Genomic DNA, 72089 nt, shown 5'->3' on the forward strand with positions numbered 1-72089 from the left:
AGATGTCTGTTGTTCTTGTGTATAAACAAATCAGCAAACACAGATGGCCATCCCAATTACCAGATGAATGCAGGTTCAACTATGTGTGACAAATGGTGCTGTCAAGTCCTCTTATTTGAGGACTAGTTATTGTTTATCTTGAAAACGTGTGTAATGGGCTGTATATGCTTGACAATATAAACGATAACATTTCTCTTCGTGCGTTCTCTTAGAGGATTGCCTGTGATGTGTATCACAAACATTCTGGTTTAATAGATATTCAACAATAAAACTATTTTTCCTACTACCTAGATAGGGAGGTTTACTGGGCTGAGAGAAGATTTAATTTCTAATTATATTCCCTTGTCAGCATCAATATTGATATCATGGAAAATCATAACACTGAGCCATGGTCCAAGTCTTCCAGGAATGAAGAGTGACCTAGGAGTCTGTAGGTGAGTTCAACCAAAAAGTAGGAAAGAATGCAAATGTGAGCTGAATTTCAAAGGCATATTGCACAAATGTATAGCAAAGCCTACATGTGACAGCAAGACAGGTATTTCCATGGTCATTATATCAGAACATTTAGAATTCACTGGCTATAGCTTTGACTGCACGGCTTAATTCGGTTAGTAATGCAGAGCTGCATGTTAAGAAATAATGAGTCAAAAATATTTTGTTACATTACAAATTAAATATCAATAAAACAACAATTCAAGCAATGTTACAAGCCAGCACATGAGTGATTGACAAATGAGTTGCACAGATAATTTGTGCAGTAAGTTCAGAAAAACAAGAGGCCACAAATGAAATCAGTTGGAAAGAATTTTTCAAATTAATATGTATGGAGTATTCTCTGTATCAAATCAAAAGGATCATGTCTAAACTAGTCTTCAAGTAGCACCTATGATGGGACATACACCCCATGGGGGCTCAATAAGTGCTAATTATCATAATATCAAAGGGTGAGAGGCACCTCATCTAATCCAGCCCTCAGGCATCAAGCTTAAACCATCCTAGATAGAAGAAAGCCTGTCTGAGTTTGAAACCCTTCTTTGAGAAACCAATTTATAATTATTTTTGTTATAAAACTTTCCTTATTTTAAAATCTAACTCAATTTTATATGCATTTACTTTTGTAATATCTGTAGACCATCAAATAATAAAGGTTAGATAAAATAACATTTTCTAATTATTTCTGTTTGATGAATTTCTTCTTTTTCTTATGCAATCAATGTCAGAATTAAATCTAGACACCGTGCTCAAATAAAGCCCAATTATTTATTCAGCTGTTCATTTATTCACTTTTTCCATATGTATTTTTTTGTTGAGTACCATATTATTTATTGCTACGTGACAAATTACCTCAAACTCAGTGCTGAAAACAGCACATTTATCATTGCACAGTCTCAGTGGGTCAGGAACCCGGAGATACCTTAGCTAGATAGTTCGATACAGGCTTTCTTAAAGGTCCTTAATCAAGGTATTGACTAGGACTGCAGTCATTCCCATAGTTAGTCAGGAGAGGTTCTGCTTCCATGCTCACTCACTTGTATGTTAGTAGGTTTCAAAAATGCCCCTTCTAAGTTCACTCATAGGGCCGCCTTATGGTATAGGATTGATTTATTCCAGAAGCATATAATTCAACAGAAAGTGAGAGAGAATAATCAAACCAAAAACCAAAGTCTCTTGTATAACTTAATATTAGAAATGTCAGTCTATCACTTCTGCCATATTTCATTTTTAAGAAAAGAATTGTTAAGTCTGGCCCACACTCAAGAAGGTAGAAATCAATGGTGATGTTCTGTGATATATCAATGAAATATACACAGGGATTCTAGTAACTTCACTGTGACATTTTTATGAATTAAAATTACATACATTAAGAGCTCCGTGTGTGTGTGAGGGGGGTTAGGGGTGGGGTTGTGAAGTAAACTGCTTGATGTAGTAGGTTTCCATAAATGTAAAAGTACGAAGAGAAAAATCTAGGGTATTCCAAATTAATAGAAGGTTTCTTGGTTCATTAGCCAATAAAGATTGATATTGAGGACATGAGAAATGACCAATCTTTAGAAGACAGATTTGAAAGCAATAGTAGTGGAAAATCACATTGACAGGCTTATCAGATGGTAAGATTCAGGCAATTGAAAAGTATATCCTTTGTTCTGATCTTCACCGGTTGGACATTTTCAAGGATGAGATCCAAGGAAAGCATTCATTGCTGGCTACTTAGAATATTGGTTACTTTCAAGACTTTAAATGACATCAATAAAAAGATGCATAGAAGTTTTCTTTAACCTTCATGCCAAAGTTTGAGACTTTGCATTCAGCTAAGCCTCCTCAGAGTTACAGAACTCACTCAGGTGCCTGAAACTCGTTCTGTATAACTAGAGGTTGAGTGGAGAAGAGAAAAAGCTGTTAAAAAGTTTCTAATGTAGAGTTTACAACTAGTCAGTTAAAATGCAATACAATCTTATGCAGACATTAAAATAGTCTTATATAGGCATTAAACATAGAAATATTTAGTTATTTTATAAATTGTATCCAGTTTTGGGAAATGCCATGATGAGGGAAAGATAACTTGTTTTAATCCAAATATGTTTACATCGTTTTTGTAAGTATTTTGTCGTTTTTGTCTCACATGAACAGGTCAGCTAGAGTAAAAACCAAAATAACTATAGTGTTTTGCATTTTTCATATTTTAAAAGCCATATAAATTGAATGAATTGTGTTTAAATAAATTGCATTTAAATAATTGTGTGTTAAATAAATTGTGTTAAGATAAATTGTGTTTAGTATATTGAAAAAAATATGGTTGAAAGCGGTGACTCATGCCTGTGATCCCAACACTTTGGGAGGCCAAGGAGGGTGAATCGCTGGAGCCCAGGAGTTCAAGACCAGCCTGGGCAACATGGCAGAACTGCATATCTACAAAAAGTACAAAAATTAGCCATACACGGTGGTGCACACCTGTAGTCCCAGCTACTCAGTAGGTTGAGGTGGGAGGATTGCTTGAGCCTGGGAGGGAGGAGACTGTAGCAAGCTGAGCTCATGCCACTGCACCCCAGCCTGGGTGACAAAGTGGGACCATCTCTCTCTCTCTATCTCTATATCTATCTATCTAATCCTTCTTTCTATAGACATCTGTATACCTATATCTATCTATAGATAGTTAAATAGATTAGATAGATAGATAGATAACTAGATAGACATATTTATCTATCTATAAATAGATATGGGTATATATTTAGACATTTACCTATATTTAGACAGATATATAGCTATATACTTTATTTAGACATCTATATACCTATATAGATATCTATATAACTATGTAGTCAATAAAGATAGATATTGAGGACATGAGAAATGACCGATCTTTAGAAGACAGATTTGAAAGCAATAGTAGTGAAAAATCACATTTACATTTATTTTATATACATAATAAATTAATCATGTCACAAATTTTTGTAACTTTTAATGGTAAACAATTTCTCTCATGAAAAATAATAATTTTGAAAAATGTCTTAAAAGTTTTTAAAACAGTTTAGCCTTAATAACAAAATAGCAATGGAGTTGAATGTTTGTAACTCGTGTGGTTGTTTTTATCATTTGTCTACTCAAGTAAGTTTTGAATCATCATATCTATTTCTTCATAGAGAAATTAACCCAAACCCAGTCATAGTTTTCTCTATAGTCAAATTATTATTCCTAAAATCAAATTATTTTGAATGATTACACCAGTGAAATCAAATAGATTAGCAGAATAAACTCTCTGAAACTCTGGCTTGTTATTAAACAGAATGGATTTTCAATAGGAATGCAAATAAAATAAGAAAGCAATAAAAAAGAGGAGCTATAGTTTTTCATAGACTATTTATATACAAATCAGGTCAAAACTAGTTTTGATGCTTAGTATTATAATCAGAATACTTATTTAATTCTCATAAACTTTAGCTATTGATATTTGGAGTAAATAGTAATACATAATCTGTGTGATTGCTATAAATATTGAAAGTAATACTGCATGGGTTATCTCGTATCAGTGGCTGGTCACATAGTAAATGGAGTAGATGGTCAAAATATAATCTATATTGTTGTCGTTGTTAATATTTTAAAGACAATTTGAATTTTAAGCAATCAGTATATTTCTACCAAAATAGTAGTAAAAACTTGCATTGCTTTGCAAAGTTTATGGAAATTGGCCACCATCAAATGATTTAGACCTTGTCCTAAGTTCATTAAATAACAAAATATAATGAAAAATAGGGCCATGCTTGTAACGCCCGCACTTTGGGAGGCTGAGGTAGAAGGATTGCTTGAGACCAGGAGTTTGAGACCAGTTAGGGCAAACATGTACCTGGGCAAACACATCAAGACCCTATGTCTACAAAAATAAAATAAAGATTAGCTGGGCATGGTGGGGTGCACCTGTGGTACCAGCTATTCAGGAGACTGAGGTAGAAGGATTGCTTGAGTATAGGAGGTTGAGGTTGCAGTTCATATTACTGCACTCAAGCTGGGGCAACAGAGTGGCACCTTGTGTCAAAAACAGATGGAAGGAAGGAAAGAAGAAAGGAAGGACAAAAAGAAGGAAGGAAGGAAAGAGGAAGGAAAGAAACAAGGAAGGAAGGAAGGTAGGAAGGAAGGAAAGAAAAAAGGAAGGAAGAAAGGAAGGAAGGAAAGAAGGAAGGAAGGAATGAAGGAAGAAAGAAAGGATGGAAGGTAAGGAGGGAGGGAGGAAAGAAGGACAAAAGGAAAGAAGGAAGAAAGGAAAAACGGAAGGTGAATTGGCATAATTTCTCCCTTAAATGCTTGAAAGACCTCATTAGACCCTAGAGTTTCCTGTTTTGGAAGGTCATTAATTAATGACATTTTTTTTTTCTTTTAGCACATATAGGCCTATTCCTATAATTTATTTTTTCTTGTGTGAGTTTTGGCAGATTATGTCCTTCACCTAGCTTACCGAATGTGTGGGCATAGAGTTACTCATAGTATTCCTTTTTTATTATTTTAATGTCATGGGTACACAGTCCCGCATTTGATTTTTGATATTTGTGTTTATTCTTTCTCTCTCTTCATAGTTAGGCTAGAAGCTTATGTAATTTATTGATCTTTTTTATGGAAGTAGCTTTTGTTTTAATTTTTTTTTTTCCATTAGAGACACGGTTTCACCAGGTTTACCAGGCTGGTCTCAAACTCCTGGACTCAAGTGATCTGCCCACCTCAGCCTCCCAAAGTGCTGGGATTACAGGCATGAACCACTGTGCCTGGCCTGGTTTCATTGGTGCTCTCTATTGATTTTTATTTTCAGTTCATTGGTTTCTGCTCTCTTATTTTTTTTTTCTTTGGCTTACTTTAAGTTTAATTTTCTTTTTTTTTTCCTAGTTTCCTCAGATGCAAGCTGATGGATTTTTTTTTTATTTAATAAATGCATCCAGTGTTATGCATATCCCTGCTAGAACTACTTTCATTGCATGCCACTTCTTTTTTTTTTTTTTTTTTTTTTTTGAGACAGTCTCCCTCTGTCGCCCAGGCTGGAGTACAGTGGTGCAATCTCGGCTCACTGCAAGCTCTGCCTCGCAGGTTTACAACATTCTCCTGCTTCAGACTCCTGAGTAGCTGGGATTACAGGTGCCCACCACCACGCCTGGCTAATTTGTGTGTGTGTGTGTGTGTGTGTGTTTGTGTGTTTATTTTTTCGTAGAGACGGGGTTTCACTGTGTAAGCCAGGATGGTCTCGATCTCCTGACCTAGTGATGTGCCCACCTCGGCGTCCCAAAGTGCTAGGATTACAGGTGTGGCATACCACATTTTTGATAAATTGTATTTTCACTTTTCTTAGTTCAAAATATATTTTTAAATTTGTCTTGAGATTTATTTTTTGACCCATATATTTATTAGATTTGTGTTTCTCCAAGTCTTTGAGAATTTTTTTAGCTATCGTTGTTACTGATTATAGTGCAATTTCATTGTGGTCTGGAAGCAAATGTTGTATAATTTTTAGTTTTTAAATATGTTTAGATGTGTTTAATGACTCAGAATATGGTCTAACTTGGTGAATCTTTCATATAAGCTTGAGAAGGATGTGTTTTCCTCTGCTGTTGAATAAAATAGGGTATAGATATGAATTATTCCAGTTTATTTAAGGTGGTGTTGAGTTTAGCTATGCCCTTACTGATTTTCTGCCTACCAATTCTTCCCATTTCTGATAGAGGGGTCTTGACATCCCCAGATATCATAATGGATTCATCTACCTCACCTAGTGGTTCTCAGTTTTTGCCTCACATGCCTTAATGCTCTGTTGTTAGGTGCATACCTGTTAAGGATTGTTGTCAGGTTCATACACGTTAAAGATTGCTGTATCTTCTTGAATGATTGACTCTTATCATTATAATGCATCTTGTATGCCTGATATTGTTTCTTGTTCTGATGTTTGTTCCATCTAAAATTAAGATAGCTACACCCACCTCCTTTTAATTAGTGTTAGCATGATCAGTAAATTGATTTCTTCATCCAGTTACTTTTAATCTATATGTGTCCTTATATTTTAAGTGAGTTTCTTATAGATAACGTTCAGTTGGGTCATGTTTTTTATGTACTCTGATAGTCTCTGTCTTTTAATTGACATATTTAGAGCATTGTTCTTCAAGTGCTACTGACATGGTTGGATTAATACCTACCATATTTGTTATGATTTTCTATCTTTTTCTCCTGTTCTTTGTTCCTGATTTTGTCTTTCATGCTTTTCCTGACTTTTGTAGTTTTAATTGGACATTTTATATGATCCCTTTACTCTCCTTTCTTATCATTGGTTATACTTCTTTAAAATTTTTTTTGTGGTACGCTAGAGTTTGCAATATACATTTACAACTAACCCAGGCAGCTTTCAAATAACACTATACAACTCCTTGCACAGTAAGAATATCTTATAAAAACAAAGTAGCCCTAATTTCCCCTTCCATCCCTGTGGCATTGCTGCCATTCATTTCATTTACACATAAGCATATATATATATATATACACACACACACACACACACACACACAAGCACACCTAATTCAATACATTGATTTTAGTGAATGGCACATTTAGTGAATAGCACTAATACCACAATCCACCAAGGAATGAAATTTGAAAAATCGAAATGAAAAGTTTTTCTCTGCAAAAGACCCTAATAAGAGGATAAAAAGACAACCTAGAGACTGGAAGAAATATTTTCTAACCCCATATATGTCAATGGATTCATAATCTAGAATATATAAAGAACACTTAAAACTTATGAGCAAAAAATATAAAAATAATCAATTAGAAAATGGAAGTGGAAAAGGACATGAAGAGACATTTTGCCAGAGGTATGAATGGGAAATAAGCAAATGAAAAGGGGATTAACATCATTAGTCAATAGGGAAATATAAAACCAGAAAGAGATATTGTATGCCTATCAGAATGTCTACAAAAGAATCATTATTATAATATCAAATGTTGGCAAGGATGCAGAAAACTGAATCTCATATATTGCCTGTGGAATTGTAAAGTGATACAAACACTCTGGAATATAGCTTGTCAGTTTCCTTGAAAAACTGATTATGTACTGGGTTTAACAGTTGGGAATATATTTTAGAGAATTGAAAATTATGTCCATACAAAAACTTGTACATGATTGTTTATGGTAGCAAAAATTGTAATAGCCAGAAGCTGGAAACAATAAAAATATCTCTCAAGAGATGAATAATTAGACAAATGGTGGTATAGCTATACCATGGAATACTATTCAGCAATAAAAATAAATGATATATTGGTATATGCAACAATTAGCATAAATGCCAAGGCCCTATGTGTATTGAAAAAAGCTAATCTCAAAATATCACTAAGTATGATTATTTTGATATGACATCCTCAAAGTGACAACATTATAGGGATGTGAAAAGGAATGGTGGTTCTCAGGGATTAATGATGCGTGTGAGGTTGCGACTAACAAAGGGATAGCACAGGGAAATCCTCGTGGTGATGCAATAGTTTTATATCTTAATTGAGGTGGTGGTTACATGAATTTATATATGTGATAAAATGACATATAGAGCTGTACATGTTGTACCAATGTCAATTTTATAGTTTCAATATATTATATTCATATGAAATGTAAACATTGAAGGAACTTGGGTAAAACATAGAGAGGACCTTTTTGTACTGTCTTCCCGACTTCCCGTGAATCTATAAATATTTTGAAGTATTTTTAAATGAGTGAAAAATGTAAGCATATCCAATTCATCAATGCTCAAAAATCTTGTCAAAATCTTCCTAAGGAAACCCTTCTAAAGAAAATATAAATAATGAAAGTGATTCTTCAGCTTTTGAAGTTAGAAATGTATTGATCTACACACAAAAATTAGGAAGTGTAAAAATTTCAGAGGATATTCAAAATGTGCAAAGTCATAGAATATTTGAGGCAAACTACTAGTCACTTTTATCAGAATAATTTTATTACCTCCATTTTACATGTAACTGAAAAATACAAGATGTGAAATAAATTTTTCTATATCAGAGAGCAAATATGTATGTCATGATTGGGAGGTTTAATGAGGTTTGCTTTACTTCAACACCTCTATTATTTCAAACACTGTAAATCATAGATAGACTATTTTGTATTTTATACTCTGTGGGTAAGTCATTTAGAGTTGCCTAAATATAATACATTCAGCATCATTCGTAGAAAAAAAGAATTGGCCATCAATCTTTAAATCCAGAACCTTAACCACTTCTCGTTTCTTTGCTTGCATTCAAAAAAGCAGTTTGTCTGACTTCTAGTAATTTTTCCACAAACTTAGGCAATGTAAGAAGAGGTCTCTAGGTCTGATTTCTCCTGGTTACCAGAAGCTACCGGGCTTCACAACACTATGAATAGACCTCATTACCAGTGGAATCCAACCGTGTTCTAGCCAACCCCTTACAGAGAGATTTAGATCTATTACAGCCCTGGAACAGATGTTGTTTCTCATTCCGGCAAATGTCCAAACAGCTAACTTTGCCCCAGAATCCCAGAATCTTCTTTGTAAGAACTGTAACAATTTCTTAACTTTTTTTTTGCTGTAGTCAGTAAAGTTTTCAGAATGTGTACCATGCTAGATCTCTAAAAACCTCAGTTCTCTAAAAATCTTTTTAAGGTCACTGTCCTTAAAAATTTACTAACATTCAGTTAGAAATGTAGACCAATACATTTCACCACATATGAGATGTTTGCCTCTGTTGCTCACTGCCAGAAGCAGACCTGTCTCGAGTACTCGATCGCTGAAGTAGTCTAAATTTCTTTTGTTTGTTTTCTTTCTCTTTGGAGACCCATCCAAACTCCTCTTTTTTCTATCTCTTTTTCTACTATTCTCTGCAGAATTTCCATTTCATGAGGAACAGTTCCCCACATATTTCTTAGCATCCTGTACGTTCTATAGGAATCTCTCATCATTAACTAGAATCAGATTTCCTCTGAGATTATTTTGTCCATATATTCTCTTGAGTGCTCACTCTATCATTCTCTATTTAGTCCAGGAAAAATTAGTGGGAATTGAATTGAATTTTTAATAAATCTCCACCAGGGTTTTCACTTCATATGAATATGAACCTTTGCTATTTGAAAGCTCACAGCATTTGAACAGTCTGTCCTGTCAGTCTTCACGCTATTTACCTACCAATCTTTCAATGTATCCCCTTTAAACCTTGACGATTAGAGTTAGAATTATCTCTGGCCTCCTTCTCACATGATTTCATCATATGTATTTATGGTCCATGTATAAGCTTTGCATAATTATATATTCTTTTCATATTATAGTTTTTACTCTCTAGTCTTCGTTTACCACCAGTTTTTATCACTACACACTTAGTGTGGTAATTATACAATCTCTGACCACATATTCTACCTTTCAAGTTAATTTTAATGCCTTTTCAGAAAAATATTTTTTCTCCTACCTTATCAGCATCATCAGTCTCTTGTACACCCCTTTTTTAAAATCAAACAATCAAATGTTTCTTGGATTTAGTAATGTCACTCACCAGCTTAATTCTCATGATCTGTTTTTTAATCCATTCACCAACTAATTTCCTTAATAACTTTAGCTCTTGTTTTTTTGTTGCACTAATCCAATAAATATAGTATGGGTGATCAATGCCGATATTTACACATTCAGGTCTGCATATGGATCACTCAATGTTAGGGTAGAAATCATTCAAATCAGCTCCATTTACAGATGTGGCCTCCAGGCTGAACAAGATCTCATTACTAGTTGGAGGTCTTTGTATATGTCACCAGTTAGCTGCCTTTCACATTCCTATGTCAGTTCCATCAGAGCTTCACTGATATTTTTAGCTCCCTGCTCTACCATTCTCCTCATTAGTCTGGATTGCGATCAGATTTGTTCTAACCTCACTCCTTCATATTTCAGTGGGATATTTGATTCCTCCCTACTACATTAGAAGTAAATTTATCTACACATATTCTGGTTTACATTTGCTTTCATCTCTTCTGAGAGTTTGATCTATCTTCTTGTTTTTTTGCTCTTTCTGTATCTTCAACTTTTCCCTCTTTCTCTTCAGAATATATTTGTGAATTAATTCTCCCTGTCTTTAATATGTTAGGTTCCAAGCTACATATTTATTTCACATATTTTTTTAACTAATTTTCTATTGTACTCTTTTCCCCAGCAAACTCCACTTTCACCAAGTTTCAGAAAGAAGACTCTGCTTTAATTTTCTATCAGTTGTCCCTCTCTATTTTCAATTTTAAGCCTGAATCTTTTTTCTTTGTTCAATCCTCCACCTCTTCATTGAAACTATCATTGCAAAAGTCATTAATGGCTTTACAGTGGCTATAGGTGATGAAAACCTTGCTTTATCTTATTCAACTCTAGAATTAACATAGTTAACTTCTAGTTACTCTTCTTCTGGTTTCTATACTGTCTTCTTATTCGATTGCTCTTTCTTCATCTTCTTTACAGATTCCTCATCTTCTCATCTTTTAAACACTGGCATACAAGTGTATTCTTTTCTGTTCTTTTTACTTTTTAGTGTATAGTCCTCCTGGATAGCCTCATTCCTCTTCTATAGTTTGAATTATTGCCTATATGCTGCTGACTCACGTATCCATTTTTTCTACTTAAACTTTTCCTTGAAATAATTTAATGTAGTTTTCAATAATTATACACCAGATAGTATATTTCAATACATAAGAGAATGGTTCAGGAGACAAACTGACTGGGTTCAGTTTCAGCCTTTGCCATTCACAGTTGTGTGTGGTTGGACAAGTTGCTTATTTGTTTCTAAGATATACTTACACAGTTACTTACAGATAAATTACTTATCTGTATCTGTATCTAAATTTCCTCATTGGCAAAGTGTGAATTTAAAAAAAAAACCTCATTAATTCTGTTGTTAAGAGCGGATAGATAGATACACACATATACATATACCTCATTAATTCTGTTGTTAAGAGGACATACATATATATACACATATATACACACATCTATGCATAGATATATAGCTATATATATATAATGTTTATATATATAAACACTTAGAATAGTGCCTTTGTGGTAAGCCGGCAATAAATATTAGTTCTTACTAATGGATTTAGGGTAAAAAAAGAGCATTTGAGTTTATATATCTACTTACTGTAGGCATTTTATGCAGGCAGTGAATTATTAAAAGGGACTCAGTGTGTACAAATCTTAAAAGGACTAATGTAACATTCTATCAAAGTCCTCCAAATGACTTCTAGAGCAATAATGTACTGATGCACCAAGGAGTGACTTATCTGAGGCTACCACTGAAGCTATGTAGGAATCAAGGGTATCTAGGAGCCACCACTGCAGTCACCTCTTAATACTCAAGAAGTTTGAGAAAGGGCACTTATAACTACCATCCCCAAATCAGAAAGAAAGACAGAGGAGATGCTGCTGCTGCAGCCCCAGCTGCTTCTGGGCATAGCAAAATGGAAAATAGGCTCTGCAAAAAATTGTAAGAGAAACCTCATATTTCCATTACTGATTATCTGTAGAAATAGACAAGTGAGTCAGAAAAGTGACTTTGATCTCGTTCTTGCCTTTCTGATTTCACACAAGTGCAGCTAATTGGTGAAATCAAATTTCCAGCCCAAACCCTAACCTCAAGGGAATATCAGCAATCTTCCATTTAGCTTTCCAATCTTTCCAGTAGAAGGACCATGAAATGAAATTGAATGAGTAAATCTACAGTAATCTTTGCTGGGTGTCTTAGTCTGCACGTTTTGCCATAAGAAAATATAATATATTGGGTCACTTAAACAACAGAAATTTATTTCTCATGTTCTGGAGGATAGGAATTTCAAATCAGCTATTAAGGCAACAGCTGACTTGGTTCTATGGTGAGGGCTCTCTTCTTGTCTTGCAGAGGGCTGCCTTCTCACTTTGTACTCATATGGGTTTCCTGAGTGTGTGCTGGTGGACAGACAATGAGGAAGCAATGTCTCTGATGTCTCATCTTCTAAGGACACTAACCCCATTATGAGGGTCCATTAACTAAACCTCAACTAAATTACCTTCCAGAAGCCTCATCCCCAAGTACCATCATATTGGGGGTTAGGGCTTCAACATATGAAATCTGACAGGTCCAATTCATCCTGTATCATAGGGCCATCTCCATTTAAGTGTTCCACATGTATTTTGGAGTCAATTTTTTCATAAGCATCTTCTTCCATTCCACAAATACTTTTAGAGAAGACAAATTTGAAAGCATAGTAAACCAAATGTGAAAGTTTTATCAGCTGAAAATAAATGTCGAAATCTGGAGGAAAAGTGGAACATAGAAAATCTAGAGGCAATTAATAGTGTGAAAATAAATACATGCTTGGATAGTCTACACTAATTGGTAGCCTTTGGTATGCAAAAGTATTTTGTTTGATTAAATTTAGCTAAACTAATGGCTAAAAATCTAGGTAATGTTGATTTCCATTTGGATGGGAAGGATGTAAAAGACCTTCATACTCATTGTGATAACAATAAAAAGCTGAAGAGATAAAAAAACTTACATTAATATGGGAAGAGGAGAATAGCCAGGAATTTTAAGGATTTCAGACACAAGACCGATACTGATACATTGACACTTGAAGCATTGTATTCCTCCAGGTTACAGTGGGGACATATGGAGATAAGAGTTTAAATGAACTGGTATCTAAATTTCTTCTTATAGTGAGTCCAGCATCTCCACAGAACTATCTTATCATCATTTTCCTGGTGTCTGATTATACAATTAGGAGTGACATGATTGGTTGTTGGAGTAACCCCTACATAGGATCCTTGGTCTATAGGGTCAACCACCTCTTCAAGCATAAACATGTGAAACTACAACCCTTCACTCCTGGTCGGGATGACAAATCCAAAACAATTTCTTATTCCAGGAAATATCTTGAGATTAGTACTACCCTTAAAGATCTAAAGAATAGATATCTTTATTATTCTCCATATATCCATGTAATTAACCAACCTTGCCCTGAAACTGAAATTAGATAGATCTTGAAGAATGGCTGTAGATCACCACAAGCTCAACTAAATAATAGCTATAATTGCCACCATATCAGATGGTTTATCCTTGTTGAAGTGAATTAACACATCCCCAGGAAACCAGCCACCTCTTAATTGTCCTGTGTCTCTCACCCCTTACCTAAGTAATGTTCAAAAAGATCTGAACCATCTAGTCATACTACAGAACCACACACCGGCCCATTATATTAGTGGCATCATGATGACCTAGGAGGGCAAGTAAGAGGTACCCAGTCTGCTGGACATCACAGTAAGCAACATGTACATCAAAAGGTAGGAGATGCACACCACGAGATTCAGAGTTATCCCAGGTCAGTAATGTTTTCCAAGGTTCAGATTCAGAAGAATGCCAATAAATCTTATCCAAAGTAAAAGGAAAATTATTGCTTTTTGCACCCTTTTCTACAAAGCAGGAAATGTAATGCATAGTAGACCTATTTAGGTCCTGTACATAACACAGTTAACATCTGGGAATACTATTTCTGCCAATACACTGGGTAACACAGAAGGATGCCGTATTTGGTAATGACTTGAACAAGAAAGGACTGTGAAACAGGTCCAGGCTGAAGTGCAAGCAGCTCTACCACTTCTTTCAAATTATCAAGCAAACTCTATGATGCGGGAGTAATCAATGATGGGAAAAAGTTCATGGCGGAAAAATCACAATGCAGGTCTCTGGATGATGGAGTGAGGCCACACCATCTTCAGTGTAGATACCTTTTCCCCCCCGAAGAAACGCCTTCTGAAATGTTATTGGGCAGTGCTTCATGTGAACTAGGAAATTTGGGGACCTGACAAGTCATAAAGTGGAATGGGCCAAACAGCAGTTTAATTTGATTTAGAAGGAGTCCTTCCTGGATTTAGCCTGAGCAGAGCCAAAGGGCATGAACAAGACACATGAGCAGGTAATCCAGACCCATATATCACTCCACACAGCAGCGTGTACACATCCCTAAGATTGCCTTTACGGTTTTGTGTGTGTTTAGGGGGACAGGGGGAGGTTTTTCCTTTATGTTAATTTGAAAGAGGAGGAAAGAGACCAAGATTGATTTATGGATAGGTAAACAAAGCATATGGGTGTGAATCTTTAATATACAGTGTCTGTATTATAACCACACTCAGGGATGGCCTTAAAAGCCTATGGTTAAGGAAAATCTTTCAAATGAGTGGACTATGAGTGGTATGGCTGCTCATCAAGTTCTTTTGGAAGGATAAATGAATCAAGGTTTGAAATTATAGCTTCCTGGGCAGGAGCCGACTAACTAGATATCTAATTGGAGACATGGAAGGAAATGTATTATAATATTAGGAACAAAGAAGTGTGAGATAAAGTTTCTGAAACACAAAACAAAACAAAACAAACAAACAAACAAAACATGGGAATGGCCAACAAAGTGTGAAGATCATGTATGAATGGCCAACATAAATCTTCCATCATGACGTTTTACAACCAAGTAGTTACAATCACTGAGCCAGCTGAGTCAGTATTTGTCCTCGAGTATTCCATAACAAATATACTGGGCACATAAATGGAGTATTCATTTTGGAAGATTTGGAGGCTGTATATGAGCTTTTGAAGGCTGGTATATCTAGCACTGGTTCTGAATGCTGAGCCCTCATATGGCATTGATTTTTCAAGATCAGCCGGCCACTTGCTTACAAATGGACAACATTTGATCTTTCCTATTCTGAAAGGTTCCTTCTCATGGTGATACATACATATTCCAAGGGCATACTCACCTTTCCTGCCTACAAAGCCTCAGAGAGAATCACTAGCCACAAGCTTAGAGAATGTGTGATCTACAAGCATGGAATTACACACCATGTAGTATCTGAGCAAAAGACCAATTACATAGCCCTGTTATGTCATATGTACACCATTAAGAACGGCCTGATAGAACATTGCAGCAGACTACTGAAGATGCAGCTGAAGCATCAATAGAGAAGTAATTCTCCATAAGTACTAAATTAGAGACGTACATAGGGCACTGTGTTCTTAGCAGGAAGAACAGATAGTTCCATGAACTAAGAAGTAGAATCAGTAGTGTCATATATCATCATTCTGATATCCAGAGCAATTTCTTTATATTCTAGGGGACTCTGTGTTTCCAGTCACCCCAGCTATGGACTCTGCAGTTGGAAGGTTGTGGTCCCCAAATACAGGGCACTCATGCCAGCGATCAAGCTACAAATGGGGCTTTTTTTTTTTTTTTTTTTTTTTTTGGCCCTTGTGTATAGGGATAAGAAGGTGAGAAGAGGGGTGGCTATTCTGGTGGGGACAATACACTCTGATCAGTCAGACAACTTAAGGCTGCTTTAAAAAAAATGGAGGCAGGGAAGAATTTACATGGAATTCAAATTATCTACTTGAGCATCTCTTCGTATTTTGCTGTTCAGCTGTAACTATAAATGGACATATGTAACGGTAGCTCCATCCTAAGAAGATATGGTAACCACAGCTCAGATACTTTAGGAGTGAGAATTGGAATCATATTCCCAGAAAAGAGCTATACTATGGAAATTATAGCCGAGGATGAGGATACATTATAATAGATATTGAAAGAGGGAGCAAATATGTGTGAAATGGATTTGTACAATGGAAAAGATGGACTGTGATATCCATGGTATGCACCTCTCAGATCTTCCTGATGTGAGAAGTGTAGTAAGCTGACAATTTCCAGCTGTCTCATTTTAGTATTTATTACACTATTCATGCCAAGGATACACTCTCTCTAGGCTGCTCCCATCGATGCCTGAACACAGTGGGAACACTTCTGCCTGACCTGCAGCTTGTCTATTGCCAATCTTTGCTTGAGGCTCCCACCTGACCCACCAGTTTGGTGGAAACTTATACATCTCAGATATTTTCCACATTTTGATTAACAGTTATTTCTTAGCTTTCTATCATGGAATATATGGAAAAATCAAAATGGAAATAGCAAAATTAGCTAGAAGCACTGCAGTCAGTTGGGGAGAGATGAAGTTACATCTATCTATCTATCTATCTATCTATCTATCTATCTATCTACCTACCTACCTATCATCTCTAAACGTTCGTATTTATATTTATATATCCCTATATATCTCTATTCATAGACAGATAGATATAGACATGTATATCATCTGTAAAGATATCTAGATATCTATCTGTATCTGTAGGTATCTATATCTATCTCTATAAAGATATATAGATATTTATACACACCCACCTATATATACATGCACACATATATATACATGCATAAATATATATAAATATCTTGATTGGGACAAAACAGTAGAGAATTAAGGGCTTCAAATAAATTACATTAACTATTCAAATTTAAATATGCATTGGGTTAATCTTTATAAAAATATTCAACTGTTTTAAAAGAATAAGATCAAAGGCACTAAATGATTTGCATATTTTGGTTGCATTGGAGACTGAAATACTATTGCTCATTATTGTCAATATTCTGTGAATGAGAAAACCTCAGTCGGAATTTATAAAAGAAAATTAACCTGAACCTGTAGTTCTTATGAAAAGCTTTTTATTGTCCAGTAAATATCAGAAAAAGTGATGCAAATAGATCACGAATAAAAAATGTGACAAATCAAAGACAACCCAATATTTAACATTCCTTTTCATCTCTAAGTGATTAATCTAAATAGAATATTCTAAATGCTTAAGATTAAGAGATGAATCAATCAATTTGTGCCTCCTCAGGAGTTCAATTAGGTTTCCATTTTGAAATCAGACTGAAGAACTTAAAGGAAAGCATCCTTCAGCACTCACACTTCATCAAAAAAAAAAAAAAAAAAACAATTAGAAGTGTGGTTGGAATATACCTAGTAAAGTTCATTTTTAGAGTGTGTAGAGTATCAGATAAAAAGATAATGTAACTCCAATGTACTACAGCTATTCTCTAATTCACAGTGGTAACTGTCTTATTTCACTTCCAGCACTATGTGTTTCTATTCCACTCCTAATTCTAACAAGATTTGTTGTTGTTGTTGTTGAGACAGAGTCTCACTCTAGCACTTAAGCTGGAATGCAGTGGCGTGACCTCGACTCACTGAAATCTCTGCCTTCCAGGTTCAAGAGATTCTCCTGCCTCAGCCTCTCAAATAGTCGGGACTACAGATATGCACCACCATGCCCAGATAATTTTTGTATTTTTAGTAGAGATGGAGTTTTGCCATGTTGGCCAGGCTGGTCTCAAACTCCTGGCCTCAAGTGATCCACCTACTTCGGCCTCCTAAATTGCTGGAATTACAGGTGTGAGCCACCACACCTGGTTAACTTTTTTGTATTTCTAGTAGAGACAGGGTTTCACCATGTTGGCCAGGCTAGTCTTGAACTCTTGGCCTTAAGTTATCTGCCCGCCTTTGCCTCCCAAAGTGCTGGAATTACAGGTGTGAGCCACCATGCTGGCCTAACAAGATTTCTTTAAGTCAAAAACAGAACCTGAAGCAAAACTTACATGTTAACAGTTTATGGGAAGTGCCTTACTGAAATGACATGGGATTGCCATAAACAGAGCTAATTCTTTAGTCCTATAGGACATAATCGTAAAGGCGAATATGAACTGTTATAAAACAGTATATATCTAGGGAAAGAAAGGAGACATAGATATTCTCTGGCTTCAACCTAAACCTACTGTTTCATTGGTCCACGTGGTCCTCACAGGAATGTATGTCTCTTGCTCTTCAAGATTGTGATACCAATTTTCTGCAGGCAGCCACTGGGAAAGTCAGAGTCTTACATCATTCACTCAGGTTCCATGGCCTTTCCGTCAGTTGGTACTGTATGAGAGGCTGCTTGACCTGAACAACAAGCAGGCAAAGGCACTGACCTAGTTTCCCAACCAAGGTAGCAGTGGCAGGTTTTCTTGGGTCTTGCTTATGGTCAATAAAATGAAGTGCATAGAACTGGGGTAGAAAATAAAGAAGTCTGTTATAAGTGGCTCCACTGACTTTAAGGGGATTCTAAGACCTTTGTCTGGTTTTTCCATTGGACACTCTGTCCTTGTGTATATTCATAATGATAAAAAGCAGTAAATAAGGAATATACCTCATTTAAGAGTTTTTACTTACTGTTCACTGAAAAGTGAATTCACATGTGTGAAACTCTTTTCTGGTCTCTCTCGCTCTCTTTTTTTTTTTTTTTTTTTTTTTTTTTTTTTTTTTTGGAGAAAAAGTATTTCCCACTGTTCTTTGTTCTCTTACAACTGAGTGGCTCAAGTTAGATATCTAAATATCTTCTAAGTCTTTATTTAGGTAAATTTCCCTTGGTGCTGTCAAATGCATATTAGCAATCCTTTTCTTCAAACCACCAAACTACAATGCAAGATCTTGACTGGCATTTTGAGTTTTTGCCTAGCATAGTAATGTAGCCACTCCAGACCAATCTGGCTCAACTTGTAAGTAACAAAGTTGTGTGTTGTTTTCAGTTGCCAAGGACCACCATGTTGAAGGTCACGTAACTTTAGCATGCCCAGATGAACAAAGTATGCAACCACAGGAGGGACCTAAGTGCTTAGACTGAGGGGCAGGGATGGAATTAAGAAGTGGACACCACATGGCGGCATCCAAAATCCAATCAGATGGAGCCCAGGTGTAACCCCAAGGCAGGATTTAATCAGATTATGCCTCCTGGCATCACCTCATTGCAATATCCAATTAGATCTCACCTCATTATCTTATGCTTATAAAACTAGGCCCAAACGCCGGCTCAGGAAAACTGATTTGAGTGTTTTCTGGTAACTTCTTGTGGGTTGGCATGCAATAAAACTTTGTTTTTTCCAAAAGTCCATGCCATGGTATTGGCCTTGATGCACATTGGGCAGTGAGATCATTGATGGCTCAGTAACAGTAATATGACTTTCATTGGTTTTAAGATCCTTAGACCTGTTTGTTAAGAAAAACAAGGTATTATGCATCTTATGATGGATATATTAATCATGCTTTTTATTTTCTATATTCTGTAATGTTTTCACATCTTGGGACCTTGCTGACCCTGGAGAGACTGTCCCTCTCATAGCTAGCTAATTTCTAGAGATAGCAAACAACTCCTATGAAAGTGTGCTTTTCTGTGTAAACCAATATAGCAAAGCCTATATCCCCCAGTTACCACCTTTGTCAGGCTCTCACACTCATTACCAATATTCTCTAGCTCTAATCACTCCAGGGCCAGCTACCAGGCACTCAGGATAGCCCCTACAACCTGGAGCTCGCTGAAAGTATTTAAACTAGCTCATCCTAAACCTGCACATCCTGCTGGTCTTGCCCTGACAATTCCATCCTGTAACAAACACAATAAAGGCTCTCAACCATTCTTTCCCCTCACTCTCTCTGCCTCCTGACTGACCTTGATCCTTTCTGTGTTGCTCTATGTGGTTGGCTACAATTCTTGAATCTAGGAAACTGTAAGTAAATACTTTTTACTTTATGACGGTGATTTCTGTGTTTTTATGACTTAAGATATCCAATTTAAATTAGTTAAAACAAATCACAGGTACATTTTAAAACAATAGTTGATATTTCAACATCCAAAATTAATGTGTTACCTAGCTACCTGTTTTTCAGCTTCCTTTTTTCAATAATGTTTTTATTTTCACTTTTAATGCTTTACTTAGATAAACATGTTTATATTGCTGTATAATTATATATAGTAATATAAACAGAAGAGTGCTTTTTAATGAGATTTGACAAATGTATACATTCATGTTCCAGCAAAGTCAACTTATAGAATATTTCCTGCATCCTGGGAAGTTTGCTGGTGCTTTTTTTCAGACATCCCCCACCCAGCTATAAACAAGCACCACTCTGATTTCTATTAACACAGAGGAGTATATCCTTTTTGTGTTAGGCTTATTTTTCCTAACGTATGATTTGCTGAATCTTCTATATTTTTGCATACATTAGTAGCTTGTTCTTTGTATTGCTGAGATGTATCTCACTGTATGTATATACCACATTTTGCTTATAACTTCTCCTATTGATGGACATTGACTTGTATTTTATTTTTTGCTATTAAAAATAAAGTTAAAAAATAATGCCAATGAAAATGGTATGCAAAATTAATGCCTAAAAATAAATTTAATAAAAGATACACAAAAGTTCAAGAAAATGTATTTAAGCCAAATTTTTAAACATCTAAATAAATTTGCCTCTATACTATGGAAATGGTTTGGAGGACTCAATATTATGTTGACTCCCACTAAAAAAACCCTACAGACTTGACAAAATAAAAAATAAAAATCTTAAAAGCTGTTCTGTAGAAATTGATAAGCTTGTTCTAAAATTTATATGGAAATGCCAAGAATGTAGGATAACTGGAACAACTGAATTATTAGTAGACTTCTTATACATAGTTTAGTGAGGTTTTGTATAACTATAGACTAATAGATAAATGAAAAGGAGTCAATAAATAGACTGATACATAACAGTACATTTATTTTTAACAAAGGAGTCAGTGCAAGGCAAGTCAGTAGACAGAGCAAACATCATTTCTACAAATTTTACAGCATACAATGGCAAATTAGCATAGATACATACTTCAGAAAATATAAGACCTTTAATATAAGAAAGATTAGAGACTTAAAAAACAATAAGACTCCTAGAAACAAACATTATATATTGTATCTGCAACCTTGGAATAGACATATTTTTCTTAGCCTAAAGGAAAAAGTATCATTAAAAAATTATAAACAACTTAAAATTTAAACATCTGCTCTTCAAAGAACACTTTTTAAAAAAATCTGTTAGGCAAGTTGTATTAGGCTGTTCTTGCATTGCTCTGAAGAAATACATGAAACTGCGTAATGTATAAAAAACGAGGTTTAATTGGTTCATGGTTATGCAGGCTTTACAGGAAGCATGGTGCTGGCATCTGCTGGACTTCTAGGGAGGTCTCAGGAAGTTTAGAATCATGGCAGAAGGTGAAGGGGCAGCAAACATGTCACACGGCCAAAGCAGAATCAAGAAAAAGAGAGAGAATGGGGTCAGGGGAGGTGGTACAACTTTTAAAGGACCTCAGAACTTGGAAGACCTCACTATCACAAAGAAAGCACCAAGTCATGAGGGATCCGCCCCCATGCCTCAAACACCTCCCATGAGGCCCTACCTCCAGCATTGAGGATTACAATTCAACATGTCATTTGGGTGGAGACAAATATCCAAACTGTAGCACAACTAATATATGGGAAGAAAGTATTTGTAATAAATATATGACAAAGAACTTGTTATATAAATAATTCCTACAAAGTTTTCAAAAGACAAGGCAAAAACTAGATGATCAGTGAAATTGTGCACTTTTTTGACATTTATCAACTATTTTAAAACCCTCTTTTGTGAAGTAGATGTATAAATTATTTCATTATTTTTTTAACTGAGCTGTTTACTACATTAAACTGGAAACAAATTTCTTTTTAGAGACATGTATTACAAACATATTTCCTCTATTTCAACTGCCTTTCAAGGTTAATGATATATTTTAATAAACAGAATATTTTTCATTATTATTTTGGTATTGTATTTATTTTCATTAACCCATAGCATACTCAGTTCTTTCCATTATAAAAGATCTTACTTTTTTATCTGTCATAGAGCAGAAATGCAATTTTTCTAAAGAGACAATTAAAAATGAAAATAGGCATAAAACAGTTTGTGAACATGGAAAGTATAATTTATTCTTCAAAACGTTGTGGTATTTTCAAAGTTCTTGGGATGTTTCTAGCTGAAGAGATTGAAAGTTAGTAGAATTTTGCTATACTCATACAGCCCCAACAGAGGCAAAATCTTAGACTAGCAAACAGAGTAAAACAGACTACCTATTGTCTAAACAAATAACTATTCCAGTTAAATCAGAACAGAATACTGTAACAATGTATCAAAAGCAATTAATCTGTTATCTACTGTGAGGTTAGGCCTATTTAAAAGTATGACCTCTGTTACAGACTGAACCATGTCCTCCTACATTCATATGTTGAAGCCCTTATTTCCAATATGGCTGTTTTTGGAGACAGAGCCTGTCAGAAAGTAATTAAGGATACAATAGGTCATAAGGGTAGGACCCTTGTCTTTGTCTGTTTTGTGTTTCTACAGTAGAATACTTGATAATTTACATAAAAAATAAATTTATAAATTTATTTTTATAATTTATAAAGAAAAGAAGTTTATTTGGCTCACAGTTCTGCAGGCTGGACAAGAAGCATGGTGCCACCAGCATCTGTATTTGATGAGAGACTGTCGGGTCCTGGCAACTCTCTACTTTCTCTTCTGCTTCTTCACTTGCTGTGTGATCATGGCAGAAGGGAAAAGGGAGCCAGCATCTGCAGAGATCACATGGCGAGAGAGGAAGCAAGAGAGAAAGTAAGGAGATGCCAGGATCTTTTTAACAACGATCTCTTGCAAGAACTAACACAAGTGAAATTCACCCAAGGAAAGGCATTAATCTATTCATGAGAAATCTGCCTCGTGACCAAAATACTTCCCATGGGGTCCCACCTCCATCATTGGACATAAATTTCAACATTTGAACAATAAAACCATTTAGTAACAAAAATTTGATAGAATTAGTGTCCCTGTACGAAAAGGAAGAAAGACCAGAGTTTTATCTCATTCCATGCACATAAACAGAGGAAGGGCCATATAAAGACACAAGGAGAAGGCAGCCCCTTGTAAGCCAGGAAGACAGCCCTCTCCAGAAACAGAAAGTTATCATTAACTGTGATAACTTTTGCACAAACCTAATAACAAATAAGTTAAGTAAATGTAATTGCAGAATTAAAAGTAATTGCAAAAACCATGATTGCTTTTGCACCAACCTAATAACAAATATGTTATTTTTTATTACATCCCATATTTCTTTTAGTCTATATATTTTTTGTTCTTGACATTGTAATAATCAGCATTCTGACTGACTTGAGATGGTATCTCATTGTGGTTTTGATTTGTATTTCTCTAATGATTAGTGATGTTGAGCTTTTTTGCATGTTTTTTGGCAGCATAAATATATTCTTTTGAGAAGTCTCTATTCATATCACTTGCCTACTTTTTGATACAGCTATTTTTTTCTTGTAAATTTGTTTAAGTTCCTTGTAGATTGTGGATATCAGCCCTTTGTCAGATGAATAGATTGCAAAAATTTTCCCCCGTTCTGTAGGTTGTCTGTTCGCTCTGATAATGGTTTCTTTTGCCGTGCAGAGGCTCTTTAGTTTAATTAGATCTCATTTGTCAACTTTTGCTTTTGTTGGAATTGCTTTGTTTTTGTCATGAAATTTTTGCCCATGCCTATGTCCTGAATGGTATTGCCTAGGTTTTCTTCTAGAGTTTCCATGTTTTGGGCTTTACATTTAAGTCCTTAATCCATCTTGAGTTAATTTTTGTATAAGTTGTAAGGAAAGGGTTCAGTTTCAGTTTTCTGCATATGCCTAGCCAGCTCTTCCAACACCATTTATTTAATAAGGGATCCTTTGCCCGCTCAATGAGCCAAAAGTGAGTTAAGTAGAAAGAAAACCACATCTGTGTATATCACATGCAAATCATGAAGATTAGGAGAAAGAACATTAAAAATGGGCATAGAAAGTTGACACAATACTTAAAAGACCACTGGCTCAATCTCAATAGGAACCTTAACAAAATTAGACAAAGCCTAACAAGAACAATGAAAAGTAAAACAAACAAGCAAGCTACCAACACTCATTAAAATCTAAGCTAATAATAATACCCTCTAGAAATGATGAACTGAGACAGTGAGATCCTGTCACTAAAACAAATTAAAGGAAAACAACAAAAGAAAAGCATTGACAGAGTTTTAATTCGAGTACATATAAATTAACTGCAACAAACTAAAATTGAATAATGTTTGGTTAGGTTTATAAACATGTATCAGTAAAATGTATGATACCAACAGTGCAATGTGTGGAAACATTATTTAAATTTGATTTAAATAATAGCCAGTTTCTGACAATGTTTAGCAAGTAGTAAACAATGAGATAGGTTATAGTAAGTCTATGATTATTACTGAAAAAAGAACAAGAAAATGTCTAAATGAAATTATAATAAAGAAGAAATTTATAAAATAAAAATATTAAACTATCAAAAAGACATCAAAAAGGAATAATAAAATATCAATAAAATGAAGAAACAGAAAATACACAGTTTATATCGGTCAATTTAAAACTAATACCTCAGAAATTCTATTAAATATGAGAGATTAGTATGTCAATGAAAGGGAAATATTGTTTAACAGAAATTTTTTAAAAAAAGAAAATCAATGAACATGTTTACAACATATACCATTGCAAAATGACACAAAGATATTGAAAGAAAAATGTGTGGAAAGATCTACAAAAGGCTCAAAAAGTGTGATTAAGCAAATTAAATGTTCTTAAGAGACAAGGACATAGAAGTGACTATTGTATTTAAGAAAATGAAGGTAGTAAAGGTTTACTAAATAGGAAAATGATTGAATATACACGAGAGGAGGTACATGTACATGCATTTTAGAGACAGTAAGAGGGAATTGAATTTGATTTAGAAAACAAGTGGAGTGGTTACATTACCTTTGTTTTTTTCTTTTTTGGAGACAGAGTCTTACTCTGTCTCCCAGGCTGGAGTGCAGTGGCACAATCTTGGCTGACTGCAACCTCTGTCTCCCACGTTCAAATGATTCTTATGGCCCAGCCTCCCAAGTAGCTGGGATTACAGGCACGCACCACCATGCCTGGCTAATTTTTGTATTTTTGGTAGAGATGAGGTTTAACCATGTTGGCCAGGCTGGTCTTGAACTCCTGGCCTCAGGTTATCTGCCTCCACCACCTCCCAAAGTGCTAGGATTACAGGTGTGAGCCACTGCACCTAACCAGGTTAGCTTTTTGTCCCAGTGGGAGTATTTGATTGACCTCCATTTTCATCAAAAAACATGAGACAAGTTTATCAGCTAAACAATTAGCTGCTTTGGTGGAGGGATGATATAGGCAAGTAATTGGGTTGGGATTTTGCTACATGGGTGTGGCAGACAAAGAGACAATAGGGCCAGGGGATTTGGAAGTGAATAGTTACAGATCTGAATTATGGAAGCTGGAAAATAGAGAAATAAAGATACAAGTGAGGGTAAAAGTGGTTAAAATTCTAGCTCTTAACCAACATACCACACATATTATGTTGCAATAAGGAGAAACATTATTTTTATATACATACGCAGAGTAGAACAGCATACATTGATCAAAATAAATGAGTATTTATAATTTAATATATATGTTATTGAATCTTACTCATTTGCATAGCAACAGGAATAATGCTGGGGTAAAAACTTGCCTTGAATATCATTTTGAAACAGATCCAACTGCTCTAAATCACCTCAGACTCCTTGGGTTTAAGTGAAGAATATCAATATTTGAAGGTTTTTTAATCTACTATAATCTGTGAGCTTTATTCGTTTTTAAGTACCAAGTAAGTATATATTTGTATAGATAGGTCATTACTATCTTAAAATATACTGAAAAACATTCCAGATTTTGCACTAGTCTTTAAAATTTCTAGCATTCAATAAATGTTAAATAAAGCAGCAGTAAAAATACCAAAATTAAAACTTAACTCCTCTCACATTAAAATTCCATAGTTGAATTCATTAACATGATGGGTTTGGCTAATTTTCTTTAACAGTCTTGATTTTAAAATAATCGAAAGCTGTCAATTTTAGCCACAAATATGTTTTTCTCATTATGTATTATTCTTACATTGATTGCTTCCACCTTCAGTTGTAGTTTTTAGATTTAATATATATTTAATAGGGAAAGGTTAAAGAAATTTGGGGTTTCATCCTTCATAAAATAGTTTGAAATATTGTGCTATATGGGAATAATACAAGTGTGTAAATAGTTTGATAGAAATAGAAGTAAAGATGATAACAATTTTTAGGACATAGTAGAAAATAAACCCAGAATTTGATTGTTATGATGCTGCTTAACAATGCAGCTTTAGAATCTGGTTTGTTGCTAAGCTCTAGGGCATACTAATTTTATGAATTTACTAATTTACTTAATTTCTGTAAACTTTAGTTTGCTAATATCTAAGTTGGAAACAATAATAGTATTCATCCCTCATAATTGCTCTGGCATTTAGACATTTCATGTAAACTTTGAAAATGCAATGCCTTATTCCTTCTAAGTGCTATACAGAAAGTGATTTTTGTTATCACTATATTAGGATGACATGAAAAAAGTTAACTCTGGGCCTTAAACACTATCCTGGCTCAGAATACACAAAAATAGGTCACATGTTGACATTGTCTTAGAATCCATATTTAATTAACCTATGATACATTAATTTCGTGTGTATTTACACTAGGCTTTAGCAGAATTGTTATGCTGAATAAATTAAAATAACATTAGCAAATTAAAAGATCTAGAAATAAAATGGGTTATTGGAAACTACAAGTTTATTGTAGTAAGATTCAAGGAAAAATCTTTCATATTACCTTGTAATCTATAAATATAATACCCATAAGAAACCAATGCAGACATACCCTATTTTATTGTGCTTCACTTTATTGAGCTTTATAGATACTTTATTTTATACAGTTGAAGGTTTGTGACAACCCTGTGTCAATTCTCCTGGCATCATTTTTCCAATAGTATGTGCTCACTTTGAATCTCTGTTTCACATTTTGGTAATTCAATAGAGCAAATTTTTTATTATTTTTATATCTATTATGGTAACCTGGTGATCAGTAATCTTTGATATTACTATTATAATTGTTTTGGGGTGCCACAAATTGTGCCCACATAGGATGGAGAACTTAATTGATAAGTGTGTGTGTACTGACAGCGCCACGAACTGACTGTTCATCCATTTCTCTCCCTCTTCTTAGGGAAAGAGACCCCCCTAATCCCTGAGACACAAAAATATTAAAATAACCCTACAATGGCATGTAAGTGTTCCAGTGAAAGGAAGAGTTGTATATCTCTCACTTCAAATCAAAAGCTAGAAATTATTAAACGTATGAAGAAGGCTAAAAAAGCCAAGATAGGCCAAAAGCTGGGTCTCCTGTGCCAAATGGTTAGCTAAGTGTGAATGCAAAGAAAATATTCTTGAAGAAATTAAAAGTGCAACATCAGTGAACACACAAATGATAAAAGGCAAAAAGGTTTTATTGTTGATATGAAGAAAGTTTGAGTGATATAGATAGATCAAACCAGCCACATTTTCTTATGTTAATGCAGAGGAAAGCCCTAACTCTCTTTAATTCTGTGAAGTCTACAAGAAAGTGAGAAACCTGCAGAAGAAAAATTTGAAGCTAACAGAGGCTGATTTATGAGCTTTAAGGAAAGAAGTCATCTTTGTAACATAAAAGTGCAAGGTGAAGCAACAAGTGCTGAGGGAGAAGCTGTATCAAGTTATCCAGATGAAATAGCTAAGATAATTGATGAAGGTGGCTACACTGAAAACAGATTTTCAATGTAAATGAAACAGCCTTCTATTGGAAGAAGATGCCTTTTAGGACTTTCATAGCTAGAGAGGAGAAGCCAATGTATGGCTTCAAAACTTCAAAAAACAGTTTGACTCTCTTCTGATCGACTAATGCAGCTGACTTTATGTTAAAGCCAATGCTCATGTCCAACAAACTCTTAGGGCCATTAGAATAAGAATTATGCTAAATCTAGTCTGTCTGTGCTCTAAAACTGAAACTACAAAACTTGGATGAAAGAAGAACCTTAAACGAAAAGACTGTTTATAGCATGATTTACTGCATATTATAAGCCCACTGTTGAGACCTACTCATTAGATAAAAAGATTAGTTTTTTTGTTTTTGTTTTTTGTTTGTTTGTTTACATTTTATCAAATTAAATCCAAATTTTATTAAGGATTTCAATTTATGTATTTCAAATTTCTAGAATGGAATGGAATCATAAACACTGATGTCCCTTGAAGTTCAATTTTATAAAGAAAATTCTTCTGCAAACCTCATCCCCATTATAGAACAAGACTAGGTATGATCTACATCTTCACTTTGGCAATAGCTATTTCCTAAAAGAATGAAAAAGATGATTTTGCTACTTCGATTCATTAAAAATGGGATTCTATCTTTAAAGTTCAGAAAAAGCTGCATTTAGATGAAATATGGTTACAAAAAAAAAAGGATTAAAGTGTCTAATCAAAGCGAAGGAAATTATTTTGAAAATATAGAGGAAAAAGCTATTATAATTGGATAAGGATTTCCAGTAGTAAGCTACAATCTCAGGAGAGGAATAGATAGCACTACAAACAATGTGTTCACGTTCAAAGACCTTAACACTAACTTCTCAAAAAGGAATTCTTCATCACCTCTAAAAATGAATTCAATGTAATTTTATTAAGAGCAGGAAATCTAGACCTTCCTCTAATGACAATCCAATAGTCCATTCTTGCTGTAGCGCAAAAAAAAAAAAAAAAAAAAAAAAAAATTCAACCCCCAAATTAACACTAATTAGCCTGAGGTATTATAAATATGGCTCTACAGTCTGAAATTTAATGGTATCTTTCGTCAAAAATAGTCTTATTTCCACTTTAGTCTCATGACTATAATACTATAGTGCTATCCCTGTAGTATTTACTACAATACAGTCATAAAAATATCTGAAAAAAGAATTATTGGACCTTGTGAAATAGTGCATCCATCCACTTTGGCAAGACAACTCTATGATTAAGAAGTTCCAGTATGACCACACCCAATAAGTGTATTAGATTGTTAATGGATTATTGTGTTATAGGTGACATAGTTAACTGTGAAGCAACCTGATTCAGTATAGTTACTGGTACCAGAGTGAGGTGAATAAAACAGGATATTCAGAAGGTAGCCTGAATTTAACTGTACTTTTAAACTTAACTTCCATTAACTAAGCATCTTTTCTTTGTGGTAGAGTCTACCTTCTGCTTCCCTTTACAATGATGTGAAAAAGGTGAATTTACATCATTGGGCAAGCCTATTTTCAAGTTATTTGTTGTTTGTTTGCTTGTTTTTGTTTTTGCAGCCTAAAATAAAAATTTCAAATACAATTTTAGTTCTTACAAGATAATTTCTTAATTTTGTACCAATTCAGATAGAAGCAGAGGCCTAGCTTGGATTAAGGGTTATATTCAGTTTTTACCACATTATTGAAAAAAAGAGTACCGGCTTTGGAAAAAGATACTATACTAATAAGCAGTGTTAAAAAAAAAAAAAAAAAAAAAAGAAGGAGGAGAAAATCTTAATTTTATTTGATGCTTAAAAAAAATCTTGACTTGATACTAAAAAACAACAACAACAACAACAAAAAAAAACAGTTCGTTTTCTTTGGGTTAGAGCTAGAGAGAAGGCCCCAAGCTTCTGTGGTTTCTTCTCATTCTTATTGCTTAAAGTATGAGTATGTCACTTACCCATGCTTCTGTTTACTATGTATTAAAATGGGCAGTACTGTTTACTTAACTACTTCATGGATGTGTTAAGGCATACTGAGTTAAATCTCATAAAATATTTCTCAATCTCATTAAAAGCTCAAAATTTTGGGCCTTTGTAATGCCAGCGTGACACTCAGCATTTTGTTCACACAATGCTTTGATAACTAAACTGGAAAACAAAGGTTAAATACCTCTGTTCTGGATCTGAGCAGGCAGCACTCTTTGAGATCTTTCTGTGGCTTCTATTTTTTAAAAAAGATTACTTTTGAAAGGTTACTGCTCATTGACAATGCACCTGGTCACCCAGAAGCTCTGATGCAGATGTACAAGAAGATTAATGTTGCTTTTCATGCCTGTTAAAACACCACGCTTTCTGCATGTCATGAATCTATGACTAATTTTGAATTTCGAGTCTTATTATTTGAGAAATAAATTTTGTAAGGCTATAAATGCCATAGATAGTGGCTCCTTTACTGGATCCAGGCAAAGTAAATTGAAAACCTTCTGAAAAAGATTTTCCATTTTAGATGCCATTAAAAACATTCATCTTTATAGGAGAAGGTTAAAATATCTACATAAACAAGAGTTTGGAGGAAGTGATTCCAACCGTCATGGATGACTTTGAAAGGTTCAAGACTTCAGCAGAGGAAGTCACTGCAGATGTGGTAGAGATAGCAAGATAACTAGAATTAGAAGTGGATCCTAAAACTGTGGTTTAATTGCAGAAATCTTATAATAACACTGTAGCTAATGAGGAGTTGATTCTTAAGGATGAACAAAGAGTTTTCTCAAGAAGGAATCTACATCTGGTGAAGATGCTGCAATTATTGTTCAAATGACAGCAAAGGATTTAGAATATTACATAAACTTAATGGATAAAGCAGTGGCAGGGTTAGAGAGGATTGACCCCAGTTTTGAAAGAAGTTCTACTGTGAGTGCAGTGCTATCGAACAGCATCAGAAGTTACAGGTAAGTATTTTCGTAAAAGGAAGAGTCAACTAATGCAGGAAACCTTATTTTTGTCTTATTTTAAGTAGTTGTCTACTCGGGAGGCTGAAACAGGAGAACCTCTTAAATTGGGAAGGCGGGGGTTGCAGTGAGTCAGGATCGCACCACTGCACTCCAGCCTGGGCAACAGATTAAGACTCTGTTTCAAAAGAAAGAGAAATTAAGTCACCCTTACCATTGCAGCCACCACCCTGATCAGTCAGCAACCATCAACACTGAGTTAAGATCTTCCACCAGCAAAAGGATTGTGACTAGCTGGAAGTTCAAATGACTCTTAGCATTTTTTAGCAACAAAATACTTTTTATTAAGGTTTGTGCGTTGTTTTATAGACATAGTGCTATTGCACAGTGAATAGACTACAGTAGAGTATAAATTTAACTTTTATATGCACTGAGAAACCAAAAAATTTGTATGACTTGCTTTATTGCAATATTTGTTTCATTATGATGGTCTGGAACCAAAGCAGGAATATCTCTAAGGTAAGTCTCTACATTTTGAATGTTATATTATAACATACAAAAATCCAGTCTAATTAAATATATAGTATAATGAGTTTTTAAAAATGAATACAGTCATGTAAACACCTTCACCTTCAAGATATATACAAATTATAGTCAGAATTCCCTTATGCCCTGTAGAATCCACCCTCTTCTTTCAATACAAAGTGCTAGCAACCAGTAGTAAGTTAAGCTTTTCTTTAAATTTTATTTTTGACATGTTTTAAAATTATACACTGTTGCAAACATAATATAGAATTCTTGCATTGCCCTCATCCAGCCTCTCCTCTTGTTAACATCTCAACTTACCATAGAGCGCATATTAAAACTAAGAAAATTTATTGGAACTTCACCAGTTTATCCATCAATATTTCCTCTTTATTTTAGGAACTAATCTCCAAACCAACTTACATGTTCTCAGAGAAGTCTCCCATGAGGCATGATGATTAGATGCCTCATGGGTGACTCCTTTGAGAGCATGTAATAGTTCTTCTGCTTAAATTTTTGCACAATAATTTTAGCAACTATTTCAATCTAAGTCATGACAATTATTACTCTATATTCTAATGTTGATTTTCTATTTTTCTTATTCTTTTTTCTGCACTCAAAGTTTCATTGAGAATAATATACTTCAATTCGATTAACTTTACCAAACTAAGAACTATCTCATTTTATATGCTTGCACAATTTCTCATTTAACTTTATAATGGATGCAGGTGATTAAAGTATAAAACTCCAATGAATTCAAAACTCGAAATTCAGATCAGCTCAACCTTTTGCAAACAGGTGAGTGGAATAATCTGTCATATTGTTGTCAATACTGTCAATCTTTCATGTTGCTTAAGGGGGTAGGAATTAATATTTTACAAGTCCTAATTTTTGCTAATTATTTATGAAAATAAAAATGTTCCTCATTCATTTAATGCACATGCATTCTAAATGCCACACATTTCACAGGCTTTAAATTTTTTTCTTCTATTTAATTCTCAAAAGTAAAAATTTATGGATGAAAAATGAGGTTCACACATATACAAGGAGTGAAACATGGAGTAAGAAACATGTCTTCTCAGTGACATTTAATGATTGTTAAAATATCTCTTAGATTTCCAGACTGCAGTGCAATTTGGTCACAAACTACCCTGATTTGGTGAAAACCCTACAAGTTAAGGACACAGTCCCCAACAAATTGTCCTTATTTCAGATGCAACCACAAGTTTGAGAGTCCCTAGGCCATGCATTTTTCCAACCAACTGGCTATGAATTCAGAGATTCCCACAACCCCATCATCTTCAATGATTTGCTAAAATAGCTGACAGAAATCAGACAATTGCCATGTACTCATGATCATAGTTATATTTTCAAATATACAAATCTGAATTAGCTAAATGAAAAGACACATAGAATGAGGTCTAAGAAGTTCTGGAATTCAGAGCTCCCATGTCCACTCCCCATGGAATCAAGATGTGTCACCATCTAAGCATATGCATGTGTTCACCAATCAGGAGGCACACCTGAGCTATGTGTCTGGATGTTTTATTGGACAAATATTGACATAATTGAATCATTGGGCATGTGACCAAATTCAATCTCCAGCTCCCCTCTTCTCTCTGGAGAAATTGAGGTGATATCACCTGGCTCACACATGGTCTTTCTGGTAAGACCAGGCTTCATCCTGAGTGATCTCATAAGCATAAATTTAGATGCAGTGGAAAATAACACCATAAATAGCAAAGACACTCCTATCACTTAGAAGATTTTATGCATTTATAAGTTATCTACCAGAAAGCCTGGGGAAAAAATAGTCAATTTTCTAAATATCTGATATTAGCAGAAGTTAGCTAAATATACGAGAGAAGGCTCTGAAAAGCAAGTATACAAAAATAATGTTGAGATGTGTCACTACGAAGATTAGGAAGCTATTGCCAAACAGGTAATTTACCATTTGTGTATTGTAGATAGAATGAGAAAGAAGTAGGGAATCATAAAAATTATAGATCCTCTTTTTATTTCTGTTGTGATGTAAGAAGCTTGGAAGTTGCCACTTCATCCTAACAAAGGGTGAAAAGCTAAACAACTTGAAAAATTAACAACTCTTCTTAATAAAAGAAGTGAGATCATAGGGCAAACCACTACCTCCCAAATTGGAGAAACCAACACGTAAATAGAGGTAATCACAATTTACTACAGCAGGAACCCACAAGTGACAACCTCTGTTGGAACCAGTGCCAGGTAATAAAACCTGAACTACAATTCACAAATTGCTGGAGACTCAGTGTGGAAAACTCAGAGTTAAAATTCCAGCAGGGATCACTCACAGTAGGGCTCCCACAGTTTTATGAGTGTTACCCCCAGTAACTCTACAAGGTATTTACAATGACTACTAGAGAAAAATTGCCAGTTTCTTCCAGGAAAAAAAAAAAAAAAAAAGGTGGGGGGGGTGGTAAAGGAAATATTTTGAAATATGCCAGAGAAGTGTCTTGTTCTTAACAGGGTCTCCCTTCAGTAAAAACATGTTTACTAGAGCTTAAAGTGCTGGTGTTTTATCAGAGACTAACTGACCTGGGGAAAGGAAATATTCAACTCCAATTAGATATAGTATTTCACATGGAGGAAGAAAAATACCCAATTCAAATTCCCTCTAATCTTCCAAGTAGCAGAAGGGAAATACCCCAATGCAGCCCACTGTAGATCTCTTGTCTTACAAGGGGAAAGAATGTGACTGAGGAGCACATGAAAAATGTACACTCTAGAGATACAAGCTCAGTACATTACTGAGACCTAATCATAAAACTACAGAATGCGAACCCTCCCCCTACACCTTGCCACCACACTTCTAATGGCATATTTGTATAGTTTCTTTTATTCAGTACATCACATCCAACTATCAAGAAAAAATTATAAGATATACTAAAAGGCAACTAACACAGTTTGAAAAGAAAGAGCAAGTATCAAACGAGAATCAGATATGGGAAGTATGTTGGAATTACCAGACTGAAAACATAAAACAACTATGGATAATATTGCTAATAGTTCTAATGGATAAATAGACAAGAATTAAGAATAGAAGGACAATGTAGTCAGAGACAAAATAATTCTAAGAATTATTTTGAATGCTAGAGTTACAATGTATTGCCACAGAAGTGAAGAATGTCTTTCATGGTCTAATCAGTAGACTGGACAGGGATAAGAAAAGAATATCTGACCTGAGCTTGAGAATATTATAACAAAAACCTCCAGAACTGAAAAACAAACAGAAGAATAAAAGGAACAGAATATCCAAGTACTGTGGGACATATGTCTAACATATATGTAATGGAAACACCACAGGAGAAGAAAGAGAGAAAAAATAACAGAAAAAAATATTAGAAGCAATGGTGACCAAGAATTTCTGTAAATTAATGTCAGATACAAAACCACAGACCTAGAAAGTTCAGAGGACACCAAGAAAGACAAATAACAGAAAAAATATTCCTACACATATTATTTCTACATTACAGAAAATCAAAGATAAACAAAAGTTTTAAAAATGTCAACAGAAAAAGCTGTGATTTTTCTCTTTACCTGAATATATATAAACCAAACATATAATCTGCTATTCCTGCGGACATAAAAGAAATCTTTCTCACCAACACCCAGGAGTTTTTAAAAAAATTAATAAATTTCAGAATACTTGCAAAAATAATGAAGCAATTTAATAAAAAATATAAAGGAAAATGTTATAAGGAAGAAAACTCAAACCAAAAAACAAGAGTTTGATGCTGAAAGTATATGCAGCTAAAAAATTAAAAAGTGACTTTAATAGTGTAATACCAGAATGAGAACCTTACCTTAGACATGAAGAATTTAACTTTTGAAAAATCATAGTAATTAGCAAATATAAAGGAGAATATCTGGCATGAGCATGCTAGTTCTTCAGAAATAAGATGCATTTCTGTGCTGTTCAGTAAATGTTTATGTGTAATGGTTGAGGATTACCAAGAAAAGAGTCATTTAACTTGACTTTAGATCAATAAAATTATTCTCTCTGAAAAAGACAGACAAAATACACGTTTAAAAATAAACGGAACTTCAGCAGCCTATGGAGGCACTATTAAAATGTGTAATATAAGGATAATAGATGATTTCATAAAATGGTAGTTTCTACTTTCATGTAAAGTGATACAATACTATCTCTAAGTAGAGTATGAGAAGAGAAGGATATACGAGTATCACTTCTACTTTGGATATTGCAAGTTCCAAAAGGACATCATCCCTATCCAAAAACCAAAGGCTGGGTGATCTAAAAAGTCATAATTTTTCCTGAGATTATCAGAGGGCTAACGTTAAAAGCAAACAAATGAACTTTACTCCCAAGAAGTTAGAATAAACTCTCCAAGTATAAATGAAATATACTTACTATTTCACCCTTGGAAGAACACAGGAGAAAAGGTTTGGCACCATTAAAACAGTTAGAAGAAAGTAGCTAAAAACTGTAAATCTTGAGGATCACCCAACACAATAGTTAGAAACTCTGTTAACACCAAACAAGCAAACAAAAAAATATACTTTCACTTGCAAGATCTTTTCCACGAGCTTCTTACTTTTGCTCATGACAAACAAACTCTTGGAGATGGGACAGAACCATTTTAAGTGGTACATAGGCACAAAATCAATGCCCATTTCTAGACTCATCTGTCATCAGAATGAAAGGCTTAACTGAAAGAAAACAACCTGCCCCCAAGTCCCAAAGTAGAGGAAATGATTGGATGGCTATACAAGCAAAATATATATATTTTTGAGGACAAGATAGTAAATCTTCCTGTCCCAATATAAGTCTTGTCTTGTAAGGAGCCACAGCTACCTGGGTTGACTGCTGAGGGACAGACAGAAAGCTCTCCAGCTCCCAATCAGAGAAGCACATTCTGCTTCTGTAGAAGTAATAGACCCAAAAGGAGTGTGTGCCTGGGAAGGAGAAAAAAGAAGACTGTACCTATAAGGTTATAAACTTGACATCCAGATAATACCAATTTCTATTTATTGAGCTCTCTGCAATGACAGATAGAATATACCGGATTTTCATGTAAATGATTTCAATCAATACAAGAATATGAGTAGATGACACCCCATTTTGTAAATTAATTAACTAAGGATCCGAAAAGATAAGTAGCTTTATTGTGTTCCAACATTAAAAAGCAACAGAGCCGTAACATGATATTTTTTGTATCTGGTTTCAATGGTCTTTCAATTTTACTCCATGCTTTCCCCTCCAACTCCTTTGATATAGGGATGAAGGATACTTTTTCAAAAATAGTGATGGAAGCTGAGTATGTTTATGGTTTCAAAAAAACATCAAATAGTGGAATTAGAAAATATAGGAGCGATACTGTAGAATGTAATCAGAGTGCTGGAGATCACTAATACTAGTAGAAAGACTGCATTTTTTAGAAAGTTAAGGACTATTGTTTGAGAATCGAGAGAGAATGATAAATGTGGTGCAAAGTGAGAAGTTGAAATTTATTCTTGTCGATCTTTATTTTCTCTATAAAACAAGAGGCAGGGCATAATCTAAACAATTATCTAAGAGAGATAATTAAATGGAAAGCTTGAGAAAGTGAAGAAATGTGGCTGTATTTGTTGATGGTTATGGAAGCAAGACTTACCAAAATATATATATATATATACACACACACACACACACACACATACACATATATATAAAATAAAATATATATATATTTTAAAATATATATTTTAATATATATATATAAAATAAAAACAAAACCTGGTATGTGGCAGTGAGGGATATAAAGAAGCAATACAGAAATGTCTGGTTCTTATTTTTATTTCTCTATTTGTTAGATTACATAGTTGATTATTATTGTTATTATTATTATTAAAACAATTGCCAAATTTTTCAAAAACTATCATGCTTCTTACATGAGACAAAAGCTTCATTCAAGAAATTTTCCAAGACAAATTTTTGCCCACATTTAAAAAAAACTCAGCCTAAAACTATGCAACTTTTTGAGAGTACAATGCAAATTTTTAAATTCAATTCTTACTACCAGAAAGATCCACTGTGAAAGATTTTTCTGGTATATCGTGTATCAGTGAATTGTCCCATCGTGTCTCTATCTCATGGTCAGTAACCATTCCCTGTTTCTTTCTCTTTCCTTGCATTTGATTTTCTCCTTTGCCTAATTTTTCTGATTTTGTCTCTTTGGAGTTTCTTCCAGCTTCAGGCTCACATGTTGACTTCTCTACCTGATGATCTGCAGAGATACTCAGCTCATAGCTCCATGGCTTAGCAATTTCATTGCAAAGAGGCTTTTAATCTGGATTTTTAAATAAGATTCATGAATTGCATTCAAATTCATGTGTAGTGGTGAATTAAATAGTTGCTAATAAAGCCTTCATATAGCTCAGATTGGTTCATTCAAATATACTGAATGATTTCAACCTTGGAAAATCTAATGGATTTTTAGTTCTCTTAATTTAATACCTTTTGCCATATAGATAATTTCATAGTATGAATAAATGTTTATTTATGGACTACATTGTATAAACTTGAATCATTTACTACATTTGAATAGTTCTTGACATTGAACTTTAAAATGAAACCTTTTTTTAATTGACAGTCTTGGAAGTGGATACTACTCCGAAGTAAAACTTAAAAAAGTTTAAAACAGCAAAACTTCTAAACTGTCGTTCCTCTATTTTTATTGCTCTCCTTAGTGAGAAATCAGACTAGTTATTGCAGTAAGTTGGGAAGGCATTTAACATTCACTTTCATGTTAAATGTTCTATCTCTATATCAATTCTATATAACAATATAAGAAAATATATTTCTCTAGAAGAATAATATTGAGGATGCTATGCATATTTTTATGTAGATAGCAAAAGCAAACACATGATCAAACAGATAAGTTATAGAATAAAACTCAACAAACAAATATCCATTCAATAAAATTTCCTTCTATCTCTGTTATTCTAAGTTCTCTACCTCACTATATTATTCTAGGTTCTCCTCCTCTGCCTTTGGCAATGCTATAAATTAATATTTTTTTAAAAAATCAACTTTGTTTTTTATTAACATTGTTTTGGTAGTGGTTAATAATTTATAATAGATAAACGAAAGACAAAAGTTCAGGGCAATTTGCATTCCGAAAGAAAAGATATGTGAACACATAGAGAAAAACACTGAGCTGGAAGATGAAGTTAACAACAACACAAATCGACAGTAAATTCATCACAGCCTCCTTTTGAGTTTGTGCTGTACAGTTGCTAATGAGGCTAACGTGTTACAATTGCAGTGAATTTCAATTATTTAACTCACTCAGCCCTCTTTGTCCCTCTATCTCCCTTATCCAGATATATGGTCTCCTTTGGGAGGAACTGTTTTGACTCACTCCTCATCTAATGATGTATAATTCTTTTTGAATCTTGGCAATCATAGTATATTACCTCTAGACCAAAAGATTGGCTAAGAAATTGATAAATATGTAAGCATATACAAAATAGTACTTACTGTAGAAGACTAAAATCGTGGTTATGATTAGTTTTGGAAGTATTCAGAAAGAATGAAAACGCTTGAAAACAAGACTAAGAAAAAAGGGATTATTATTAGAATAAATAGTATGTATTCTCTTCTAAGCAGAATATGAATATATTAATTACTTTTTAAAATTTTATCGTAAAAATAAACTATACAAATATTATAAAAAAAGATTAAGCTAATCTCACTTTTAACTTGGATGGTAAATTTCTAAAAAATTATAATAACAATAATAAGCAAATAAAATCTAACAATGTATGATTTATATTACAACCTATTGTTTATCTCAAATACACAAGTATGAGTTAATGTTGGAAAATCTACTCACATATTTTATCACTGAAAGAGTTAAATGAGAAAAAAAATAAACCACCTAATATTAATAGATGCAGATCAATAGATGCAGAAATAGAATTGAATAAAATTTAATAATCTTTTAAAAAAGAAAAATAGAAATTGTTTTGAAGTGAAAAAATAGAAGTTTTCTTAACTACACAAAATATATCTACAAAAAGACTGTGGAATATTAGCACGATGCAGCAATGTAATACCAAGAACAAAAAAAGATGCCCACTTACATCACTTCCATTTAACATTGTAATGAATGTTCTAGGTAGTCCATGAGAAAGAAAAATAATGCAGCACACAGTAAATGAAATTAAATAAAATCATTGGTTGCCATCTTCTACATTAAACAATCCAAAAATCAAAACTATGAATAAACCCAAAAATCAAAACTATGAATACGTCCCACTAAATTATGAGAAATTTCAGCAAGTTTACTAGATTTGAAATTATCTAAATATTTAAATATAAAATGTCTAAATATCTAAAGCCAATATAGGATTTTATAAGAGCAACAAAGAAAAACACCATATAAATTAAAATAATGCCATTTATAATGGCACAACAATTGTGAAATACGTAAGAATAAACCTAAGAATAGACTTTATGGAGAAAATTATAAAAATATCGAATGGCATAAATTAAAAGTTAGATGCATAAATGTGAAGCTACATCATCTTTGCATATAGAAAGAACAAAATTCATTATAAAGCATTAGAAATTAAGATTGTTTGACACAATACAGACTAATTGACAAATAGATAAAACATAGACCTCCACATGTGGAAAAATGTGACAAGAAAGATGAAATAACAATCAACGGAAAAAAGATAATATGCTGCAGATGATCACGTAAAATAAAATATTATTTTAAAAATAATTGATCGTAAATTAATTGTAATTACAATTGTAAATCATAAAGTCACAGACCAGTTGAGAATAAAAGGATTAAGAAAATCATGCCCACTGGGCACAGTGGCTCATGCCTGTAATCCCAGCACTTTGGGATGCTGAAGCACATGGATCACCCAAGGTTGGGAGTTCAAGACCAACCTGACCAACATGAAGAAACCCCATCTCTACTAAAAACACAAAATTAGCTGGACGTGGTGGCACACACTTGTAATCCCAGCTACTCAGGAGGCTGAGACAGGAGAATCGCTTGAACCCAGAAGGGGAAGGTTGTGTTGAGATGAGATCGTTCCATTGCACTCCAGCTTGGGCAACAAGAGTGAAATTACATCTGAAGAAGAAGAAAGAAGAGGAGGAGGAGGAGGACGAGGGGGAGGAGGAGGAGGGGGAGAAGAAAAAGAAGAGGAGGAGGAGGAGGAGGAAGGAGAAGAAGAAGAAAAGTCATGCCATGAGAACACTAACCAATAAAGCTTGTGAGGCTATATCATTCAAAGTGGACATTACAACAAAATATCTTACTAGTAGTAAAGAGGATATTTCCAAAGTCGGCACAATGAAGAAAGTAGTAAAGATAAGATCAGGTAAGCAATACTATATATATTTTATTTACAGAAAAGCAATAAATAAATAAATAAATAAAATCAATATAACCAAATACTGGGTCTCTGATTTAAAAATTTATGAATTTCTAATAACACACTGAGAAAAAGAGAGAAGACACCAACTAAAAATAGTAAGAATAGATGAGGAGAGATTAATAGATCCTACAAATATTAACCAAAAGCTCCCTTATGAAGAGGGAGGTAACCTGAATAGGTATGTATCTACTAAACACATCAATTTCATAGTTACAAATATGCTACCTAAGAAAATTCAGGAACAGATGGCATTACTGTGAAATTCTACCCAGCACTGAAGAAAGAAGTGATATTAATCCTGTAATCATTCTTTCAATAAATAGAACACATTGCAATTTATTTTATGAGGCCAACATGACCTTGATAGCAAAGTAAGACATACTACAAGAACAGAAAACTCTGCGCCTATGCCTCTTGGGCATATAAGTGCAAAACTTAACAAAGTTGTATGCAATCAAATTGAGTAATAAATAAATTTTAAAAACTCATCATGATCAAGTGGGGTCTATCCTAGAAATGAAAGATTGGATAAACATCTGAAAAATTCAGTCAATGTGTCATGTACTGTCAGGTTGGTGCAAAAGTAACTACGGTTTCTGCCATCATAATAATAAGCTAAAGTGAGAAAAACAAAACAAAACAAAAACAATATGATCATCTCAAGAGATGTATAAATGTATTTGAAGAAAGTCAATATCCATTGCTCTTGAAAACTATCAGCAAATTCAGAATAGAAGAACACATGCGCAATCTGATAAAGAGCATTTACAGCAAAACATAAAGCTTATGCCATACTTTTCAAAAAAATATTAATTCTTCCTCTGTGATTTTGGAAGGAAGTCATTGATGTACACTTTTATTCTTTCTGTTTGGCATTATACTAAAAGGATTTAGCCATTACAATAAGATAAGAAAAATAAATTAAATGCTTATATGTAAGAAACAAATAAATAGAACTGTCTTTATTTGTAAACAATAAATTATCTGTTTAGATAACCTCACATAACCTAGAAAAATGCTTCTAGAACTAAAAAGCTGTTTAGCAAGGTCACAGATCATGGTTTAAGTATACAAAAATCAAAAGACTACTGTTATGCTAGCAAGGAACTAGTGAAAATTGAAATAGCACTGTGTACAATATTAATAAAACATAATCAGAATATTTAGGCAGAAATCTAATAAAATATGTACAATATTAATTTGCCAGTTGCAACAAAATGTTAATGATTAAAATCAAGAGAGATCTAAAAATTTTAAGGAAAGCACTTTATATATGGATCAGAAGACTCGTAGTTAATATGGCAATTCTCCTCAAATTGATCTGTAGACATACTGCAGTTCCTATCAAAATCATGGCAAAAAGTTTGTTTTGTTTTTAAAAATGACAAGCTTGTTTCTAAAGTTTATATAGAAAACAGTAGACCTAAAATTGTCAACACTATTTTCAAAAATAAAACATTTGGAGGACTCACATTACCTGATTTTAAGAATTAACATAAATCCTCAGTAATCAACTGAATATAGTAGTCACAGAAATTAACAAGACAGAATAGAGTCCTGAATTATACATGTATGGTAATATAAGTATTTCAATTTAAAAAGGACTGTCTTTTCAGCAAATGGTTCTGGATTGATTAGGCATCTATATGTAATTATATCTAACTGGACCTTAAATGTCTTTCTTATTTTTCATTTGGGTGACAAGTAAATCATTTTGTCCAGTACAGTTTTTCCCTCTAACATCCTGCTTTTTGCCTAAATGGAAGAAAATGATACTGAGATTCTCGATGATTTAGCTGTTAAACACTTTGATTTTATGTTGTTCTTAAATCTTAGAGCTAGCATAAGCTAACATAAATATTAGCTCTGTTACTCAATTGATCTGTGACTTGCAACAACTGAATTAAATTCTCTAATATTTGTTAAAGTGTTTATCACATGCAATTGATAAAGCTACTTGATCTGTTTGCTGCAAGTATTATATTAACATAGTGACCCACCCTTAATAAATTATTATTACTTAATATAGCTACTATTATTTTTGTAGAATTTCCAAAACACTTTGAAATATTGGTATTTAAAAATGATGTTAATCAACTTATTATATAATATATAATAAGTATATACTAACATAATGAAACAAATAATGGCCATCAGAATTTGTAATTGACATTTAATTTTTTAGTTATTACTTAGCAAATTAAATTACATTTTTGTATTTCAAATTTTCCGTGAAACTATGTTGCTATATGTCTTTCATAACTACATATATTCTGTAAATCTAGTCTCTCCAAAAGTGAAATGACAAGCGTTAAGGGGTCAGACAATCCCTTTCACTTTTACTTGCACTATTGTTGGATATATTAGATTCAATATCGTAAGTGGCATGTTTTGCATCTGTAATACTGTAAAAATATTGTATATTTAGTCAGTCATGTGGGTATTATAGCAACAATACAGGTTTGAATAGCAAAGGAGTTTCAGCATATAAAAGGAGATGCTTCAGTATACTGTAAAGGCTTAATATACCTATGAATATGAGAAACTTTTCAGGCTTCTCATGTATTTACCACTAAATTAATAAGTGTCAAAGAAGAAACTGTGATCTGAAAATATCACACCTAGAATTTGAGAATTTGGCATTAGTGGTAGCCTAACTACCATCATACTTTCTGCATGTGTGAATTTTTTAATACATGAGATATTCAACCGATTACAAAAAAAAACTTTTAGTTTTTTTTCCCCTGTTTTTATTACAAAGCATTGAAGAGTCAAATTCCTGTTAAAGAAATTATCTGAATAAATTTGTAGAATAGGAAATTGGAAGTCTTTATCAGAAGAAAAGAGGTTTGCCAGATATGGTGGCTCATGCCTGTAATCCAGATACTCTGGGAAGCCAAGGTAGGAGGATCCCTTGAGCCCAGGAGTTCAAGACCAGCCCGAGCAACCTAGCAATAACCCATATCTGTTTTTAAAAAAAAATTACAAAGAAGAAGAAAAGAGGCTTATCACAAATATTTGAGTCCTGAAACTAAATGTCTTGATTCACTGGAACTCCAAAAGAAACACAAAGATTAAAAAATCAATCTATTAAGCTAATTAACGTAAGTCAGTATTTTTTCCAAAATGTGATTAATTTTTTGGGAGGTATTTTGTTTAAAACACATACCTGAGTAATTTCCCTGTTGATTTGACTGACAATAGATACCAATGTGCTGAAATAAAAAGGAGTTTTTATTTATAAGGATAAACAAATACCAAGTAAACTTTTAACAGCCATTATTTTGTCCCAGTACTAATAATATCCATTACCTAAATGCTAAAATCCTTTCCCAAAAATATATATTGTAAAATACGAGTGTAAATGCAGCTGGACTTTATTTCTGTAATTAACATAAGAAAAGCAGTAAAGACTTTCTTCTTAGAGAACACATGCTTCTTTCAGCATCCATAAAAATTAGCACTTTATGAATCATCACAACTTAAATTAGTGGTATGAGACACAATACAAAATGCCACCAGAAATCTTTGCAAATGCATTCTTTCATTTATTTAGTGCATATATTTTAAAATTCACTTTTCTTTCTGGGTTATAGAACATTTGGTTCTTTCTGCACAACATTTCATCATGTGGTGTTCTCATTGTACCATTTTCAGCAAATGAATATTGAATAGCAGTCGCAAAGCTATTTTGATGGAGTTCTGGTTTGGAGCAGACAATGAAATCCCTAGAAAAATGAGCTATTACAATTTCTGAATGAATTGAAATGTGAATATCTTCCACATTTATATGTATTTAGACAGTTTTTATAATGCCGTATTACTTGTACAGAACTAAGGTAGTGTGAGAAACGATTATAAAGTAGAAAAGTTAGAGGAGATGATAAAGAGTCTGGCATACAAAAAAGTTCATTGATTTTGCAGTAAATATAAAAATCACTTAAAATTTTCTGCAATAATTTGAAACTGAAATTATATTAGCATTCCACCAAAGTGAACAATTTTATATTATTACCTCTGATGAGATTTATGAAATGATGTACCAATTCAATGCTTGTGTATAAAGACGTGGGAAGGGAAAAATGTTTGCTTTAAAAAAACACATCTGTAATATAGGACTATGATCACATCTATATATGAAGAAGTATCTTGTGTATATACTTGTATCTATGTTATTATTGATTACTCTGGAAAATAATCAGCATTGAAATAGCAATAGTAGCATGGCAGTAAATAAATAATGTTTGTAAGGTACCTGACATGATCAAGATAACTAAAATGAAGGAGCAAGGGCTTTACGTAGATTACACACAATAATAATACAATAGTAATAGTATCAAGTTCAACATATCCCAAGATAACTATAGGTGTGGAAAGTTTCAGTTCATTAAATTGAAGGATTTTTGACAGATTTATAATAAGTAAAATAATGGGTGTGTTTATTACAAGACTCATGAGTCCAAATAAAGTTTTGGAAATCCATGTTGTTAACTGGAAGAAGTAGAATATTTTTGACGATTGCAGAAAATTTATATAAAATAAAATGTGGTATATTTTATGCCACCAAAATTTCATTATTTTACACTTTCTAGGCAAATTTAGGTTTTAATTTGACAATAAAATGTAGACAAGAATTTGTAGAGCACAGGTATACAAACTAGTCCAATATTGCCAACCAAACTTTCAATTTTTGTTTCAGAGCTACTCCACTTTAATTCTTATTGATTTGCTTAATATTTCATGATCTGTTACCTGTCTGAATTATCTTAATAATATGTCACTGATCATACAATTTATAATTTTTTGGCCGGTATTACATGCATACTCCTATTTTCAAAATTAAATGAAAACTCACTGGTGCTATAGCTTTTAATTAAAGGGAGGAAGGAAGGTGGCATAAAATCATGGTGTAAATAAAATAGAAAAAGTCAAAATACATGGGTTTGGATCCTAGGTTTGTCATTTCCTACCTGTGGTCTTAGATAGAAAATGTTGATTCATATATTTGGGCCTCAGTTGTTTTTCTTTTTCTTCATTTTTTTGTAAGTGGATTTATGTCACTGATTTTCAAACAGTTGGTCAAAAATACCTATGTTTCTAAAGAAATGCTTCCAAATCCAAATCCTCAAAAAGGATGCCTATATAAGGATATTGTGGACTCTGTTTTATCCTTCACATTCTAAATGGCATCAATTTAAAGAAACATCAATTTTTTAATATATGAGGGTCCTACATAGGATATAATCATAAAAATAAGTGACCCGAATAGCATCTGCAAAAATGGCAGAGATGGCAGGTTCTTGGGCCTTTTCCTCTGCAGAAACACTGAAGACACATGCAAAAACTATCAGAATAAACTTAGTAAGACTCTGAAAAACAGTTAAATACTTATAACAACCAAGTAAATGCTGAGCAAGAAAAAGGAAATGTAAAAACAATAGAACAGCTGCGTGGTCACTTCATTTGTCTTTGCTCTATGCCTTTTCCTGGTTTTATGGGAGTCTTGAGGACAGTAGTTTTATATTCCCAGGATAAAAAGCAGGTTCCTGTTCCTGGAAGGAGCAGGGGAGAACTAATCAAAGTATCGTGTTTCACTTGAAGAACTGAGACAAGGCACTTGTCTGTTTTGTCTAATTCAGAACTCCCTCAGGGCAAGAAAGTAAAAGGAATTTCTAAAAACTGTTCTTAGGCAAAGTACACCCTGCAGCCACCTGGGGAAATAATAATAATAATAATAATAATAATAATAATAATAGCTCAAAGAAATTATAGAGAACTGAATTTCTAGGAGGAAGAGCTAGAGAGAGGTATTTTGGTTTGGGTTTATTATTACTATTATTAAAAAAAATTCAAAGGGACATTCAAAAGTAGCCATGTGTAGTGTGGAATGTATAAAGTCATGTTACCATCTAGGGCATACCATATACTCAGAAAAAGACTTAGGAACACCTTCAGCTTTTACTTCTGGCTATTCTGTAGTCTCAGTGTAAGTGAGGAATGTAGATAAGGCAGAATTATAAACAGCCTTGCTAAAACTTGCAGAACTGCCCCAGCACAGAGAAAATTTGCAAATATACAGATGAATTTTATCCCTTCCCTCTTTCTCTCTCTGACTTTTGTTGGCTTCTGGCATTCAGGAATATCCCTGTCAGCACTAGCTGAGCACAAGGTATTTGAAAAAAAGAGAAAGAGACCACAGATGACCAACAATAGACACTTTACAAAAATAGTTTAGAAAGGTCACTAGACAAACATACAAATAGCTCACCAAAAGCAATTTTAAAAGCCAGAGAAAAGAGAAAAGTTTTATTTTCAGAATTACCACATTATAATATTCAAAATGTCTAGATTTCACAGAAAAATATGAAGCATTCAAAGAAATGAAAAAGTATGACCCATTGCCATAAAACATTAACAGAGACTGTTTCTCAGGAAGCACAGATAATGGAGTTAATAGACAAAGATGGTGACTCAACTATCTGAAATATGCTCAGAGTTAAAGGATACGACGAACAAAGAGCTAAAGAAAACCAGGAGAATAATGTGTGGTGATAAGGTTAGGTTTTGTGTCCCCACCTAAATCTCATCTTGAATTGTAATCCCCAGGTGTTGAGGGAGAAATCTGGTAGGAGATGATTGGATCATAGGGGAGATTTCTTCCATGTGATTCTCATGATAGCGAGTGAGTTCTCATGAGATCTTATGGTTTTATAAGTGTTTGGTAAGTTTCTACTTTGCTCACTGTTCTCTCTCACCCACTGTCATGTAAAATGTGTCACTTCCTCTTCCACCACGATTGTAAGTTTCCTGAGGCCTCCCCAGCAATACAGAACTGTGAGTCAATTCAATCTTTGTTTTTTAATAAATTACCCCCTCCTGAGTATTTATTTATAGCAGTGTGAAAACACAGTAACACATGTAGTAAATAGGGACTATCAACAGAGACATAAGTAATTTTACTAAAAAAAAATTCTGGAACTGAAAAGTATAATAACAAATAAAAACTTCACTGGAAAAGTTCAAAAGTAGATTTGGGCAGGCATAAGAAAGGATCAGAGAATTTGAAAATAAAAGAATTATAATTAACCAGTCTGAGGAGTAGAACACAAAAAGAATAAAGAAAAATGAACTAAGTCTAACAGATATGCAGAATACTTTTAAGCATGCTGAATACATATCATATACACATAGTGAAAATCTCAGACAGAGAAAAGAGAGAGACAAAAATAATCTTTGAAAAAACAATGGCAAAAAAGTTCCCTAAATTTGATTTAAAAAAAACTCACACAATGTACACATTTAGGAAACTCAATAGACTCCAAGGAAGTATATGCAAAGAGATCAACACCAAGATATGTTATGATCACATTTTCAAAAATCGAAGACAAAGATGGAATCTTAAAAGCAGCGAAAGAAGCAATTCACCAATTAAGATTATCCATAATAACAGAAGGTTTATTATTATAAAACGTGGACATCAGAAGGACGCAAGATGACATTTTTAAAGCAAGGAAGAAAAGATGAAGAAAAGAAGGAAGGAAAGATTAAAGGAAGGGAATGGCAGGAAAGGGGAAGGGGAGGGAATAGAAGGAGGACCCATTAATCAACAATTCTACATCTGGCAAAATTCTCTACAAAAATAAGGAAGAAATTAAGATATAAAACAGTTTTAGATAATCAGAAGCTGAAGAAATTTATTGCTTGTCAATTTGTCTTATAAAAAATGTTAAAGGGAGAACTTAAGGTTGATTAGAAATAACAATCAACAGAAACTCAAATGTCACAAGAAGAAAATAAAATACTCTGGTAAATATGACAACATAGGTAAATATAAAAAGGAGTATTGTTGTATTTTTATTTTTAATTCCTCTATTATTTCCTAAGTGATTTCACAGACAAATGCATAAAACAGTAATTATAAAGCTATGTTAATGAGCACACACGATACATAAGTTGTGACAAAAACAAAATAAAGACAGAGATAAACATGAGCAGAGTTTCTGTGTGCTAAGGCTAATATAATATTATTTTAAGCTAGATTATTATAAATTTAGAATATTAATATTTCTCATAGTAACCCCTATGAAAAATTTTTAAAAACATACACATAAAGTAATGAGAAGAAATCAAAATGGTACACTACCAAAAATTAGAAACAAAAGAAGGTAAACAGAAACAAAAAAGGTATAAGACATACAGAAAACAAATAGCAAAGTTTTAAGAGTCATTTCTTCTCTATCATTTTTTTTCAATGTAAAAGAATTAAATTCTACAATCAAAAGGCAGAGTTTGGTAGAATGGATTAAAATAAAACACATGCTTCATTATATGCTGTGTAAAGTGACTCATTTTAGAGCCAAAGACACAAATAGGCTGAATGTGAAAGGATGGGAAAACAAAACAAAACAAAACCTTAAATAGTATCCAAAAAAAGAACTGGAAATGGCTATATGGTTGAGTATCTCTTATCCAAAATGCTAGGGACTAGAAAAAAAATCAGATACCTGATTTTTTCAGATTTTGGAGTATTTGCATTATACTTTCTAGTTTAGTATGGCTAATCTGAAAATATGGAAATCTCAAATGATCCAGTGAATATTTTCTTTTAACATTATGTTGAACCTCAAAGCATTTCAGATTTTGGAACATTTTAAATTTCAGATTTACAAACTAATAATACCAGACAAGATAAGCAAAAAAAAAAAAAAAAAAAAAAAAAAAAAAAAAAACCTGTTACAAAACACAAACGACATTATGTAATAATAAAAAGTAAAATCATGAAGATGTGACAAATGTAAATGTAAGCACATATATGTTAGAGACAGACTCAAAATTTTAAGCAAACATTTGTAGAATTGAAGAAGGAAACGTACCACTGTCCAGTAGTAGTTAAGACTTCAATTCCCCACTTACAATAATGAATAGAACTTCTGTACAGAAAATGAATTAATAATAGAGGACTTGAGGACTGGAACAATATCATAAACCACCAATACCTAAAATACACAAACAAATACACACACACTCTTCAGTCTGCCCTACAATAGTACAATAAATATTTTTCTCAAAAACACATGTAATATTCTTCAAGATAGACTATATGTTAGTCCATGAAATACGTCTCAATAAATTAAAAATGTTTTAATGCATACAATTCGATAACCACAATGAAATGAAGCTGGAAATCAATAACAGAGGGAATAATAAAAAAATCCCAAATATTTGAAAATTAAGCAACACACTATGCTATGGTTTGGCTCTCTGTTCCTACTCAAATTTCATCTCAAACTGTAATCCCCACGTGTCAAGGTAGGGACCTGGTGGGAGGTAATTGTGATATAGGAGTTAAAAAGTAATCACTTAGGCAGATAGCAAGGGTATGGAAATTCTCAGTAAGGCTTTTCTTTTTAATGAAAAGCAGCCCCAAATGATTTTCTGACAAAAAGCAGCCTGTAAAGTTGAGCTGTACACATAGACAAGCAAGCTGGGGGCTTGCACAGTGGATGCCCACAGGAACTAGGAACTAGACATGTTCAAGATGGTGACTCTGTCTTCCCTTCTCTGCCAGTGAAGTGTACTATAAGGAGCAGACAAGATGGCGCCAATCAACTGGAAAGCCTATTTGCATAATATGATTAGGGTCGGGATGACCAGCCTTCCCTGCATGCTATGTAAACGTTATACCTGATCAAACCAATCTGTGAGCTCTATGTAAACCAGACACTGCCTCCTCAAAGAGGACTAAAACATTCAGCGAATTTGCTGCCAGATGGTCTTTCCACTTGGAGACCCCTTCCTCCATAGAGGAAGCTGTTTCTCTTTCTCTTCTCTTCTACCTATTCAACCTCTGCTCCTAAACTCCTCATGTGTGCCCTTGTCCTACATTTTCCTGACACACGACAATGGACCCCAGGGTATGTACACCAGAAAACACAGCCGCTTCATAATGGGGTCTTTTCTGGGGTACCAAGATACAACATTCATCTAAACAGTGAGAGGATTAGCAGACTCCAATTCTGTCCTTTCATTTTGAGGCTCTCAGATTCCATTTCAGAACCAAATTAAACCAAATACTAAGCCCCTTTCAGTCATTTAAAAAAATTAGCGTGGCTGCCAGTCTTAGAAGACTTGGGGGACAGGCTTGGTGGGGAGAACATGGAAAATCGCTTAGTAACCACGGGTTACTGGGCATATTGGCCTTGTTTAAATCAGTTTTCTTTCATGGAGGACTTAGCCATCATGTGGTACTAGAATAAGTCCTGGGCAACTGAGGATTTCTGATCAGGGCTACCCCTGGGTGTTACCCATAGGCTTCTGTACTTACCCCAGCCTCCAATGGTCCCGATGCGGTGTTGGCAACGGGATCTCCAACTTTTCTTGTGTAATTTCTTCCTTCCCTGTCCGCGGCTATCATATATTTCTCTCATCCTCTCTGTGTATGCAATGTGTGGGAAGTTTTACAGTTCAGGGACATAATCTTGTTTGGCAAGATTAAGGAATGTTGTACCAACCAGGACTATAGCTCAAGAGAAGATGTCTTTGTGATTTTCTAGGAACAGAGTTTCCCCGCTGCCCCCAAACCAAGCAAAGTGAGCATCTCTCTCTCAGCCTTTGGTCTGGAGAACACAGGGCACATCCAGGTCTCTCTCTACCATTGGCAAGGAGAGCACATGGCGTTTCCAGGTCTCTATCTGCCCTTGGTCTGGAGAGCATATGGCATTTCAAGGTCACTCTGCCCTTGGGCTAGAGAGCACATGGTATTTCAAAGTCAACAGCACCACCTAGTGGAATAGAGATCCTCTCCATGAGGCACATTGTGGATCCTTCACCTAAACAGTAGCTTCCGGATTCTCTCCCCTTTTTGTGGCTCTCTATTACAAGCCAGGCTTCATACTGCTTCTGTAAATAGGAAAATTCTGCCTTCAGCAATTAGAGCTAAAATGTCTTCCAAGACCAAATTAGCAAGAAAACGGCCATTTGGTCTCTACATTCTTTTAAGACACCTATTCTGCCTCCAATTAGAGTGATACTTAATTACTAAGGGGATTTGAAGTTTGGAAGTTATCCAAAACCATTCTCTAAGGGTAAACGCTTCAGCACTGGTCATAATAGCAGGATACAGAATTCAACCTAGCATGCCCTCTCCATGAAAGGGACATTGCCAACCTATTACATAGTTTTTCTTGAGATCTATTTTTCAGAGAGACAGGCAGGTCACACATGTCTAGGAAGTCAAAAGGAAATCATAAGCAGTAGACTAGAGCTCACTTGGGTGAGCGTGACTAACCCCAATTGCTTAGTTTCTCTGGTTCTATGGCTGGGGGTCACGTCTGCAACCAGGGGTGGAACATTCAACAACGTTCCAGGATCCAAGAACCACAGAGGGAAAACAGCAAGAAGAACATTCCCACTGCCTTCCTCTCCACCCTGGCTCACACCACAAGGAAGGAAACTAAAGGAGCCCCTTTTCTTCATTTCTCTTTATCATCTTCGGCCGGTACTCCTCTGGAGTGAATTCTGAAGCTCTGGACTCCTTTGACCCTGAGACTTTTAAGAAAAAGTGGTTCATTTTCTTTTGCACACGGGTATGGCCTTCTTACCCTCTTGAACCAGTCAGTCCTGTGGAAGGAAGCCTTAGTTTTAATATTCTCCAACAAATAGATCTTTTCTGCAGACAGGAGGGCAAATAGTTCAAGGTACATTATGTATAGGCTTTCTTTGGCCTGTGAGAAAACTCAGAGCTTTGCAAGCATTGCACAATTGACCTAGGCCTGTTAATCATATCAGGCAGGGAATGATTCTCCAAGACTAGAAAAGCAACTTCTGGATGAACCATCTGAGGTAGCTATTGGGTGTCCCATTTATTCCAGTCCCCCTTATCCAGGGCCACCTCCAACCACACCACCAGCTCTTCCACCTCCACCATCTCCAAAATTCTCACTCCCCCACCTTTGCTCTTACCCCTACAGGAAATGCCCAGTGGAGATTATGCCACTAGGGCTTAAGTTCCCTTCTAATTGCAGGACCTTAGGCAAGTAAAAGGAGATTTAGGCTGATATTCTGATGGCCCTGATAGGTACATAGAAGCCTTTCAAAATTTAACTCAGGTATTTGACTTCTCATGAAGGGATGTTATGCTGCTCTTAAGCCAAACCTTAACTGCAGCTGAAAAGCAGGCAGCTCTACAGGCATCAGAGATATTCAAAGGTAAGTAATATTCTTCCTACAGAAGGCATAAAAGGAAAAGAGGAAATAGGTCTCAATAGGAAGGGAAGCAGTTCCTCTTGACAGACCTAATTGGAATCTCAATGACACTACAAATGAATACAAAATGAAATATTTTTTAAGTTCATATTCGAGAGCATACAAAGAATTAGGGCCAAACCTCTTAATTACTCTAAACTGTCCATAATAAACCAAAAGCCAGACGAGAGTCCCAGAGCCTCTATAGAAAGATTGAGAGAGGCATGATAAAGCACACCTCTCAAACCTCTGAGTCAGTGGAGCGACAGCTCATCCTGAATGACAAGTTTATCACACAGGCAGCTTCCTATATTAGAAGGAAACTACAGAAGTAAGCTATAGGGCCAGATAGCACCTTAGAGAACCTCATGAAGGTGACCACCTTGGTCTTTTATGATAGGGATAAGGAGGAAGTCTAGGAGAAGGAGAGGAATTAAGAGAATGACAAAAGCACTAATAGCTTCTTTGCAGGCTTAGAAAGTCCAGAATCCCCGAGGTGCATCTGCTAGTTGCTATCAGTGCAGCAAGTCAGGGCACTTTAAGAAGCAGTGTCTAGGCAGCAATAAGAAACCACCATAACCCTGTCCAGCATGTGTTGGGGACCACTGGAAATTGGACTGATCCTGGAGATGAAGCTCACCAAGTTCAGAATCAGTCTTACAGATGGTACAACAGGACTGATGGGTCCTGGGTTTCAAACCCCCAGCTCCAGTGGTTTACACTGTCATTACAGCACAGGAGCCACAGATGATTCTGGAAAATGAAGGAAGGAAGGTAAATCTCCTTCTGGACACCCAAACCAGTCTCTCTCTCTCTTATCCTCTCTAATCCAGACCTCCACTCTACCCTTGGCATGACTGTGATGGGAGTCTCAGGAAAGACTAATTTGATATTTTTCACAACCCCTTAGTTGCAGATGGGGAAACCTATTGTTTATACATCCTTTTTTAATCATGACAGAAAGCCCCATATTTTTATTAGGTAGAGACATTTTAGCTCACATGGGGGCCAGCATCCTTATAACCCCAAACAATCTATTTATCTCTCCCTAGTGGAAGCTAATATCAATCCAGAAGTGTGGGCAATGCAAGGAAGAATAGGTCAAGCTGTTCCTTCTCAATGATCCCACTTCTTTTCCTAACCAGAAAGAATATCCTCTAAAGCCAGAGGCTGGCAAAAGATTAGAAGCTATTATTAATAACCTGAAGATGTGGGACCTCCACAAACCCCGTAACAGCCCCTGCAACACCCCAATATTAGAAGTGCAAAAACCCAATGAGGAATGGAGACTAATTCAGGACCTCCACTTCATTAATGAGGCCATAGTCCCAATACATCTGGTAGCACCTAATCCCCATACCTTGTTAACCCAAATACCTAAGGGAACTAGATAGTTTACAGTCCTAGATTTAAAGGATGCCTTCTTCCGTATCCATTACATCATGACTCTTAATACCTGTTTGCCTTTGAAGATCCCTCTGACCAAACTGCCCAGTTAACATGGAAGGTGGTTCCTCAGGGATTTCAAGATAGCCTTCATTTTTTTTTTTTGGACAGGCATTGGCAAAAGACCTCTCTGAGTTTTTCCATCCTCAGTCAAGGTTTTGCAATATGTGGATGATATACTGCTCTGTGCCCCAACTGAGGAAGCCTCTCAAAAAGGCACTGAATCACTTATTAATTTATTAGCCAACAGAGGATATAAGATTTCAAAGTCTAAAGCTGAGCTTTGCAAAACCTTAGTGAAGTACCTGTATTAAGTGCTGTCTGAAGGGATCGGAGCATTAGGGGAAGACAGGATTAAGTCCAATTCTTTCTTCCCCCTCCCCCAAATTCTCAAGCAACTCAGAGGATTTGGGGACATTACAGAATATTTCAGTCTATAGATACCTGGGTATGGTAAGATAGCTCATACTCTGTATCACCTCATAAGAGAAACTCAAGCAGCCAAAACTCACCTCCTAACCTGGAAGCGTGACTCTCAAAAGGCCTGTAACCAGCTAAAGCAGGCCCTAGTAAAGTCACCAGCTCTCAGCCTCCCTGTAGGAAGGGCCTTCACTCTGTATGCATCAGAAAGGAAGGGAATGGCCTTGGGAGTCTTAACACAGGCGTGAAGACCGGCTCAACAGCGAATAAGTTACCTGAGTAAGAAACAAGATTTGGGACTAAAGGATGGCAAGCATGCCTCTGATCCATTGCCACCATGACCCTACTGGTCCCAAAGGCCTCCAAATTAACCCAGGAAAATGATTTAGCTGTTTATACTCCACATAATGTGGTGGGATTACTGTCCTCTGAGAGAAGCCCTCGGTTAACAGACAGCTGACTCCTTAAATATCAAGTTCTGCTGTTATGGTTTTCACCATCCAGTTAAAGACTTACTCTTGCTTAAGCCCAGACAGTTTCTTCCCTGAGGGAACTGGGGAGCTAGAACATGAACAAGCTATGGTACAGACCTATGTGGCCAGGGAAGATCTCAGGAAAACCCCTAGAGAATTGGGAGTGGACCCTCTTCACAGATGGAACCTCCTTTGTAGAACAAGGAGTCCGTGAAGCAGGATATGCAGTAGTCACTCTGGATGATGTTACTGAAAGTGTGTCTCTCCCTGCAGGCACAAGCTCTCAAACAGCTGAACTGATAATCCTTACAAGAGCTCTTGAGCGAAGCAAGGGAAAGGTAGCTAACATTTACACTGACTCCAAGTGTGCTTTCCTAGTTCTCCATGCTCATGCTGTCATTTGGAAAGAAAGACACTTTCTTACTGCCAATCGATCTCCTATAAAATACCATCAGAAAATTAACAGGTTTTTATCCTCAGTTTTCCTTCCAGGAGAGGTAGCAGTGATGCATTATAAGGGACATCAGAAGGGAGTAGATGAAATGACTGAAGAAACCAAGCTAGCTGATCAGGCAGCCAAGTCAGCAGCAAGGAAGCCTCATGGCATCAACACGCTTGAAGCCTCTCTAATTTGGGAAGGCTCTATAAGAGAAATCAGGCTTCAGCACTCCCATGCAGAAATAGAGCCATTTCTCGAGGGGACACCTTCCAGCCCTCAGGAGGGTTGCAATCAGAGGATGGCAAGCTCCACTTGCTTTTCACTTTGGAAAGGATACAACTTTCAATGTTCTCAGAGATTGTTTTCAGGAGAGACCTTACTAAGAACAATGAAACGGATTGTTAATGCTTGTGAAGTCTGTCTTAAAAATAATTCCCTCAACAGGCAGCTTTTTCCTCCTCAAACCCAAAGGATGGGAAGCTCTCTAAGGGAAGACTGGCAGATAGGCTTCATCCACATTCCAAAGACGAAGGTCATTCAATACCTCCTGGAATGGGTAGATACTTTAACTAACTGGATAGCAGCATTTCCATGCATTACAGAGAAGTCCTCTGAGGTAGTAAAGGTGTTACTTAATGAAATTATTCTCCATTTTGGTCTACCTAAGTACCTCCAAAGTGACAACGGCCCCTTATTTAAGGCAGCCATCACACAGGGGTTCTCAAAGGCATTAGGCATACAGTGTCATCTCCACTGCACCTGGAGACCCTAGTCTTCAGGAAAGACATAGAAGACAAATGATAAGATCAAAAGACACCTCAGGAAACTGCTCCTAGAAACTCACTCTCCTTGGGTTACTTTTCTTCCCATGGCTTTACTGTGGGTAAGAAACACCCCTCCCAAGTTAGGTCTAAGCCCTTTAGAGACGCTGTACAGACAGCCTTTACTCATCAATGATTTCTTAATAGACAAAGAGCCCTCTGAATTGGTTAAACATGTAACCTCTCTGGCTTGCTTTCGACAGGAATTAACTCAGCTAGCAGAAACCCATCCCCAAGAAGTAGGACCACTTTTATTTAACCCAGGATATTTGGTATTGGTAAAAGCTCTCCCCTCTCTCTCTCCTTCTCTAAGCCCAAGCTGGGGAAAGAATTAAATCATTATCCTTTCAACTCCCTCAGCAGTAAAAGTTCCAGGTGTCAACTCCTGGAAACATTAACTCAAGTCAAAGCCTAGAAAGCTGAGTGAGCAACCCCTGACAGCCCAGAGGGATGTCCTGGATACCAATGTGAAGAAATAGGAGACCTTAAGCTGAAAATCATGAAAGATAAGCAAATAAGCAAGGGCTATTTATTCTACTCAGTTTCACCTCTACCATTTAGTTATTTCTACTTTTTCTCTCAAGATTCACTGTCAAATATTGGAGCTTCTTTTTGACCCACAATTGTAGGGATAATAGTTGCAAGAAGGAACCAGGAAAGTTTTACTATCACTGAGTCTGCTAGGACTTGTTTGGGGGTTTAATGATACAGCACATTCTTTAGCTCCTACAGTATCAGCCATGGCCCAGTTGTACAAGACTAATTTCTGGGTCTGTTCTGAGCAGTTTGCTCAGTTCAGTAACAATAAGAAACTTCTTAATAACCCAGAACATACTGTCTTAGGATTCTCTTTGTTAGCGTTACCTTTGACCCTTAAAGACTTATCAGGCATAAACTGGATATGGTATGGGGACATTTTCAACTGGGTAACTAACTCCTCTCTGGAAAACACTCTGCCTCCAGAACTGAAAAACACTTTCTCCACAGATAAGCTTCACAACAGTTGACTGGGAAAAGCTGACCAGGTAATAGCAAATGCCTCCCACTGCTGTAAAAGCAGTGGGGAAGGACATTATTGGGGAGATCTCAAGTATTGTAACATCACACTTGTGATTGCTGATAGTTCAAATATTGGGGAAGTCTCAGGTTCCCAAGAAAGTGTGATAAGCATGCTCTAATAAAGCAGAAGCCATCTTGGGGGGTTTTCAGAATATAGCCTCTCCTTCTGGTTGAAAATCCTGATGGGAATACCATGCTCTAAGTAACCATCTTTACTATAATGTAAAGAATAACATATGGGCCTTTCCAAACATGGCCTCACATGGAATTCCAGCCTGCAAATCTGTGGGCAAAGTGGAGCTGTCTGGACCAACGGCCCTTGCCACGAGGATCATCTGAGATATTGGCCAGGGCATATTATGTCCCTAATATTTTTAAACTCCATTTTTCAGGTGGACCCTTCTCATTTAGCATGCAAGATTCAAAATGGCATTGTGGATGACTGTATGGATATCCCTATCCCAAAGATGTTCCTATTATCTGTAAGGGGGGAAAGCTCCTAAGATATGAGAAAGATCTGTGTGTGTCCTTCAAAGATCACAACTTAGAACCATCCTTCCAAGGGACAGGATTATATTTCCTCTGTGGCTCCTGGCTACACTTAATCCTCCCTATGTACTGGAAAGGAACCTGCACTATAGTAGCATGGTCCCCAACCTATTATTTTTAAATTCCACTGACATGGCTGCATCATTTGGGGACATCCTTAACCTAGGGTTCCTTTTTAGAAATTGCATTATCTCGGATAGGCCAAACAAAGAGATCTATCAATTTCCATGCCCTCATATGGAGATTTAACTGAAAGAGAAGATTGTGGAGGTCAAGAACCTGACAATCCCATCTTAGAAAGACCATGCATGAGGACTTCTATAATGAGAAGCCTCTTCTGGTTTGCTGGTATTCCTCTCCTTGAAAGGTAAGTACTTAATATTTCCATTTGGATGCAATGAGGTTGGAAGACAACAGTTGGAACCATAGAAGCACAGCAAAAAATCCATGGATTCCTGAGCCGCAGTAGTAGCACAGAGTAGGCGGGCCCAAGATGTCCTTACAGCTGAGGTAGAGGGTACCTGTGCAGTCTTAAATGAAATATGCTGCTTCTGGATCAACACTTCTAGTCAATTAGAAGAAAACCTACAGGCGCTTAAAGATCAAGTGAAAATCATAGACAAGTTAAGTGAAAATGCAGGCTCCAGACCTGGATGGCTACAATCCTTTTTAAATGAATTCCAGTCTTATTTGTGGAACTGGTTAGTTCCCGTATTCAGTCCCCCCTTGCTCATATGTTTTATATTCATATTCGGACCTTATCTACTCAATACTATAACTTGAGTTGTTTCCTCTCACCTAGAAGCAATCACACTCCAGATGGTGCTGCAGACCAAACCACGCATGGACATGCCTTTCTTTTGAGGACCCTTAGATCCACCACAGGAGGAGCCCTAGCTGCTGTTCCCCACATGATACCCCTTTTCAGCAGGAAGTAGTCAGAAAGAGTAATCACCCTACACCCTCTAAGAGGAGTTAGGGTTAGCACTCCAGAGTGGGGGATGATATAGGAGTTAATAAGAAATCACTTAGGCAGACAACAAGGGTATAGGAGTCCTCGATAATGTTTTTCTTTTTAATGAAAAGCAGCCCCAAATCATTTTCTAACAAAAAGCAGCCTATAAAGTTGAGCTGCAGGCATAGACGAGCAAGCTGGGAGCTTGCACGGGTGAATGTCTGCAGGAACTAGGGACTAGGCATGTTCCCTTCTCTGCCAGCCACATGTACTGTAAGGAGCAGAGGACACGGCACTGATCAATTGTATAGCCCATTTTCATAATAAGATTAGGATGGGTCAAGCAGCCTTTTCCGTGTACTGTGTAAATGTCATATCTGATTGAACCAAGCTTTGAGTCCTACGTAAATCAAGCACCACATCCTCAAACCAAACTACAACATTCGGCACATTCACCTCCTGCTAGTCTTTTCTGCTTGGAGACCTCTTCCTCCAGAGAGGAAGCTGTTTCTCTTTCTCTTCTTTTCTACCTATTAACCCTCCCCTCCTAAACTCATGTGTGTCCGTGTCCTAATTTTTTCTGGCGCGCCACAATGTACCCCAGGTATATACCCCAGACATCATAGCTGCTTCAATTGGATCAAGGAGGCAGTTTTTCCCATGCTGTTCTCATGATAGTGAGTTATCATGAGATCTGACTGTTTTATAAGGGACTCTTCCCCCTTCACCCTCTATTCTCTCTTTCCTGACGCCTTGTGAAGAAGGTACTTGTTTTTCCTTCTCTTTCTGCCCTGATTGTAAGTTTGCTGAGGCCTCCCCTGCCATGAAGAACTGTGAGTCAATTTAACTTTTTTCCTTATAAATTATCCAGTCTTCGATATGCCTTTATAGCAGTGTGAGAACAATCTAATACACATTGTTGAATTCAAAGACTAAATCACAAGGGAAATTAGAATATACTCAGAGATTAATGGAAATGAAAACATAACGTAACAAAACTTTTGAGTTGTAAAGAGAGCAGTGCTGAGACAAAAATGTATTACTGGAAATGCCTACATTAAAAAGAAAAAAAAAGGAAATCTCAAATCAGTAACTTAAATTTACCCTAAGGAAACTAGAAAAACAGAGCAAATTAAATTCTAGTTTACCGGATGAAGGAAGTAAGATATTAGAGAAGATAGAGAAAATAAAGTAGAACAAAAGATTCAAAAAATCAGTAAAAGTTCGATTTTGAGAAGATTCACTAAATTGATAAATTTTTAGCTACACTAAGAAATAAAAAATAAAGATGTAAATAACTAAAATTATACATGAAGGTAGAGATGCTACTAATGACTTTACAAAAATAAAAAGAATTAAAAAAAGAACACTAAAACCAATTCTTTGCCAACATACTAGATAAAATAGATCAAATGGACAAGTTCCTAAAACACACATAGTATCAAAACTTAAGAAGAAATAAAAAATATTAACAGACCTACAACAAAGGAAGAGATTGAATTAGTAATTACAAAGAGTTTCCGGCCGAGTGTGGTGACTTACAACTGTAATCCCAGCACTTTGAGAGGCTGAGGTGGAAGGATCACGAGGTCAGGAGATCGAGACCAGTCTGACCAACATGATGAAACACCGTCTCTACTAAAAATATAAAAATTAGCCGGGTATGGTGGTGGGCGCCTGTAATCCCAGCCACTCAGGAGGCTGAGGCAGGAGAATCACTTGAACCCGGGAGGCAGAGGCTGCAGTGAGCCAAGATCGTGCCACTGCACCCCAGCCTGGGTGACAGAGCAGGACTCCATCTCAAAAAAAAAAAAAAAAAGTTCCAATTTACAAAAGGTCAGAATCAGATTACTTCATAGATGAATCATATCAAACATTTAAAACAGAAATCTATCTCAAAGTCATCCAAAAAAATTGAACAGGAGGGCAACTTACTAAATTTGTTTTACTAGACCAATGTTCTCTGATTCCAAAGTTACACAAAGACTTTATAAGAAACAACAAACTACAGAGTAATATCTTTTATGAATATATATGCTAAAAGAGAATACTAGAATGGCCAAAAAGCATTGGAAAAAAAATTATCATTTTAATCATTATAAAATGAAAGCAAATTCAAACTACAATATCACAATTCCATCTTCAGGAGGGAAATCATTAATATTGGTGGGGGTTGTAACCAGGCAGAGATACAAATGACTATGCTGGGAAGCTGATAATAGTAGACTCGCTTATCTAGGCTCTGATTATGTGGGTGAATGAGTTCATTTTGTAAAAACACATTGAGTTGTATAATTATGATTTGGGTATTTTTCTGTGTTATACTATACTATTTCAATAAATGACAAAACATTCAAAAACAAAAAATGAATTGGATAGTTAAATAGAAAACTTTTTTTGTCTTTATACTTACATTTGCATTTTTTCTTTAATCTTGGGCTTCTCCAAGCTGTGTTATAATATTTCTACAACACATGCTACTGAAGACACACTCCTTTTTCAGTGCTGTTATGGGAATATTTTCTACTTAAAATACATCTTTTATTATTTCAAGGAATGTTGGGCTAAAGAAGGTCATGTTGAAATGAAATCTATTTTTATCATATAATATTATTTTTCAAAGTTAAAAAATAGTGAATGAATAAAATAATTGTATAACAAATTTTTATTATTACATAATGATGCATTTTATTTATCCCTGTCTTTCAAGAGCATAAGGCTTAAGAGATGTCAGGATAAGATTTTTATTTTAGATATTTACAAATTTGTAAATTTACTTTTTCCCCCTGCATACCTACAAAGAGTAAATTTCTTTCTTTTTCAGAGGTCACACATTTTTCACTAATTCTGTTTTTTATTTTACCACCTGAGGGAAACTTGCCTATGGATTAAAATAATTCTTACTCCTGATCTGTAACATTTAGGGAAGGACAAAGGAAGAAAGGTTCAAGATATGGTAATATTTTTCTTATATCAGGCATGAGTATACTATTTCTGTTCCATTCAGAGCACTCTAAACAAGCCTTCATTTTGGTATCATAGTTTTTTAATTGTTATTCAACATTTTCACAAGCAGTTATGTTTCCTCTACAATAATCATTTATTGATAAGCTAATAATGAATTGGTTAATTAGTTCAATATTCTAGAATATAACTAAGTATAATTTATTAGTTAACTTTGCATATGATCACTAACAAAGAACCTAGGTATCATTGGATAAAATAATTAATCATAGGATAGTTATAATTTCATAGCTATAGGTTAAATTACACTTAATTTAGTAATAAAGTTAGAGCTCAATTACAGTAGCCTGAAGAATTTCTTCAACATTAAATTATTTCTTCCAATTTAGTACTACTGGAATAAACCACGTGTTAAGACAGTGGAAAAATACTTGCAGCATTGAGTCCTTCTCTGCTGATGACCACAGTCACAGTCTCACAATGATCTTCCATCATTAGTAGAAGAGGCAGTGAAAAGGGTATTCTAAGAAATTTACTCTACCAGGAGTTGGATTATTTTAAGGAATTTGACATTCATCTATAAAATTGTCATAGAGGTCTTTTTGTTTGTTTTTGGGGATCCAAAATTGGAGAGGAACACTCAAAAGCATTCACTAAGCTTGGTTGAGTCTTTAGTGTTTGAGATATGGGATGTACAATGAAAGTAGATCTTTCCTCTGTGGGCCCGATGTACCAGTATGACATCAACAGAAGAGAGGAGGCAAAATGTAGAGGTATCCCTATTAAAAAATTCAGTACAATGCCAAAATAGAAGTACTATAGTTGAAAAACATAAATAAATGAGGTGGATTAATAAAAGACATTACCAATGGAAAAAGGTTTTAAAGGGACCCACGTACACTGTTGGTGGGAATGTATATTAGTATAGTCAGTAAGGAAAACTGTATGGAAGTTCCTCAAAAAACTAAAAATAGAACTACCATATGATCTAGTAATTTTGCTTCTGGGTATTCACCCAAAATAATTGAAATCGCAAGTTTATTGCTGATTTCAGCAATCAAAATGCTTATTAAATCAGTATGCTTATTAAATCTCCCATGTTAATTGCTACACTACTCACATTAGCCAAGTTATGGAATCAACCTAGGTGCCCATCAACAGATGAATCAATAAAGGTAATGTGGCATATACACAACAGAATACTATTCAGCCTTTAGAAAAACTTTTGTAATTTGCTGCAACATGGATGAAATTGGATAATATTATGCTAAGCAAAAGAAGACAGGCATAGAAAGAAAATACTGCATGTTCTCACTTATATATGGAATACAAAACAATTAAACAAAGAAAAAGAGAGTAGAATGGTGGTTATCAGAAATGGAGAGGTTGGGGGTAAGGGGGAGATGAAAGGTATAAAGCCTCAATTAGGCAAAAGAAACAGCTCTTTTTCTTTGAGCTACATTGTGCAGCACACTGAATATAATAAATAATAATAATATATCTACACTGAAAAATCACTGAGTAAATTTTAAATGTTCTCACCACAAAAAAATGAGAAGTATTTGAAGTGATGGATATGTTAATTAGCTTGATTTGAATTTTTTCACATTTTATTCATGAATCATGTCACTTTCTACCCTATTAATACATACAATTTTAATTTTTCAATTTACTACTACAAATTAACAATTCAATATACTCATCATTGGTTAGTCAAACTTTAAATTTTTCTTTTCCTTTTTGAGATGGACTTTCACTCTTGTTGCTCAGGCTAGAGTACAATGGCACAATCTCAGCTGATGCGACCTCCACCTCCCGGGTTCAAATGATTCTCCTGCCTCAGCCTCTTGAGTAGCTGAGATTACAGGTGTGTGCCACCAGACCGACTAATGTTTGTATTTTATTTTTATTTTTTATTTTATTTTATTTTATTTTTTTTTTAGTAGACAAGGAGTTCCTCCATGTTGGCCAGACTGGTCTCAAAGTCCTCACCTCAGATGATTTGCCTGCCTCAGTCTCCAAAGTTCTGGGATTACAGGAGTGAGCCACTGCACCAGGCCTCAAAGTTCATTTAACCAACCAATATAAAAATAAAAGTTTGATCTGTTGTGGATTTATAAATGTTTATAATATAACATATTATTTTATTAATTTATTTGATGAACAATAGTAAAAACTCATAAGCAGGGTCCAGAGGCAGAAGTTATATTCTCAAGACTTTGTGCTTCAAAATATTAACTAAGGGGGCTTCTGCTTCTCACAAAGATGGTATAACCAGAACAGGATTTGACCTTCCACAAGAAACAAAGAAAAACCCTGAAAAAAATACAGGGAGAAAAAAATGGTTTTTAAGACAATGAATATTAAGCAAGTAAAAATGGTAATCTTTCAAAGGTGAAAAGTAACTGAAGTGAGCCATGATCATCCTATTTTACCACCTGAAAGAATTTCCAATGTTGCAGCTTTGTGAGGGAAATCTAACACCTGCAAAATTCTTTCAACTTTGTCATGTTCTCTTGGCTAGACACAAGTCACAGAATCTTACACACAAAACAAAGGTTATACAGGAGAAGAACATCAGGAGGTGGACATTTTAGAGGTCACCCTGAAGTTTGTCTGCAACAATTATAAAAAACTTCATGTCTTTAATTAAACAACTTAGATAAAATGGAAAATTTCTTTAAAGAACTATGAACCTTAGCACAATAATGTATTTATTGAGACCAATAATCACAGTCACATTATGAAAAATATTTAATACATGCTGTTCCTGATACTGTCATTTCTTTCAGCTTTTAAAGCAGAAAACCGTTGTCTGCAGCAAGACTCTAAAGAAAGATTTATTATTATTATTATTATTATACTTCAAGTTCTAGGGCACATGTGCACAACGTGCAGGTTTGTTACATATGTATACATGTGCCATGTTGGGGTGCTGCACCCATTAACTCGTCATTTACATTAGGTATATCTATATCTCCTAATGCTATCCCTCCCCCCTTCCCTTACCCCACAACAGGCCCTGGTGTGTGATGTTCCCCTTCCTGTGTCCAAGTGTTTTCATTATTCAATTCCCACCTATGAGTGAGAACGTGCGGTGTTTGATTTTCTAGTCTTGAGATAGTTTGCTCAGAATGATGGTTACCAGCTGCATCCATGTCCCTACAAAGGACATGAACTCATCCCTTTTTATGGCTGCATAGTATTCCATGGTGTAGATGTGTCACATTTTCTTAATCCAGTCGGTCATCGATGGACATTTGGATTGGTTCCAAGTCTTTGCTATTATGAATAGTGCCACAGTAAACATACATGTGCATGTGTCTTTATAGCAGCATGATTTATAATCCTTTGGGTATATATCCAGGAATGGAATGGCTGGGTCAAATGGTTCTAGTTCTAGATCCTTGAAGAATAGCCACACTGTCTTCCACAATGGTTGAAGTAATTTGAGTCCCACCAACAGTGTAAAAGTGTTCCTATTTCTCCTATCCTCTCCAGCACCTGTTGTTTCCTGACTTTTTAATGATTGCCATTTTAACTGGTGTGAGATGGTATCTCACTGTGGTTTTGATTTTCATTTCTCTGATGGTGAGTGATGATGAGCATTTTTTCATGTGTCTGTTGATTGCAACCATCTGATCTTTGACAAACCTGACAAAAACAAGAAATGGGGAAAGAATTCCCTATTTAATAAATGGTGCTGGGAAAATTGGCTAGCCATATGTAGAAAGCTGAAACTGGATCCCTTCCTTATGCCTTATACAAAAATTAATTCAAGGTGGATTCGAGACTTAAATGTTAGACCTAAAACCATAAAAACCCTAGAAGAAAACCTAGGCAATACCATTCAGGACACAGGCATGGGAAAGAACTTCATGTCTAAAACACCAAAAGCAATAGCAGCAAAAGGCAAAATTGACAAATGGGATCTAATTAAACTAAAGAGCTTCTGCACAGCAAAAGAAACTACCATCAGAGTGTACAGGCAACCTATAGAATGGGAGAAAATGTTTGCAATCTACTCATCTGGCAAAGGGCTAATATCCAGAGCCTACAAAGAATTCAAACAAATTTACAAGAAAAAAGCAAACAACCCTATCAAAAACTGGGTGAAGGATATGAACAGACACTTCTCAAAAGAAGACATTTAAGAAAGATTTTTCCCTAATGTTTAAATCATGTTATTGAGAATAGCCAAATATAATAAGAAGACCAAATACCCTTCAACAGAAGAATGAATAAACAAATTGGAATATCCATACAACAGAACAGTATTTAAGCACTAAAAACAGAACTAACAACTACATGCAACAACATGGATTAATCTCAACATAATTATGTAAGTGAAAGAAGCACAACCAAGGAATCAACCAATGCACCAAGTGAAAAAGGAAGCATGAAATCCAGGCTTTAGTGTTTCTTTCCTCTTTCTGATCCTGGCACCCAAAGGCCTGGCTATCCTAGTCACTTTCTACTGTGTTTAAAGAACTTTTAAAAAATCTTTAATTAATATTCAGCATTTCTAGTTCTTGGGATAATGATTGGTTTGACATAAGCTACACTGTCAGAGCAGATATCCATCTCTTAAATGTAGAACTTAAAACAGAGAACATAGTATCATGATTTACAAGCTGCAATATCATCAAATTGGTATTTGAGAAAATGCAAATAACATTTTTTAAAATTTGTTTTTACTAAATACATACTTTTTAATTCTGAAAAGTGGTCAGATCATGGAGTTTCTAGCTTTTGAAGCATGGAAAATAATTGTCAGATGGACATAACCTACCAATTTAATATTTTTGTTTGTTTGTTTTTCCACCAGAGTACTTACATGTGTTTAATATTACTAAAGTATGTTCATACAGTTGTGTTTGTTTTGAAAATTCTGTGTAGTCAGATAACTGCTTGAATTAGCACTACTACTACTAATTTTGTCAACTGATAAAATTATGCATTTGACAGAAATTATTTTAATCAGAGTAAGGCATCACTTAAATGAGATAATGGCAGTGATAAGACTGAAATAAAAGGAGAAAGATATGATGAACCAAAAAGACAGCAGAATACAGACAAAATCCTTTGCAGAATAAGTGCCTCTATTTTGCAAGCTAGTCATCAGCATTAACATCACTTAACATTTTAATGATTTTTCCTAAAATTTGGTGTTTTAAATGAAACATATAATTTTATATGTATAATAAATCCAAATATTAATTATTCATAGCATAGATTTGTAAATAAGAAAGCAATCTCAGAGATAACCATATAATATGTGACAGAACTGGTATTTAAACACAATTCTGACATCTGATATTTCCTGGTTGTAGTCTAAGAAAGAAATTTAATTGTATCATTTTCACCTATTTAATAAGCTTGCATCAAAAGAGAAATTTTAACGAACCACTCTCTTGTTTTGCCTTTGTTTTTGTAACTTCTAATAACAATGATTTGTTATTTCTTATGGAAACAATTCTAATAGGCTAATCATGCCTGCTTTGATCATCTTTCCAATAAGTCAAGGACAGTTTACCTGGATCAAATGGCTAAAATTTGATTTGTATAATCTCTTCATAGAATAAATCTTACACCTTTTTTAGAGGAATCAATGAAAGAAAAATATCCCCCTATTTCAAAGTTCCCATTACATATTTGTTTTTTTCTACCCATGATTTGGAATATATGGGATTTGAGCCATATATCCTCCTGATCTAGGTTGATCTTTAAGCTCAATGGTTTCTATATGTGTTTACAAACTGACAGCATTTCTCTAATGAGCTATGCATCTTATGGCAATTATGTATTGATTGAGACTAACAATCACACAGTCACATTATGGAAAATATTTATTACACATGGTTCATGATACTGTAATTTCTTTCAGCTTTTAATGTAGAAAATTGTTGTCTGCAGCAAGACTCTGAAGTTATTGCTTTCCTATTGGACATACTGGCTTTGTTGTATATATTATTTTATCTACTTAAAAAACATCCAAACATTTCTTGAAAACCTATCTTGACTCATAAAAGTCATGACATTCAAGGAAAACCTTAGCAAAATAAATTATTTTGCAAGATAGTTATGCAATTGGGCCCATTATTAGAGATGGGTGGAGGTGGAATAAGTTGATTCATTGGTCTAAATACAAATTGTTAAAAATAATATTGAAATAAAAAGACTTCACATTTAAAAAAACAGTTAAGTGTTTTTTTCTTTTTTTAGCTACGGATGTCATGCACAAAATTACTGAGGCCCTAAGGGCATCACGGATGGAGAAAGTTTGCTAATTTATGGAATAATAGTTTTGTAGTAAAGAGGAGCTATTATAGGTTAGTTCAGGAAAATGTAGAAATTCTGAAATTATGACAAAAACTAAATGTGTAACTATGAATAATAAGCCTGAGAAACTGCATTTAGAACCCAAATATCTCTTCTTGGGTTGTGTTTGGATAAGCCTCGCTCTCATCAACTGAACAGCAATTTCAGCGGGACTATTTCTCTGCTCAAATTGACTCAAATTTGTAACCATGAAATGTTATTACTCTTAATTAAATAATTTTTAATAGATACTTTAAAGCATATTTTTAAATAAAACAACAATGAGCCCAATATAACTGAGTGTTTCCTCTCCATTTCCTGTGCTAATTATTGTAATTACTAGTACTTGCTTGCTTTTCAATACTACACAGCTGAAACAGGTAACCTTTAGCCACTGTGATTGTCACCATAACATTTTAATGATTAAAACTTTTGACAGTTTGTTCTCAAATTTTCGGGCATTCAGATTACATAGAATACTAATTGTGGTACTTTTTAAAAGTTATGTGAAGTTATAGCTACTGAAACCATAAATGAAGAAAAATAAAATAAAAATACCGTTTTGTCACTCTGCATCCCTCTGCAATGATATTTCTTTTTCTCTTCCTAGGAAAGGAATGAGCAGAGTTCTGTCTAAGACAAGCAAAGACCAATGGTGTCATTTGGTTAAGCTATTTTTTCATATTTTTTTTTGCACAAGATACACAGAAATATACTTAAAAACCAATCTTACTCTCTTTAAACTTTATATATCACATGCTCATATCAATTAGGTCTTTTTTACAAATTGCTTCTTAATTTTCAATTGACATTATTGTTTTCAACATAATACAACTGATTTGAATACTAAAATGCCTTTAAAACAATGCTATGGATGTAGTTAGTATTTCATGTAAATGCTATACTACACAAAATATATTTATATTAATTGTCTCATTTGAAGCTGATAACTACCCTATATTATCAGGACAGAAGAAAAAATACCCCCCAAATAGTATCAATTTTCAACAATCATCCTTGATGTTAATTGACAGAAATCACATCTTAAGACTAGAAAACTCAAAATCAAATGCATTACATCACGTCAATGTTTTGTAGTAGTTAATAAAAAATATTGGCAAGTTCTATTGTGTTTTATGGGTTTTTTTTCAGTAAACATACTTTGGAAAGAAAATTTCTAGAGCCTTCAATAATATCATATGCTTTTCATTTTCATTATAGTTGTGTTTTTTTCTCTCTTGTCCTTTAATCAACATTAACTCATTTAAAGATATTTTGCAACAATTCTGTGAAGTTTTTCTATAGCAGTGGCCTGTGGGGCATTGGGCCTACCTTGGCTGGCAAATTTTTTGAAACCAAAGTTTTATTTAAAGACAGACACTCCCATTTATTCACGTATTGTTTATGGATGCTTTAATAGTCCAATGTCAGAGTTGAGTGATTATAACAGAGACTGTATGGTCTGCAAAGCAGAAAGCATTTACTATCTTGTCTTCTATAAAAGAGTTTGGCAACCCTGTTCTGTAATAACTAATATGATCAAGCAATCTGTACTACACTTCTAATTATTCTAATTATTAACCCAAGTTGAATAAAAAGGTGGGAAGAAAACATTTTAAATGAAGCTATGGCTGCCAGGGTCATAATATATTTTTTAAGTCAAGGTGAGTGAACTTTGAGTCACAGGTCTAATATTAGGCTAACTTTTCTATTTCTTTTATTTTCTTGTTGGTTTTCTCCTAAATTTTATGACTTCATTATTAGAGAGAATAACATTTATTTTTCATCCTAAGTATTTAAGGATAAATTAGGTAAAAAAGAAGAGAGAAAGAAAAAAAATCATTCCAGGCAGAGAGAAGAGCCTATGTAGACACATGTGAGAATAAGGAAACATACTGATATTCCTGGAGCAAAGGATATGTAGGGAAACATTTCAAATTAATGTAGGGTTAGTGTGCAACTTCTCGGCATATGCCTGTTACAGATAACTTTTTTTTTTTTTTTTTTTGTACCATTCTCCTCCACAGAGGTATGAGCTATACCTTTCCTGTTAGAATATTGGCAGACTACTGACTACTTTGACTAATGCAATAAAAGAGAAATGACAGTTTAATTTTCTGAACCTACCTTGAAGAGACTGTCAGTTTCCACTTGCTGTCTTTTAAATACTCACTCTTGGAATCCAGTTACCACGTTGTGAGGAGCTCAAGCCACAAGGAAAGACATATGTAGAGTTGCCCCGGCAAATAGCCTCAGCTAAGTTGGCCACAGGCCCAGTATGTGACTGAGTTATCCAGGACATTCAGCTCTGTTGGGTCTAGTCTTTAGATGACTGTACCCTAAGTCATTGCCTGAATGCAATCACATGAAAGACTCTGATCAAAAAGTACCCCACTGTGCCACTCAACCCATAGAATGCAAATGGCAATAATAAATTGGTGTGTTTTAAGACTTTAAGATTTGATGTGATTTATTATGCAGCAATGTATCATCAGATCATGGAGTTTTAAAAATATTCAGACGTTGCCTGCCCATGAGTCTAAATATTTTAGGTTTTTAAATAGATGACCAAAAGAAATACCAATAATTTTGCATAATGGGTAACACTTGAGCTATGGGGATTCACAAACTCAGAAAGCTTGTAACTGAAAAAAGAAATAATATTTACTTGATTTGTTTGTCTCTGAATTTCTTTGTGACTACTACCCACTTCTAATATAACCACTTCTAATATACTCTCTGCTAATATAATATACCCAAATTATAAATTGAATTATACTTTTCTACAGTGAGTCTTAATTTAACAAATATAAATTTGAAGAACTGAAAAATAAATAGGATATTGTAGATTAAGAATTGTTGTTTATATTTTAAGCAAAATTTTCAAGGCTTTAAGTAAATATATTCATATTGACGAGTCCTTAAAATTAACAAAAAACCTTTAGTAAATCTTCATATTTTGACAACGATGTACAAAAACAATGCTTGCAATGTAAACTAAAATCTGAGATCAATTTACTGAAATATAGAACGCATTAAAATATTGCAGTGAAATAAGTGAGTGCTTGTTAACAATTTAGTTAAAATAATAGGTTGATTTGATATTGAAATATTTTTATATATTTATCTGAAAAATTGTTTTCTATAAATTACTTGTAGAATTCATAAAAATTCTTTCCCTGTGGATTTCAAGGGATTTTTTAATTGAAAACTTTATGTAGTTTAATATCATATGAATATGTCAGCTACATTTGTTTTCTTCAATATTTTTATTAGAAATATAATACATGAGCATCCTGTGACACTTTCATTTCCTGTATCTGTATTCACTGAATGATTTGAGAGACTGTGTGATATAATAAACAGGCTTACCCGCGCTTTCCTTAGGGCTGAAGGTGTGTGAGGCAACAGGACAAACATTATGACAGATTTGTTGCTAATGATTTTGGTCAGGTTGCTACCAATTGTAAAACTTAGTGACTATGTAATATGTTTGCTAAATTTCATGGGATTTAT

At 34.7% G+C, this 72089-nt stretch overlaps 1 long non-coding RNA gene across 1 annotated transcript; it reads right to left on the bottom strand.

Annotated features, from left to right (window-relative positions):
* Window positions 1-22721: 22721 nt before the first annotated feature.
* On the bottom strand, window positions 22722-49854 carry LOC126943870 (uncharacterized). The gene is made up of 3 exons (XR_007721877.1): window positions 49757-49854; window positions 44053-44098; window positions 22722-22858 (listed from the first exon to the last, which is right to left on the bottom strand). It is a non-coding gene; the product is annotated as an uncharacterized LOC126943870 (long non-coding RNA).
* Window positions 49855-72089: the final 22235 nt, after the last annotated feature.

The sequence above is a fragment of the Macaca thibetana genome, chromosome 1 (assembly GCF_024542745.1).
Source record: "Macaca thibetana thibetana isolate TM-01 chromosome 1, ASM2454274v1, whole genome shotgun sequence".
Taxonomy (NCBI): Eukaryota; Metazoa; Chordata; class Mammalia; order Primates; family Cercopithecidae; genus Macaca; species Macaca thibetana.